The sequence below is a fragment of the Thunnus thynnus genome, chromosome 20, assembly GCF_963924715.1.
Source record: "Thunnus thynnus chromosome 20, fThuThy2.1, whole genome shotgun sequence".
Taxonomy (NCBI): domain Eukaryota; kingdom Metazoa; phylum Chordata; class Actinopteri; order Scombriformes; family Scombridae; genus Thunnus; species Thunnus thynnus.
In genome coordinates, this window is record NC_089536.1 from 2,033,984 (window position 1) to 2,104,934 (window position 70,951).

Sequence of the window (70,951 nt, forward strand, 5' to 3'; positions counted from 1 at the left end):
ACATCCTCTGAATGCCAAAATATTGAAATTGTCAATAAACTTTATCCCATAGGTGAAGCATGCTAATGTCAGCCATGTACTCAAGCCAAGGAGTCTGCTAGAAGATTCCCTTCCTTTCTTCCAAGTTGGTATTGGTCCAGAAAAGAGTAAATCTTGAGATTTATAATCCTCAGTTTTTCCAGTAGCAGGGGAAAAAAATTTTTTTTCAGGATTTCAGAGCTAGTTTTCTTTTGCAGAAAGTCAAAAGACCCAATTATAACTTTGATATTACTTGGATGTGTTGTGAGGATTGCTGGCAACAGCTCAGTCAGTTTCTTGACAGATGTGTCATCTGTGTCTGATGTATTAGATCTTCAGTCTTTACCATTTTTACATGCTTGGTTATAGAATCCTCAATCAAAATAGTGCCAGAATCACGTGGGGAGTTAGCACTGTTTGTTCTGGCCCTTGGATTAGCTTCCCTATGTTCAACATGGTTAGCAAGCGTTCTTCTGGCCCTTGGCATAGCAATGGTTTTGGGGCTATTTCTTGGGTTTTAATTAGTCTTAGTTCTAGTTTTATCATACATTTCATTCCAAATCTGTGAATCATACCTGTTGTGCAATGACAGTTCAAGTGTTGGAGTGACCATTGGTGCCCTCCTATTTAATTTCCTGCTGGATTTGCCTCTGTGGTGGACGACATTCAATTCAATTCAGTTCAATTCAATTTTATTTATATAGCGCCAAATCACAACAAAAGTCATCTCAGGGCACTTTTCACATGGAGCAGATGTAGACCAAACTCTTTAATTCACAGAGAGAGAGACCCAACAATTCCCCCATGAGCAAGCACTTGGCAACAGCAGTAAGGAAAAACTCCCCTTTAACGGTAATCATTAAAGGGGAGTAATCATTTCGTTTATAAGAAATATATAATATATATATGTAATAAGAATGCCTGTTATAATTTCCTAGAGCACAAGGTGACTGATTCAAAAGTCTTGGTTTGTCAGATCAACAGTCCAAAAACCAAATAACTTCGGTTTACTATCGTGTGTGATACAGAAAAACTTTAAATATTCACATTTGACAAGCTGCAAACAGCAATTTTTTGTCATTATTGCCAATTTTCTATTAATTTACTCTACCAGAAACCAAGCCTGAGACAGAAAAATCACAGATCCGTTGATGTATTTCTAATATCTGTCCACTAGATGGTGCACATTATCCATCATCATCTATTATGAACTAATGAGTACAGGATCATTTAACTGACATGTATTGAAAGAGATGTTCAGGCTGGTCAGTGATAAATGCCTCACTGCAGCTTCCTCTGCCATTCTCTCAGTAAACCTGGACTCGTTTTACCTCTGAAACTCTGCAGGACTCACAACTCAAACTAACTGACCTTTCTAGTTCCAGTTCAGATAAAAAAAACTTTAAAAAAAAATCTTATATCTTCAATCAAGTGCTAGAGCAAGATCTGATTCAAAATATTTATGTGACACTGCCACTTCATGTGTATTTTTCTAAATTTCCGAAGTGTTTTGAGGGCAGTTTAAAATTTTAAAGGTTCAATAAATACATATAATATAAACACACATCTGTAATTTGTTTAACCATGTAAGTTTGACATATATTTACAAGGATAACTTAGTTTGCATTTAAGAAATGATTATAATTGAATATCTAATGTGTTTACAAAGTTCACAGATGTAAAACAAAGCTTCAACAGTATAAAAAATATTGATAAAACACACACAACAAACAGACAATTCAGCGCAAAATACTACATAACGGATTTTTACTGCATTATCCAGTCATTGTTACTGAAGAAAAGCTTATTACATGGCTTCATTTCCTCTGTCAGCCCTCATGGATTACAGTTGCTGCTGGGTGGTTGATTGACTTTCAGTTGAGGATGCAGTCTTCTCTGCGTCGCCTGTGTCCTGACCGCAGCGCAGGAAGTGGGGAAGCAAGCTGCAGAGCGCTTTCCTGAACATGGAGCTGGAGAACACGTACAAGATGGGGTCCAGAGCCGACTTCAGGAAGTTCAGCCCCAAAGCCACGAAGGTGAGCTTGGTTAAAATGTTGAAGGTGGCACAGTCCGCTGGGTTGTACGAGTGGATGACCCACATCCCAATGATCGTCAACGTGTTGGGAAAGAAGCACACCATGAACACAACAACGATAGCGGTACAAACCCGCATTGCCTTGCGCACCTTTTCAGGTTTTCCCATCTGCCGCTCCCTCAGAAAGCTGGAAATCCGGATGGTGCAGAACAGCAGCATGGCCATCGGGATGATAAACTCCAGCACTGTCAGGATGCGGTGCATGGTGATCAGAGCGATGTGTGAAGAACAAGTGAAGTATAAGCATCGGGTGCTGTTGCCCTCAGTGTGGTTGTTCGTCAGCATGGGAACCCAAAGACTGATGACCAACAGCCAGACAAACACTAACATGTACACAGCCTGTCTCTTGGTCATATGGCTGAACCAGTGGTGAGGATGGACCACCTGGAAAAGAGAACAGGGATGATCATTTGCGTCAACTACAGAAAAAATGTGTCAAAGAGCTGATGTTATATTGTCATTTCCTGAGCCAATGTGATTTTATTGAGTCACAGTCACAGTCTAAATTAGCAATTACAGATGTCCTGAGCCAATCCTAAGAATCAGTTGCTGGGTGATCCAGGCGTATTTTAAAGGATTAAAATAAAGTCAATCCGATGTTGATCCTTTCTTTACTGTTTGTTTCACCTCAGCCCGCTGATGTTGCTCTCACTCTAGTCTCCTTTACAATAGCTATTAGCAGTTCCTGTTTGCAGTGTAGCCAATGATGTACAGACAACTATCACTGGATTACTTTGATACTGAAGAAAACATTAAAATGTGATGATTCTCAGGCAAGTTCTGCCACAACTTGAAACAATATCAACTTGTTGAGGCATGTCTTTGCATCAGTTGCAGCACACTTGGTGAACAATACCTTTAGCATTATTTTCCCATTGACTTTGCCGCCTCAAAATTTGCTTTGTGTTCTTTCTGAGTTCACAGTAAAGACAGATGATGTACAGATTGTAAAGCAAATTTGTGATTTATGATTTTGGGCTTTATAAATAAGAGTGTACTTGACTTGTCATGTCATCACATTGGATAAACTCATCACCTGTTGGTGCATTCAGTTTCATGTTTATTTTTTAAAAAAGGCCTCAAAACTACTGGAAAGCCAATCAATCGACATTGATGAGGGTTTTAGTATTAGTATAGTATAATGTAAAATAGATGACTTACTGAAGTGTTACAAATATATTAACAGTATTTTTGGGTTTATCAGAATGTGGTCAATAATACAATGTGTATTCTCCTTTTCTCACCTTAAAGTAGCGGTAAATTGCCAACACGGTCATGAGCGCGATGCTGGCTGAGCGGTTGGAAAATACCAGGAAGAGGCTGATCCTGCACAAGCCATCACCAAACATCCAGTGGCCCCTGAGAAAGTCATCGATCCTGAGAGGAAGACTCACGAGAGCCAGGAAGTCGGCGATAACCAGGTTGAAGAGGAACAGGTTGTTGATATTCCAGGCCTTCAGTTTAAAGCAAAAGATCCACAGAGCAACTATGTTTCCCAGCAGCCCCAGTATGATGGTGAGGATGGGAAGCAGGATCACGACCCCCAGTAGAATACTGACTGTTTGGCATCCACTGCCATTGCTGCCTCCACCACCGGGGATCGGAGTTGTTAAGTTTAACATGTTTTTCGTTATACTCTGATATTATTTTGACAAATTAAATCTTCAAATTGTGTTATTAACTTTAGTCTTATCAAATCAGACGAATCAATTTGGTGGAAAATTTTGGAAAGACAATCTAAAAAAGAGATTATGTTTAGGTGCTTCTATTAAATACAGCTGTGGGTCGGGTGGCAGACTTTATGAATTTGCCTCTTCCCCTTTTCAGCCGTCTTCCTTATTTCTTTAGAATGTAATCTATGTGAAAGAGAAAAACAGAGAGAACATTTGCATTTGTACATGAACCAGTTCCACTTTTCTGCAGCGATGTGCCACAAGAGCATATTGCTCAAGTATCTTTAGAGTATTAATAAAAGTTGGTTATCAGAATGACATATGGTATTTTTTTAATTTAAAGTTTTAAAGACACTCTACATTTGGACATTTTGGATTTCAAAATCCAGATTCCAAGAAAATATAACTGTAAATATATATGAGAAACATACTTTATCACAAATAAACTTGAAAATGTCAGCAGTACAGCAGTCAAAGTCCAGTCTACTCTATCTACTATTTTTCCAAAGTTAACAGTAGAAAATAGTGCAAGAAAATAGTATTTTACTACACCAGCTAAACTAATGCTGTGAAAAAAAGCATTTGAAAATGTATTTATAAACTAAAAATGTATGAATCTTTCCCCCATATGTGCTTTGGCATGTTGCACAAAAAGTTTCCTATTAAAAAAAGTAATTTGTCATGACTCACGTATAACAAGGTTAAATATAATTATATATAAATAATGGATTATGTGTAAATGAAATCCAATAGAAATAAAACTATTTATAAGTTTACTAATACAGTTTAATACAGTAAATATCCAGAACTCACCAGTCAGCTGTGTGTCATTCATAACACATTGGAGGAGGAAATAAAGTGATGTATGACCTTGGTCTGTGAATTTATGTCTCTCACAAGCGGATGTTCCTGTGTTGTTGACTTTCATCACCCCTGCACATTAAGCAGTTACCACACTTTATGACATTATAACGTGTATGATCAGAAATCCTGGGTGAAGTCCATTTCTCAAGACATTTGACATTTGGGTGAAGTACTATTTTTAGCACACTAAGCACAACTAATGAGCACCTTACACCAAACGATCAAGATGATGGTAACATGCCACAAACTTTATTCTGACATTGGAAATTTGTCTGCGACAGTGAAATTGTTTGAAACGTCTTTTGGTGTAAGGCCGGCATAACTTGTTAATAACTGGAACTTGTTTGTCTTAAAAAACCCAACCCCCCCCCCCATTATAGAGGCTAAGGTAAAGAGAAAGTGATTAAATGTCAATAAATTTAGCTGCATCACAAAAGCCAACATTCAGCTAAAAATGTAAAATATCTGTAATATAAGCTGCTAACTGTATTCATCATACAGGCTAACATTCAGCTAAACTGTAAAATATCTGTTACATTAGCTCCTAACTTTAGCCATCATGAAAGCTAATATTCAGCTAAAATGTGAAATATCTGTATCATTAGCTCCTAACTTTAGCCATCATGAAAACTAACATTAGGCTAAAATGTGAAATATCTGTATCATTAGCTGCTAACTGTAGCCATTATGAAACTGTCAGGTGAACTGTAAAATATTGGCAACATTAGCTGCTAATTAGCTAACAATTTTACCCATAAGGCTATCATTCAGCTAAAATGTAAAATATCTGTAACATTAGCTGCTAACTTTAGCCATCTTACAGGTTAGCATTCAGCTAAACTGTGAAATATTTGCAACATTAGTTGCCAATTAGCTGATAACTTAGCCATCATGAAGGCTCACATTCAGCTAAAATGTAAAATATCTGCAACATTACTTGCTAATTAGCTGATAACTTTAGCCATATGAGGGCTAACATTCAGCTAAAATATAAAATATCTGTAACATTAGTTCCTAATTTTAGCCATATTAAGACCACTATTTAGCTCAAATGTAAAATATCAGCAATGGTCACTGCTAACTTAAACCAACAGGACATTTAGGTCAAATGAAAACTATCAATGATGTTAGTATGTCTGGTCTTTAACTAGCCAAAAACAGTTCATGTCACTCCACTTTTCATGACTCTCCACTCGCTCCTTGTTGCTCCTCACATTAAATTCAAGTCACTAAAGCTCCAACTAGCACAACACCCACCTACCTGAGCTCCTTCAGCTTAATGCACCTTCTTGTTCCATACGATCAAGTGACGACTCACTGCGAGGGAGAAAATCTCAATCCAAACTCTTCTCCAGTTTGGTCTGTTGGTGGTGAAACAAGGTGCTGAACTCCATTATGTCAGCAGGCACATTCCCCCTTTGTCCTCAAAAACCAAGACAAAGACCTACCTCTTCCAAGATTATTCACTTAATATGCTCTTTCTCCATCTCTCCATCCCTCTTAGGATCTCTCTCATAAAATCATTTCTGCTAGTGTAGAGGCTTCTCCTTGATTGACTGTAGTTTGGAGTGTACCTCATTTGTACATCATCATTGGACAAAAGCATCTGCCAAATGAATAAACATCAATGTTAGCTGTTAACTTTGGTCGATGTACAGGCTAACATTATAGTACCGTGTTAGTAACGTTAGCTGATAGAAGCCAGCATATCGGTTAGATGCTACCTTTATCCATTAAAAGCTAATGTTAAGGTAAAATGAACAAGTGTTGTAACATTACTTATTTACTTTGTCTAATTAAAGAGGTACTGCACACTAAACCGATTTTTGAGCAGTAAACTTAATTATATGACTGTACTGTAATGAAACACACTAATGCTGGTGTTATTATTGGCACTGATACCAAATTGATAAAAACTGGCTTAACCTGTCATCTGCTGTTTAAAATTGGCCCCTGAAAAGGCTTGGCCAATGCTGTCGTAGAGTCAACTGTTTGGGAGTTCTCTACGTCATGAAATGTATATAAATGGTAAAGTGTTAACGCCCATCTCCCCCAGCCCTGCGCTCATTTTCAAATATATACTGATCAAGACAGTTTTAGCTTCAGCAGCTAACAGGAGTGCTGGCCTGCTGGAGAAAATCTCTCCATCTGTGAATGTCTGCAGGTGGAAACACTGCTGGCAGCCACAAAAACAACAGACATCTTCCTTATATCTTGCCCTGCAATCACGGTGTAACCAGAAACTATCTGTTCTGTCTGTCAGCTGAACTTGTCCCCTGCTGGAGCAGCTCCGCCTGCTGTCAGACAGGTCCAGTAACGACTCCAGTTACACTGCAATTTAACATTTTGAAACAAGAATTTACCAGCTGATAACTGCACGAACAGACAGTTGGAGAGTGAAAGAGCTACTGGACGAAATGGGAAATGACTTCTGGCCCGTTTTAATGTTGTTGCACGGTTTGTCTTCTTCTCATTATTATAATTATGTGTCGCTGAACAACTCCTGCTCTCCTGCCTCATTTAGCCACACTACCACCTTTCCTAACCTCTCCCCCTCTCAGCCGCTTGCCCAGTTTTTAATATTTTTCAAAATTATGCACTTAGGCTCAGACCTGGGGGTGAAGTTACACTTTAAGGCTTGAAAAGTTGTAAAAACTTCAAGAAAGATTGCTGGTAATCATAGTCATCATACAAGTCAACGTAAAGCCACTGTTGCTCAAACTAAAGTGACCACCGTCACAGAGAATAAGTGATGAACAGTCTCAAAAAGCAGGAGTCTGTGACAGAATTTCAGCTTTGTTTAGTTAGCTTTTGTTCACTGTGGCAATGTTAGTATACCCTAACATTATTACAGCAATGCTACCTGCTAACTTTAGTCATCATAAAGGCTAACATTCAGCTAAAATGTAAAATATCAGTAATGTTGGCTGCTAACTTTTGTCCTAATACATGGTTAAATACCTGTAATGTTACATGCTATAGACAGGTTTCACATTGTCACAATGTCATAGTAGCTTATATAATAATAATAATAATAACAATGGTTATAGATATTTTGAAATACAATTTCTACTAGTAAGAACGTTATTGTGGATAGCTTTAATTACCATTCTGATTAGTGAGAATACAATTTTGATTAGGAGAAATACTATTCTGGATATCTAAAATGTAATTAAAGATAGGAGTGTGGTTCCATTAAATATTAAAACGGCTTGCCATATAACCTCTGCTAACCACGGTAATTAGGCTTTAACTATTGAGGGTTTCCTGTTTCTACATGTTTCCCCAAACTTCAGATGAAAACATGCAACAGGATGTTGCTTCACATCATGCCAAGTCACAAAATGATGAACAGAAATGTTCCACCACTTGTGGCCAAAACACCATGACATGATGCTCCCTCCAAGCCTGCACTGGTCATCTTTTCCTTTCCAAAACATTCCTTTGTAGCTAACACCCACAGCCACATCTTCACTTTTGCCAGTACTCCACTCCACCTCCCAGTAACAGCGCACAGTGAGCTCCTCCCTGCACATAACCTGATGATAGTAATCGAATCTCTGTGGGAGACCAGGATACGACTGCTTTGCTCCATGTCGCCTTCTTGTTGTCCTCACACAGAGTGAGTTAGTTGTTTGCTGTGTCTGGATCCAGTGTGAGATCACAGGTGTCTGATGGAGAGAGCAAGACGTGACCATGGTTACAAGTCATTTTCTGATTTATAATGGCTGCTATGAGGAAACAGAATCTGCTGTTGTTCTTCAGAACTTTGGCAACATCATGGACTGTTTTGGCTTCTTCTCTCATTTTGGTTATCACCTCATCTGAGTAGTATCACTGCTCCTGTGTTGGTGGAGTGATACCCTTAGCAACTTGTGATTTAAAGGAATCCAAGTAGTCGGCCATTGCCTGAAGGTAGTGGTCAGTAGTTTCCAGGGAGGTGAAAACGAAGCACAGAACATCCTCAATACCTGGAGCAAAAACCACTTCATCCAACTCTGACTGATTTGGGATGATCTTTATTCCCTCCATCATCTCCACACAGGACCTGATGATGTTGATTTCTTTCTCGTTATCATCCATCCACTTGGTTAGTTTTTCATGACTGAATGGCGATTTATCTCCGTCTTCAATGATTTTCTGCAGTTCGCTCTCATCTTCTTCACCTGCCCGGATCAAGGGAAGTTTCTTTTCCATGGTCTCTTGGAGTATGGATCTGAAATAGACACAGAGTGTCTGGAAACTGTGCCACTTTTCTCGAATCTTCGGAAAATCATTTACCACCTTTTCCTCCAGGAAATCGTTGCATCCTTTTTCCAGAGGATGCAGGTCTTCCAGAACATTCTGAGCCTTTCTCACAAGTCCAACATTGACCCCAGTCTTCACCTCAGCAGCTGTGGGATCCAAATTCTTCAACTGCATCATCCACACCTGCAGAGGGACACCATTCTCTACATTTTCCGCCAGTAGCTTTGGAAGTAGCACGTATGTCTTCACTGCACCTTCAAACATTGCAGGGTTGCTTTCGAGGATGATGTCCCCGTAGAATTTGCAGGAGAATTTCTCAGTCAGGGCCTTTTCTTCCTTGTGTCAACTTTGCCCTCAAAATTAAATGAAGGAATCTTTTTTATCACAGCTTCCATGCTGCATTGCATGTCCTGAACGCTGCTTGCTTCTAACTTCTCACTGTCAAACACAAAGAAAGCATTTGCTCCATAAAGGATGCCAGTGACCACATGTGTTGCCGAGCTCCTCTCAATAATATCTTTCTGTTGTTCATTCAGGTTTGCAAGTTGAGTCATGGACAACTGTTTGAAGTTGGTGGTAGCTTTGTACTGAAATGTAACTCTGCTCTGATTCTTGAATTTCTTATTATTATTCAGGTACTTGGCAGATCCTCCAACTTTAATCAGCCCACCCAGAAAACTGGCCTCCAGGGAAACATCAACATCCAGCAGAGAAGACTTGGATTCAACAGAATCAGAAGCAGAAATTTCAGATCCACTGCTGGGCTGAGAGCTCTCAATGGTGTTTGTAGAGTTGCTTTATCCCACAATGTGAAACCTAAAGACACAGACCATGTGTTCAAGAAGGAAAAACATGATGTCACATACAGAGATCATATGGATCTTTCAACAAAGACTGGTAGAAATGTAGGAGACTGAAATGATAACAGTAATCCTTTCAAAAACAGATAAAAATGTTAAACATATCACAAAAGTGATAAATATGATAAATAGTATAGAAAAAATGAAAAGCACGTTCACAAAGGCACAATGTTAAAGAGGGAAAACAGGCATATAGTAAGTGCACACGTGTGTGTATGTTTATATTTTTTATTTATTTAAGAGAGAACAAAAACAGGATTATTGTTTAATTCTAAGCATCAGGTTGGGAGTGTTTGTCTTTACGTTTTTGTTGTTTGTTCAGTGTCTAGCTTTACATGGGGCTTTATTTTATGTAATTGTGCTTTTGGTTTCGTATGTAAATAAATCAAAATAAATAAACCAAAACAATAAATAAAGATTTACCTGGGATCAGTTTATCTCTCGTACAACGCCCCTAAGGTGAAAGGTCGACCCCGAGCAGCCATGACATCTGCGGACAGTTCTTCTTCCTGTTGGCAAAAATGAAACAACATACTGCATGTCAATGCACTGTACAACCACACATGAATTAAAGAAGAAGAATTAATTATATAAAACTATGAGAATTTCAACTATAAGCACAATGCATACGACTTTTACAAGATAAAAAATACAGAATTAGATATAAATGTAAATATAATTTGTGGTCTGTCACTGTGTAACAGTCTGATTGTGCATTAAGGTACACTGTATGTGCAAAGGACCCTGTATGTTAACATGCTAAACAATGTGTTAAACAAATTAAATTATCAATGTACCAACAGTGTGCTCTCTGGCTAAGAGGTTATGACACAGCTGTGCATAATGTATTCTGGCAGCAGTCCTCTCTAAACTTTGTTAAGTTTACTGTTTAACACCATTGTGACATTGCACAGGGAGTGTGGTTGCACCATACAAGTTGCAACTGTGTGAATCATTACATCTGACCTCAGATTGAGACTGAGTTTGAAGAAGAGCATGTAGTTCAACCACACTTTTTCGTGAACTCTTGGTACACTATCACCCAGAGACTGACTGTAGTGGAGCAGCAAACACCAGCACTAACAAATGAGTTTGGCTGACCAACACAACACACCTCAAGTGTGTCCAAACGTTTGACTGGTACTGTATATATATTATTATGTTACAACTTTCTGTCTGTCCATCACACCAGAACAAAAACATCCAATAAAAATTTGGTCACACAAAAAAAAAAAAAAACAAGGAAAAAGGAAGCAACAGGTGAAACAACAGAGCACCAGAACAAATTGAGATCTCTCACCATGTAGATACAGAGCAGAATTTCCACCAGGGCAGAAGTGGTGAACATCTTGTGTTGACAGTTCTACTCTGTGGCTTCACTGTCAGCATCCACATCACCTTCTGAAATGAGCAGCGTGGTTTGAGGTGCCACCATTATAAATGTTGCGGAAAGCTTGAAGCACGTGTGTGAGAAGCAACAGGAGAGGGGCGGGTCACACACTCCAACACACACAGTCACATACAGTTTCCATTACTTAGAGGACATTACATTGGCTTACATTCATTTCCTGGAGACTTAACATAACCTTACCTTACCCTTAAACCCAGTCTGCACCCTAAAATTGAATGATTTACATTATGAGGACTTGAGTCTTGTCCCCATAAGAAAGGAGAGTCCCCAGAATGTGATTGTATAAACCAGGGGTTCCCAACTTTTTTTGGTCCATGGACTGTTTTTATATTGATTATGTGTGTGCGGTCAGGGGGCATAATTGTTATGTACACTCCATCATGGGGACAAGATGGACATTAGATGTGTTTGCTTTTTCAGTTTACACATAATGAAACCTGAGTGGAAACGCTGAAAATTCGAAGAAACCTCAAAATATTGTAAAAGAGTTTTTACACTTGGCTGAGCTGGAAAAGTTGCTGTATTGATAAAAGCAACATGTGACAAAGTGCAATACAAACAGACTTAGTAAATAAATGATGAAGTACATGAAGCATGTGACTTAAACGTCACTCAAGAGCTGAAAACATCAGATCTGTGTGGAGCGATGACGAGACTGAAACATTCCTTAAATGAATACATGAAACAAATAGAAATGTCATATTTCCATCATGTTTTCCACATGGTTTTCCATCGTTTGAGCTTCAACTGCCGACCTTTTAATGACAGCATCTTGTTGTATCCTCTTCAACCCGACGTCACGCTGTGGCGGCCAATCATAGCCGGCTATAAGACTGATCAGAGCTGAAAAACTCATTTTAAAAAAGACAAGAGACAAAAAGATAGAGAAAGAGAGAGAGCTGAGAACACCAGCAAGAAAGAGAAAGAGCAGTTGAGGTAAAGTGAGCTAGAGAGTGAATGAAGAGAGGGGCTGTGGTAGATAGAAAGTCGGTGAATAAGATCAATAAAATGTTATTTTCTAATTGATTCACAGCGGTTACATTCTAGAGCACAAACAGGCCCACACTCCCACACATTTCTGCTCAACCCTGAGGTGGTGGGCCGCAATGCCTGATTTGGTCTGAATACAGCCTTTGGTTTGTCCGTTTTGGGCTACTGTAAAAACATGGTGGTGCAACATGGTGGGTTACGTGGAAGAGGACCCACTCCCTTTGTAGATATAAAGGGCTCATTCTAAGGTAACGAAAACACAATGATTAGTTGCCACTAAATTCTACACACTGAATCTTTAAGTTTTCTTTTGCCGATATTCTGGAAATTTTGCAGTACATTTGGATGGTAACCTAGCGAATATGTACTCAAATGCCTTTTGAGAAGACATTTGAAGACGTCACCAAATTGTGACACAGTGCCAGGGTTAGTTATTAGGTACTGATTAACTACTAAAACAACAAATAGCTCTTAAGCCTGTGAAGTTTATCTTTTAACAGAAGAGATTTTGAAGATAGCGATCTGTGCATTTTACTAAAAGAAATTTACTCCAGGAAGTTTAACAAAAAGTCAGCCCCCCCACCTTTCCCAACACTGTAACTACCAACAGCCTCCCCAGGGGGGCGCTGGAGAGTTGAAGGTGAGGCAAAGACACTGAGATGAATTTGGGTCAAAAATCATCCTCCTTCTTACAGTCATAACTCAGATCATACCACACAGACATGAAACACATACTGATATCTTTTGGTGTGACCTACACTTCCTGAGGATATCATTATCCCTGATATCCGTTGCTTAAACCTCAAAAAATCCATATAAAAATCAGAGAAAAAAGAGGCTGTAGAACTTGACAGAGAATCAGAACATTTTTAAGTTTTCTTTATCAAAGTAATCCAGTGATAGTTGTCTGTACATCCATGACTCAATATATAGATATCTATATAGACATATTTACAAATTAACTTACATCAATTTGTCTAAGATGATGCACAGCAGATCTATGTGTATTTTTCTAAATTTCCAAACTTTTTTGAGGGCAATCAAACTTTTAAAGGTTCGATAAATACGTATAATTAAAACACACATCTGTAATCTCTTCAACCACAGAAGTTTGAAGTACATTTGCATACATAACTGAGTTTGGATTTAAGAAATTATGATAATTGAAAATCTAATGTGCTTACAAAGTTCACAGATGTAAAACAAAGCTTCAACAGTATAAAAAAACCTAAAAAATACAATACAAGCAGACAATTCGGTGCAAAATACTACAAAAATCAAAGACATCACTCTCAATTTAAAGACACACTTGTGGTTATAAACACTAGTGACAGCTGCAGTAACTGCTCCACTCACTTTAAAAATAATTTTATTGATCTTAAAATACATCCATGGCCTGTATGTGTCTTGTTATGTGCAGCACCATATTTCTTCCCCTCCCTCCGACACTCCACATTAAGTTATGCTGTTACATTAAAATACCAGTTTTAAGGAGCAAAAATATGAGGGGATATGCTCAAAACGCTGAAGCAGTGGCAGCCCACAGGACCTACAGGATGGACCCAAAGTTTTGGCACCGCGCTCACAGCTGTTTTTCACTGTTGCTGAACATGAACACAAACGAGACAAAGCAGGTTTTCTGTGAATAATACACATCGAACGTGTTTTGGAGTCAGTTTAACTCTGAATACTGAGGAGAATAAATCAGCTTTCTTTCATCTTCTCGGAGAATCTGATGTCCAGTCAATTACAAATATCGGGGGAAACAAATTTCCATGTTTCATATATTGAGGTCTAAACTGTGTGGATGGATGGTTGGTTTTGATATAATTACACAAATGTCCATTCTGAAATTAAAACTGTGTAACATGTAAGTATACTGTACAGGCCTGGCAGAAAATATATGTAAGTATTATGTTTAATTCCCAAATACTTTCATGGCATTTCTATGTTCCCCTGTTGTGTCTGCTTGCTGAGCTTGTATTGACTACCCTACAGAGAGACAGACAGACCGCATCTGGACTGCTCACATGTGCCACCTGGTGGTTGTTGGTGAGCACTGCAGCAACTCCTGGATAAATTATTTCACCCTCCTTCACTGCAGCTGTGGAACTGTGACACTGCCACATAATGTGTATTTTTTCTAAATGTCTAAACTTTTTGAAGGCAATTCAGAGTTTTAAAGGTTCAATAAATAGATATAATTAAAACACCTATCTGTAATTTGTTCAACCACAGAAGTTTGAAGGATATTTACAAGCATAACTAAGTTTGGAGTTAATAAATGATGATAACTGAAAATCTAATGTGTTATGTACAACAAAGCTTCAACAGCATAAAAACAGCTAATAAAACACACAAAACAAGCAGACAAATACAGTGAAAAATACTACAAAAATCAAAGACATTAGAACAGGATTTTTCAGAGTGCTGCATGATCCAGTCATAGTCATAGAAGAAAAGCTTATTACATGGCTTCATTCCCTCTGTCAGCCCTCATGGATTTCAGTTCCTGCTGGGTGGTCGACTGACTTTCAGTTGAGGATGCAGTCTTCTCTTCGTCACCTGCGACCTGACCGCAGCGCAGGAAATGGGGAAGCGCGCTGCAAAGCGCCTTCTTGAACATGGAGCTGGAGAAGATGTACAAGATGGGGTCCAGGGCCGAGTTCAGTAAGTTCAGCCACCCAGACACAATGGTGAGCCGGATGAAAGTGTTGAGGGTGTCACAGTCCGGCGGGTGATATGAGCGGATGACCCACCACCCGATGGCCGTCACCGTGGTGGGTAAGAAGCACACTATGAACATGGCGACGATGGCGTTGCACACCCTCATCGCCTTGCGCACCTTTTCAAGTTTTCCCATCTGCCGCTCCCTCAGGAAGCTGGAAATCCGGATGGAGCAGAACAGCAGCATGGCCAGCGGGATGATGAACGACAGCACTGTCAGGATGCGGCGCATGGTGACCAGATTGGTGAATGAAGAAGAAGTGAAGAATATGCACCGGGTGCTGTTGGCACTGCTTTTGATGTGGTTGTAAGCCAGCATGGGAACCGAAAGACTGATGGCCAACAGCCAGACAAACACTACCATGTACGCAGCCTGTCTCTTGGTCATACGGCTGAACCGGTGGTGAGGATGGACCACCTGGAACAAGAGGACAGAGATGATCATTTGCCTCAATTACAGAAAAAATGAATCAAAGAGCTGATGTCATATTGTCATTTCCTGGAGGCCAGTGTGATTTTATGGAGTCACAATCACAGTCTAAATTAGCAATTAGTGCCAATCCTGAGAATCAGTCGCTGGGTGATCCAGGCGTATTTTAAGGAATTAAAATAAAGTCAGTCAGATGTTGATCCTTTCTTTACTGTGTTTGGTTCACCTCAGCCCGCTGGTGTTGCTCTCACTCTAGTCTCCCTTACAACAGCTATTAGCAGTTCCTGTTTGCAATGTAGCCAATGATGTACAGACAACTATCACTGGATTACTTTGATACTGAAGAAAACATTAAAATGTGATGATTCTCAGGCAAGTTCTGCCACAACTTGAAACAACATCAACTTGAGGCATGTCTTTGCATCAGTTGCAGCACACTGGGTGAAAAAAACCTTTAGTATTGTTTTTCCTTTGACTTTGCCGCCTCAAAATTTGAGTTCACCGCAAAGACAGATGATGTATAGATTGTGAAGCAAATGTGTGATTTATGATTTTGGGCTTTATTAGATTAATAAAAATATACTTGACTTATCATGTGATCACACCAGATAAACTCATCACCTGCTGATGCATTCAGTTTTTCATGTTTATCTTTTTTAAAAAAAGGCCTCAAAACTACTGGAAAGCTAATCAATTGACATTGATGAGGGTTTTGGTATTATGCTGTAAAACAGATGACCTACTGAAGTGTTCTAAAAACATTAACAGCATTTTCGGGTTTATCAGAGTGTGGACAATAATATAACATGTATTCTCCTTTTTTCACCTTAAAGTAGCGATAAATTGCCACCACGGTCATGAGTACGATGCTGGCTGAGCGGCTGGAAAATACCAGGAAGATGTTGATCCTGCACAAGTCATCACCAAACACCCAGTGTCCCCTGAGTAAGTCATCGATCCTGAGAGGAAGACTCATGAGAACCAAGAAGTCGGCGATAACCAGGTTGAAGAGGAACAGGTTGTTGGGGTTCCAGGCCTTCAGTTTAAAGCAAAAGATCCACAGAGCAACTATGTTTCCTGGCAGTCCCAGTGCAACGATGACTGATAATGGGATCACAGCCTCCAGTGAAACATCAACTGGTGGGCATCCACTGCCATTGCTGCCTCCACCACCAGGGATTGAAGTCGTGAAGTTTGAAATGGTCATGGTGAAGTTTTCCTTATACTCTAATATTATTTTGACAAATAAAATCTTAAAATTGTGTTATTAACTTTAGTCCATCCAAAATAGACAAATTAATTTAGTGGAACATTTTGGAAAGACATATAAGACTAAATAAGAATGAAGAAAACAGTTGTATGACTTTATGAATTTGCCTCTTCCCCTTTTCAGCCCTCTTCCTTATTTCTATAGAATGTAATCTGCGTCATAGAGAAAAACAGAACATTTACATTCATACATGCAACAGTTTCCACAGTTCAGATAAAAAGACATTCTGTGGGAAATATGTGTCAGCGGTGTGACACAAGAGCATAATGCTAAAGTATCTGAAGAGCATTTTAATAAATAATAATATTTTACCAAAACATTTAATGGCAAACTTTTAGTTGTAATAAACAACTAAAAGTTGTTTATTACAATGACATATGGTATATTTTGAATTTTAAAGTTTTAAAGATACTCTACATTTGGACATTTCGGATTTCAAAATCCAAATTCCAAGAAAATATAACTGTAAACATATAAGAGAAACATATGCTATCACAAATAAACTTGAAAATATGATACAGCAGTCTAAGTCTAGTCTGCTCTATCTAATATTTTTCCAGTTAACATTAGAAAACAGCAAAAAAATAGTATTAGTAAATAGTAGTAATATTTTACTAAACTTGCAACTAAACTAATGCTGTGAAAATAAGCATTTGAAAATATATGTATAAACTAAAAATGTTCCTATTAAAAAAAGTAACTTATCATTACTCATGTATAACAAAGTTAAATATAATTATATAAAAATAATGGATTATGTGTAAATGTAAGTTTACACATTAAATACAGTAAATATCCAGAGCTCACCAGTCAGCTGTGTGTCATCCATATCACACTGGAGGAGGGAATAAAGTGATGTATGAATTTGGTCTGTGTGAATTTATGTTTCTCAAAAGAGGATGTTCCTGTGTTGTCAATTTTTATCACCCCGACACGTCCGGCAGGCGTGATAACAGTAAGAGTAAGATTGTGTAAGATCAGATATCCTGGGTGAAGTCTATTTCTCGAAACATTTGACATTTCGGTGAAGTACTCTTTCTAGAAGTCACTGAGCACAACTAATGACCAACTTACACCAAACGATTGAGATGACGGGAACGTGACACAACTCTAGCAAAACTTTTGATTTTATTCTGACAATGGAAGATAAAACCCACTGACACATAAGAAAAGAATACATACTGAAAAATAATGATGATAATAATAATAATAATAATAATAATAATAATAATAAAACAAAATAAAAACAAAGTGTTAAAACATAGAATACCTATTTAATGCAGTAAATATACAGAACTCATCAGTCAGCTGTGTGTCATCCATATCACATTGGAGGAGGAAATAAAGTGATGTATGACCTTGGTCTGTGAACTTATGTTTGTCACAGGAGGATGCTCCTGTGTTGTTGATTTTTATCATGCTTGCATGTCAAGCAGGCGTGAAGAGTTATGCAAGATCAGATATTCTGAAGTCCAAGACTCTTTCTCTCATCAGCCATCATACAGACTAACATTCAGCTAAATAGTAAATATCTGCAACATTAGCTCCTAAGTTTAGCCATCGTGAAGGCTAACATTCAGCTAATATAAAATATCTGCTAACTGTAGTCATCATGAAACTGTCAGGTAAACTGTAAAATATCTGCAACATTAGTTGCTAATTCGCTAACAATTTGCTGAAAAACTCATTTTAAAAAAGACAAGAGACAAAAAGAGAGATAGAGAGAGAGAGAGAGAGAGAGAGAGAGAGAGAGAGAGAGAGAGAGAGAGAGCTGGGAGCACCAGCAAGAAAGAGAGAGAGCAGCTGAGGTAGAGCGAGCTAGAGAGTGAATGAAGAGAGGGGCTGTGGTAGATAGGAAGTCTGTTTTGGGCTACTGTAAAAACATGGTGGTGCAACATGGTGGGCCACGTGGAAGAGGACCCACTCCCTTTGTAGATATAAAGGGCCCATTCTAAGGTAACAAAAACAATGATTCTTATTGTCAGGTGATAATATACTAATTAAAACATACCTATGAAGATGATATTCAATTTCTGCCAAGTTTGCTAGATGTCACTAAATTCTAGACACTGAATAAGTTTTCTTTTGCTGATATTCTGGCAATTTGGTTACATTTTGCGCTACATTTGGTGGAAATCTGGCAAGTATGTACTCAAAAATGCTTTTTGAGAAGACATTTGAACACATCACCGTGGACTTTAAGAAATTTTAACAGGCATTTTTCACTGTTTTTGACACTTTATAGACAAAACGTCTAATCAGTTAATTGAGAAAATAATCCGCAGATAATTAAAATAATTGCTAGTTGCAGCCCTAGCAGTCACCATTAAGCAGAAAAGCAGAATATGAAAACAAAGTCAAGAAAATATTATTATTATTATTACATTATTACATTAATTAAATTAAAAACTGGAATGAATGTACATTCACCATTAATGTTAAATTTAAGTGTTTAAATTTAAAGAAATGTTTAGGTTTGTTTGGTTTTGCAGAAGATCCTTCTCTTGGTGATAAAAGAGACTTTAAATAAATAGCTATGCTGAGCTGTTGGATGGAGGGTGTTTCTGAAATGCTAAATCCTAAAATTTCCCAGGTAAAAAAATCATCCTCCTTCTTACAGTCATAACTCTGTCAGATCATCGCGGCTGTGGCTCAGGAGGTAGAGCGGGTCTTCCACTAATCGGAAGATCAGTGGTTCAATTCCCAGCTCCTCTAGTCCACATGCCGATGTGTCCTTGGGCAAGACACTTAACCCCCTGTACCCATTCAGCGTATGAATGTGTCTGAATGGGTGAATGTCATTCGTAGTGTAAAAAAAGCGCTTTGAGTGGTCGGAAGACTAGAAAGTACAGTCCATTTACCATTTACCAACATACCACACAGACATGAAACACATACTGATATCATTTGGTGTGACCTACACTTCCTGAGGATATCATTATCCCTGATATCTGTTGCCAATAAACTTAAAAAATCCATATAAAAATCTGAGAAAAAAGAGGCTGCAGAACTTGCCAAGGAATCAAAACATTTTTAAGTTTTCTTAAGTATCAAAGTAATCCAGTGATAGTTGTCTGTACATCCATGACTCAATATATAGATATATTTACAAATTAATTTACATAAATTTGTCTAAGATGATGCATCTATATGTATTTTTCTACATTTCCAAACTTTTTATACATATAATTAAAACACACATCTGTAATCTCTTCAACCACAGAAGTTTGAAGTATATTTACATACATAACTGAGTTTGTATTTAAGAAACTATGATAATAGACATTAAAACATGATCCAGTCATTGTTATTGTTAGAAAAGCTTATTACATGGCTTCATTCCCTCTGTCAGCCCTCACGGATTTCAGTTCCTGCTGGGTGGTCGACTGACTTTCAGTTGAGGATGCAGTCCTCTCTGCATCGCCTGCGTCCTGACCGCAGCGCAGGAAATGGGGAAGCGAGCTGCAGAGCGCCCTCCTGAACATGGAGCTGGAGAACACGTACAAGATGGGGTCCAGAGCCGAGTTCAGGAAGTTCAGCCCCAAAGACACGATGGTGAGCTTGGTGAAAGTGTAGAGGGTGGCACAGTCCTGTGGGCGGTACGAGCGGATGACCCTCAGCCCGATGGTCGTCACCATGGTGGGTAAGAAGCACACTATGTACACAGCGACGATGGCGTTGCACACCCTCATCGCCTTGCGCCCCTTTTCAAGTTTTCCTATCTGCCGCTGCCTCAGAAAGCTGGAAATTCGGATGGAGCAGAACAGTAGCATGGCCAGCGGGATGATGAACTCCAGCACCGCCACGATGCGGTGCATTTTGACCAAGATGGTGAGTGAAGAAGTGAGGTATAAGCACTGGGTGCTGTTGCTGCTGCCTTTGATGTGGTTGTTAGCCAGTATGGGAGCCCAAAGACTGATGACCAACAGCCAGACAAACAGCAACACGTATGCAGCCTTTCTCTTGGTCATACGGCTGAACCAGTGGTGAGGGTGGACCACCTGGAACAAGAGGACAGAGATGATCATTTTGCCTCAATTAGAACAAAAATGTATCAATGAGCTGATGTTATATTGTCATTTCCTGGAGGCCAATGTGATTTGATAGAGTCACAGTCTAAATTAGCATTAGAGATGTCCTAAGCCAATCCTAAGAATCTGTCGCTGGGCAATCCAGGCATATTTTAAAGGATTATAATAAAGTCAATCAGATGTTGATCCTTTCTTTACTGTGTTTGGTTCACCTCAGCCTGCTGGTGTTGCTTTCACTCTAGTCTCCTTTACAACAGCTATTAGCAGTTCCTGTTTGCAGTGTAGCCAATGATGTACAGACAACTATCACTCGATTACTTTGATACTGAAGAAAACAATAAAATGTGATGATTCTCAGGCAAGTTCTGCAACAACTTGAAACAACATCAACTTGATGAGGCATGTCCTTGTGTCAGTTTCAGCACACTGGGTGAAAAATACGTTTAGTTTACTGTTTTTCTTTGACTTTGCCTCCTCAAATTTTGCTTTGTGTTCTTTCTGAATTCACAGTGAGGACAGATGATGTACAGATTGTAAAGGAAATGTGTCGTTTATGTTTTTGGGCTATATTAATAAAAATGTACTTGACTTATCATGTGATCACACCAGATAAACTCATCACTTGCTGGTGCTTTCAGTTTTTCATGTTTATTTTTTAAGCAACGCCCCAAAACTACGACATTGTTGAGGGTTTCGGTATTATGCTATAATATAGATGACCTACTGAAGTGTCCAGTATGAAAAAAATGTTAACAGCATTTTAAGGTTTATCAGAGTGTGGACAATAATATAATGTGTATACTCCTGTCCTCACCTTAAAGTAGCGGTAAATTGCCACCACGGTCATGAGCGCGATGCTGGCTGAGCGGTTGGAATACATCAGGAAGAGGTTGATCCTGCACAAGCCATCACCAAACACCCAGTGGCCTCTGAGAAAGTCATCGATCCTGAGAGGAAGACTCACGAGAGCCAGGAAGTCGGCGATAACCAGGTTGAAGAGGAACAGGTTGTTGGGGTTCCAGGCCTTCAGTTTAAAGCAAAATATCCACAGAGCAACTATGTTTCCCAGCAACCCCAGTATGACGTCGATGGTGATAACAGGGGGCAGGATGGCACCCTCCAGTTCACTACGGACTGGTGGGCAGCCACCTCCGCCGCCGCCTCCATCACCAGGAATTGGAGTTGTGAAATTTAACATGGTCATGGTGAAGTGATCTTCAGATATCATTTTGACAAATTAAATCTTAAAGTTGTGTTATTAAATTTAGCCAAAACAGAGAAAATTGGTGGAAATTTGGAGAGATGGAAAATTTTGGAAAGACAATCTAATAAAGGAGATTACTTTTAGGTGATTCTATTAAAAACAGTTGTGGGTCAGGTGACTGAATAAGAATGAGGAAAACAGCTGTTACTTTAAGAATTTGCCTCTTCCCCTTTTCAACCCTCTTCCTTATTCTTTCGAATGACATCTGAGTAAAAAGAGAAAAGAGTAAAACAGAGAACATTTGTATTTGTACATAACCCAGTTCAACTTTTCTACAGATCAGATAAAAAGACATTCTGTGTTAAATTTGTGCCAGCGGTGTGACACAAGAGCATATTTGAAAGTATTTGAAAAGCGTTTTAATACATTACAAATATTAAATTAAGTAATAATAAAAAATATTTTATCAAAACATTAAATAGCAAACTGGATCAGTAAAGAATCTTTTCATGATATGTACTTTGACATGTTGCACAAAAAGTTTCCTGTTAAAAAAGTAACTTTTATAAAAAGGTTAAATATAATTGTAATATATATATAATATAAAAATGTAAATAATGGATTATGTATAATTGAAATCCAATATAAATAAAACTAAATGTAAGTTTACACATTAAATACAGTAAATATGCAGAACTCACCAGTCCGCTGTGTGTCATTCATATCACATTGGAGGAGGAAATGAAGTGATGTATAATTTTGGTCTGTCTATTTATGTTTCTCACAGGAGGGCGTTCCCGTGTTGTTTATCACGCTTGAAGGCTTGAAGACAGTTGTGCAAGATCAGATATCTTGGGTGAAGTGCATTTATTTAGTTTATTTAGTGCATGTATTTAGAAGTCACTGACCACAACTAATGACCAACTTACACCAAACAATTGAGATGACGGGAACACGCCACAACTCTAGCAAAACTTTCATGATTTTATTCTGACATTGGAAATTTGACTGCAACAGTGAAATTGTTTGAAAAGTCATTTGATGTAAGGCTGGCATAACTTGTTAATACTTCAACTGGAACCTATTTTTCTTTTTTTCATAATTTCATAATTTCATAAAAGACAAAGCACATAATGCAATGCTGCACTGTCTTGGCCAAGGCTAAGGTAAAGAGAAAGTGATTAAAAACCAATTTTATTTTATTTCATTTTTTTTATTATTTTTCACAACTTCAGGATAGGTGCAGATGAAAATGTGACACTTTTGTAAATGTTGAAAACATCATTAGTTTCACAATTGACAAAATAAACTGCAGAAACAAAATTAAAACTGTAAATTAAAACTGCTTTAATACAAAACATTCAAGCAGTTAAAAAAAAATCTATTTCATTGTTGAATGCTGTTGAAATTACTATCTGTCTTTCATAAGTTTTGTTACAATTTTAACGTTTTACTGTACATTTCTTGTATTTCTTTTGTGAATAACATCACAGTTTAACATTTTTCAATCTATCTCACTCAGGATCTTCATGAATCATGTCACCTTGCAGGTTACACAGGACAGCACAAATTCTCAGAATTTGTCAATTTTTGGTGCAAGGTTTATTGGCACAACCTGTGAACTCTCACGTTAGCAATCCTCCTTGTGCTGGTGGTGTCTTCTTCAGAAAGCTGTGCCCCTCCTTTAGTAAAGGCAGGTACTGTGAGTTTCACCTTCCTTTCACAGAGCAGGTCACGGATGGTGAAGCCTCGGTCAGCCAGGACCTCATCTCCTGGACACAGGTATTCCAGGAACCCCGAGTCGGATGTAATAAATTTGTCACTACTACTACCCCTGTAAGCTGGGAAGATGAACATTATTAGGCCACAGGGTGCAATTGCCACCAGGTACTTAACTGTGTTCTGGGCATAGTAGTGGCTAAAAGACTCTCCCCAGGAATCCAGATTCCTGGCCTTTTAGAGGGGGTCTTGGAGCAGTCTATGATGCAAGTTGTGCCTTGGTAGTGTTCTTTAAAGCACTGGGGCATTGTAGCATTGGATAGTTTCCCTTGGAAGTCAAGGAATGTATTCCCTTATATTTTCTTCCATGAGGTCAATCCAGTAGCTCAATACTCGGCTAATGACACTCTGAGAGACATTAAATCTTTCAGCCAAGTCATTCTGAGCAGATTAAGCCTCAACTTCATCAAAGTCATCAGAAGCTGGTCTGTTGTGTTGAGCTGGAAGCTTCCTTTGTAGAAAGGTATAAGGTGTTCAGCCACTGACCAAAAGGCGGCAAGCGACAAGCCAGTATAGAGCAGAGAGAGAGCTTCGGTCCTCCTGAAGTCTTGAAGAGAGGCTCGGCACATTGTGTTCCACGGTCAGCAGTGGTGGGCAAGGGCATCAGGGGGAGACTTGAACTGTAGCCATGGTTGCCAAGTGTGCGGTCATCCCACTGGCACCCAACATCACTCTGGGAGTTTGGCACATCCAGATCCATGGCTTCATGCTCCATGCTGGGTGTTGCAATGTCATTTAGTAAAATAGTAAATTGTATTTCATTAACAACATGTAGCCTACAAACAAATATAATAATTTCCCCACTGCAGACTGCTGTAAATGAGACATTTTCATAACTATCAAATTATCCACAATGATGGCAAATGATCTGATTTGTACTTTGACAGATTGTGGTCATTATAAGATATATATATTTGGCCCTACAAACAGCTATATATATGCAAGGTGTATACATTAGTAGGTATATGTTATTTCCTGGTGTTAACGTTTCATAAGTATAATTTGAAGTATTAACTACTGAATGCTTAAATTGAATGCTGAATTAATTTAATAACAAACTTTATAGTACAGCTTTTGGTTTTTTCGCCAATATTATTGTCATTATCGTTACAAATTGTACACATACTTTTAACAAACCAGTGTAAACAGAGGAGCCTGACAATTGATAATTTGACATACCTGACTGCCTGACTAGCAACCGTGGTTTCTTCAACGGAGCTTCATAGCCAAGCCACTTCTCTGGGTAGGTATCCCCTTTTGTTGGCTTTTTATCTACAAAGTGGAAGGAACACACAAAAAGACGTTTGGGTGGGTTTTTCAGATTCAAAGCATTCAACCAGAGTCTTAGAGCTTCGTCCTCCTTCAGAGGTGGTTGCAGGTCGTACGGGGCTCAACAGGTGCACTCAGACTGAAGTTGAGGTTGATGTTCAAAACATTCTTGCTGTAAAAACTCCTGTCTTTACTTCCAGTTGTTATGGCACCCTCTTACTGAACATATAATGCTGGTCATTTTTCAATTGGTAACGCAAATTGATAACTATCTAACAAGCAGTACAGACTCACTGACGTCTAACAAACTGCTACAAAACGTCTGATGATTAAAGTGAAAATAGAATACATAGAATGCATAATTCAGTGGTGGTAATTTTAGACTTAATAAGCAAAAACTCATAAAGTATTTTGCTATGTCTACATAATCTATAGATTGGCGTCTAGGTCTCTGAAGCTATAAGCATAACATCACCTCCCTTTTCCCAACGATCACAGATGCACCACCAGTCTTGATGAACCTAAATAAGCCTCTTTCAGCTTATCCCAGAACGTCCTCCTACGGGTTTAACCTCAATGTGGGTCTTATCTGTGTCGGGCACAACCCGATACTGCCCCGGATAAAAACAACCTTAGTGGTGCTGTGGGGGTTACAAAACCCACACACCACAGCCTTTTTTCTCAAGCCTAACAGCCACTGTGTTGTGAGGCCAGTAAACAGTGCCTTGCAGTAATCAAGGCAGTTTGAAATGAAGACATGTTTTCCTCACATTGATAATGTGGGACCTGAAGCTTAGATCTTAATGTAAAATAACACCAAGATTTGTAACCTCAGATTTAATCCAGTGAGTTAATTTCTCCAGATTATTAAACAGCATTTCTCTTTTTGTTTTGCGGCCAACTACTAGGACTTCAGTTTTGTCCTCTTTTAATAATTTAATTTAATTTAATGTAAATTTAATTTTTATTCATTGCTAGAGGACCGGTAGTAATGGAGTTTATAGCTGCAATATCATTTGGCTCAGCGGAGATGTATAGTTGTGTGTCATCCGCATAACTATGGAAACATACATTGTGCTCTCTGATGATGTCACCAAGTGGCAGCATGTATAGTGAGAATAATCATGGACTAAAGGTGCCCACACATGATCAGAGATAAAACTCTCAAGTGAATGTATTACACTCTCATAGATATCAAATAGTTTTTCTCAACATTAGTAACATCAGCATTGTAGGTAAGTCAAATAAATGTAGTGGAGTAGAAAGTATAAAGCACATGGTAAGTCTGTAAGAATGAATAACAGTTGGACCTTTGAAACAGACATGCTACAGCAGGTTGTGCCGCCATGGCACTTCACCAGCAGCAGAGGAAAAGTATGTTGCATATTTTTCTCTGACAGAGTGCTGTTGCAGCTGCGTCACTGCTTCCCACTCTGGCGATGTTCTGGAAGACAGTTTGTAGGCTCTGGATGACGGCACTAGGCTGGTGGAGGTGTATCGAACCATCAAAGGAAGTTGTGGAGGATGACTATTGCCTTCACCAGCTTATCCACATTCTCTGGGCACACTCTGATGACTATGTGGTATATCCTTCACTGTGCTGCCAGGATCCCAAATGCATTTTCCACTATCCGTCTGGCGAGTGAAAACCAGTAGTTGAAGACATGCTGCTGTCTTGAGAGCTGACGTCCTGGAAAAGGTCACAGGAGGTCTTTGTGCAAAGGAAAGGCCTCATCCCCCACAAACCCCACATGTGGTGCTGCACCAAAATGTTCGGCGTTCGAGGAAGGTCCTTTTGGAGATCCAGCCTGCTTGCTTGGAGAGCCTCTGCAAACGGGGAGACACTTCCATCAGTGAAATCTACCACTTGGAACCGGTACCTCGCGTCAACCACAGCCAGTGAGACAATGGAGAAAGTTCCTTTGTAGTTGTACTTTGAGCCACATGACACTGGAGGCTGCGCTGTCCTTTGCACTGTCCTTCACACTTATCCACACATTCTTGTTTGGGTACGTCATAAGGGAAGGCTGGTGTGGCAGTCTCTGCAGCTAGTCCAGAGCTGTGGACAGTGTTAGACCAAGTCCTGAGAGACTCCGCAGCTAATCCAGAGGTGTTAGGACACATCCAGGGGAGCGTGTTGGCAGAGTCCATGTCAGGATGCTCTACATTTGATGGTATTCCACGTATAAAGGTCTATGTCTGTCTGTTAGCATTTGGTAGCTCTGTGCCTCGAATATTAGCTGCTACAGAGTTAATGAATTGCTCACTCTCAGGTATTTGATGCAGCATTTCAATCATTCAATCCAAAATACTGTGAAAATGAAAGACATTAAATCAGGATTTTTCAGAGCGCTGCATGATCCAGTCATTATTATTGAAGACAAACTTATTACATGGCTTCATTCTCTCTATCAATTCTCATGGATTTTAGTTCCTGCTGGGTGGTTGACTGACTTCCAGATTAGGATGCAGTCCTCTCGGTGTCACTGAAGAGACAAAAACATTAGATTTGTGTGGAGCGATGAGGAGACTGTAACGTTCCTCAAATGAATACATGAAACAAATTGATATGTCATATTTCCAGAATGTTTTCCATATGGTTTTCCATTGTTTGAGGTTTGACTGCCACTCTTTTAATGACGCCATTACGTTGTGTCCTTTTTTTCTGCAATGGTTTAATGGCACCGACTGGAGAATTAGCGGCACCAACTGTTTATGAAGTGATTTAGGTCAAAAATCATCCTCCTCCTTGGAGTCATAATTCAGTCAAATCTTATCACATGGACATGAAACACATATCATTCAGTGTGACCTACACTTCCTAAGGGTACCATTATCTCCGATATCCATCGCCAATAAAACTCAATAAATCCATACACAAATCTGAGACAAAAAGACATTTCAGAACTTTCCTGAGAATCATCACATTTTTAGATTCTTCAGTATCAAAGTAATTCAGTGATAGTTGGTTTGGTTTGTAGTTCTGTCATCTGTCCACTAGATGGTGCACATTATCCATCATCATCTACTGTGAAGTAACGCGCACAGGATCTTTCATAACTGAGATGTATTAAGACAGACATTTAGGCTTCAGTGATGAATGCTGCTAGTTTTTGGTTTAGAGATTTCCTGTTTGCCTCACTGCAGCTTCCTCCGCCATTTTCTCAGTAAACCTGGCCTCATTTAACCTCTGAAACTCTGCAGGACTCACAGCTCAAACCAACAGACCTTTCTAGTTCCAGTAGAGAGTCTAAACTTTCCAAAGATACCTCATATTTACAAATTAATTTACATAAATTTGTCAAAAATGATGCACAAGAAATCTACAGTATAACATTTCATTTGATGGAATGGTGTGGAAATAAAAAAAACATAGCTTTAATCAAGTACTAGAACAAGATATAATTCAGAATATTTATGTGACACTGCCACATAATGTGTAATTTTCTAAATTTCCAAGGTGTTTTGAGGACAATTTTAAATTTTAAAGGTTCAATAAATACATATAATTAAAACACACATCTGTAATTTGTTCAACCACATAAGTTTGAAGTGTGTTTACGTACATCACTGAGTTTGAATTTAAGAAATGATTATAATTGAAAATCTAATGTTTTTACAAAGTTCACAGATGTAAAACAAAGCTTCAACATAAAAAAATTAATAAAACACACAAAACAAGCAGACAATTCAGTGCAAAACACTACAAAAATCAAAGACATCACAACAGGATTTTTGCTGCATGATCCAGTCATTGTTACTGAAGAAAAGCTTATTACATGGCTTCATTTCCTCTGTCAGCCCTAATGGATTTCAGATCCTTCTGGGTGTTCGACTGACTTTCAATTGAGGATGTAGTCATCTCGGCATCGTCTGCATCCTGACCGCAGCGCAGGAAGTGGGGAAGCGAGCTGCAGAGTGCCCTTTTGAACATTGAGCTGGAGAAGATGTACACGATGGGGTCCAGAGCCGAGTTCAGGAAGTTCAGCCCCAAAGCCACGATGGTGAGCTTGACGAAAATGTTGAAGGTGTCACAGTCCTCTGGGTTGTACGAGTGGATGACCCACACCCCGATGGTCGTCACCGTGGTGGGTAAGAAGCACACCATGAAGACAACAACGATAGCAGTGCACACCCGCATTGCCTTGCGCACCTTTTCAGGTTTTCCCATCTGCCGCTCCCTCAGGAAGCTGGAAATCCTGATGGCGCAGAACAGCAGCATGGCCATCGGGATGATAAACTCCAACACCGTCAGGATGCGGTGCATGGTGATCAGAGCGATGTGTGAAGAACAAGTGAAGAATAAGCACCGGGTCCTGGTGCCGTTGCCCTCAGTGTGCTTGTTCGTCAGTATGGGAACCCGAGGACTGATGATCAACAGCCAGACAACCACTAACATGTACGCAGCCTGTCTCTTGGTCATACGGCTGAACCAGTGGTGAGGATGGACCACCTGGAAAAGAGGACAGAGATGATCATTTGCGTCAACTACAGAAAAAATGTGTCAAAGAGCTGATGTCATATTGTCATTTCCTGGAGGCCAATGTGATTTTATTGAGTCACAGTCACAGTCTATATTAGCAATTACAGATGTCCCGAGCCAATCCTAAGAATCAGTCGCTGGGTGATCCAGGCGTATTTTAAAGGATTAAAATAAAGTCAATCCGATGTTGATCCTTTCTTTACTGTTTGTTTCACCTCAGCCCACTGATGTTGCTTTCACTCTAGTCTCCTTTACAACAGCTATTAGCAGTTCCTGTTTGCAGTGTAGCCAATGATGTACAGACAACTATCACTGGATTACTTTGATACTGAGGAAAACATTAAAATATGATGATTCTCAGGCAAGTTCTGCCACAACTTGAAACAATATCAACTTGTTGAGGCATGTCTTTTCATCAGTTGCAGCACACTGGGTGAAAAAAACCTTTAGTATTGTTTTTCCACTGACTTTGCCGCCTCAAAATTTGAGTTCACAGTGAGGACAGATGATGTGCAGATTGTAAAGCAAATTTGTGATTTATGATTTTGAGCTATATAAATAAGAGTGTACTTGACTTATCATGTGATCACACCAGATAAACTCATCACTTGCTGGTGCATTCAGTTTTTCATATTTATTTTTTTTAAAAAGGCCTCAAAACTACTGGAAAGCTAATCATCTGATGAAAGTTTTGGTATTATGCTGTAATATAGATGACTTACTGAAGTGTTACAAATATATTAACAGTGATTTTGGGTTTATCAGAATGTGGACAATAATACAATGTGTATTCTCCTTTTCTCACCTTAAAGTAGCGGTAAATTGCCAACACGGTCATGAGTGCGATGCTGGCTGAGCGGTTGGAATACAACAGGAAGAGGTCGATACTGCACAAGCCATCACCAAACACCCAGTGGCCCCTGCGCAAGGCATCGATCCTGAGAGGAAGACTCATGAGAATCAGGAAGTCGGCGATAATCAGGTTGAAGAGGAACAGGTTGTTGATATTCCAGGCCTTCAGTTTAAAGCAAAAGATCCACAGAGCAACTATGTTTCCCAGCAGCCCCAGTATGACAGTGAGGACTGGTAACAGAGTCACACCCCCCAGTTGAAAATCGACTGGTGGGCAGTGACTGTGGCCACTGCCTCCACAACCAGGGATCGGTGTCGTGGGGTTTAAAATGGTCATGGTGAAGTTTTCGTTATACTCTGATATTATTTTGACAAATTAAATCTTCAAATTGTGTTATTAACTTTAGTCCATCCAAAATATCCAAATGAAGTTGGTGGAAAATTTTGGAAAGACAATCTATAAAAAAAGATATGTTTTGGTGCTTCTATTCAATACAGCTGTGGGTCAGGTGACTGAATAAGCATGACTTTAAGAATTTGCCTCTTCCCCTTTTCAACCGTCTTCCTTATTTCTTTAGAATGTAATCTATGTGAAAGAGAAAAACAGAGAGAAAATTTGCATTTGTACATGAACCAGTTCCACTTTTCCACAGCGATGTGACACAAGAGCATATTGCTCAAGTATCTTTAGAGTATTTTATTAAATAATAAGACAAATATTTTATCAAAACATTAAATGCCAAACTGGATAAATAAAGTTTTAATAAAAGTTGGTTATCAGAATGACATATGGTATTTTTTTTAATTTAAAGTTTTAAAGACACTCTACATTTGGACATTTTGGATTTCAAAATCCAGATTCCAAGAAAATATAACTGTAAATATATATGAGAAACATACTTTATCACAAATAAACTTGAAAATGTCAGCAGTACAGCAGTCAAAGTCCAGTCTACTCTATCTACTATTTTTCCAAAGTTAACGTTAGAAAACAGTGCAAGAAAACAGTATTTTACTACACCAGCTAAACTAATGCTGTGAAAATAAGCATTTGAAAATTTATGTACAAACTAAAAATGTATGAATCTCTCCCTCATATGTGCTTTGACACGGTGCACAAAAAGTTTCCTATTAAAAAAAGTAATTTATCATTACTCACGTATAACAAGGTTAAATATAATTATATATAAATAACGGATTATGTATAAATGTAATCCAATATAAATAAAACTATTTATAAGTTTACTAATACAGTTTAATACAGTAAATATCCAGAACTCACCAGTCAGCTGTGTGTCATTCATAACACATTGGAGGAGGGAATAAAGTGATGTAAGACCTTGGTCTGTGAATTTATGTCTCTCACAAGCGGATGTTCCTGTGTTGTTGACTTTCATCACCCCTGCACATTAAGCAGTTACCACACTTTATGACATTATGACGTGTATGATCAGAAATCCTGGGTGAAGTCCATTTCTCAAGACATTTGAGCAAGGGTGAACTTTTAGAAGTCATCAAGCACAACTAAGGTGGCTGAGGTCATATGCATGCAGATATACCAATGATAAGTTTATCTTTAGACTCACAATTGAGTCATACTTGAGTCAGATTCATTTATAAAATCAACGTGTATGATCAGAAATCCTGGGTGAAGTCCATTTCTCAAGACATTTGACATTTGGGTGAAGTACTATTTTTTAGCACACTAAGCACAACTAATGAGCACCTTACACCAAACGATCAAGATGATGGTAACATGCCACAAACTTTTGTGATTTTATTCTGACATTGGAAATTTGTCTGCAACAGTGAAACTGTTTGAAACGTCTTTTGGTGTAAGGCCGGCATAACTTGTTAATAACTGGAACTTGTTTGTCTTAAAAAACCCAACCCCCCCCCCCCCAAAAAAAACCATAATGTAATGCTACAATGTCTTGGTCATTATAGAGGCTAAGGTAAAGAGAAAGTGATTAAATGTAAATAAATTTAACTGCATCACAAAAGCCAACAGTCAGCTAAACTGTAAAAATATCTGTAACATTAGCTGCTAACTTCAGCCATCATACAGGCTAACAATCAGGTAAACTGTAAAATATCTGCAACATTACTTGCTAATTAGCTAATAACTTTAGCTAGCCTATATGAAGGCTGACATTCAGCTACAATGTAAAACATTAGTTCCTAACTTTAGCAATATTAAGACCACTATTTAGCTAAAATGTAAAATATCAGCAAAGGTCACTGCTAACTTAAACCAACAGGATATTTAGGTCAATAAATGAAAAATATCAATGATGTTAGTATGTCTCATGTCACTCCACTTTTCATGACTCTCCACTGGCTCCTTGTTGCTCCTCGTATTAAGTTCAAGTCACTAAAGCTCCAACAAGCACAACACCCACCTACCTGAGCTCCTTCAGCTTAATGCACCTTCTCGTTCATACGATCAAGTGACGACTAGTCCTACTGTCACTGCGAGGGAGAAAATCTCAATCCAAACTCTTCTCCTGTTTGGTCTGTTGGTGGTGAAACAAGTTGCTGAACTCCATTATGTCAGCAGGCAGATTTCCCCTTTGTCCTAAAAAACCAAGACAAAGACCTCTTCCAAGATTATTCACTTAATATGCTCTCTCTCCGTCTCTCCATCCTTCTCAGGATCTCTCTCATAAAAAAAAATTCTGCTTGTGTAGAGGCTTCTCCTTGATAAACTGTAGTTTGGAGTGTACCTCATTTGTACATCATCGTTGGACAAAAGCATCTGCCAAATGAATAAACATCAATGTCAGCTGTTAACTTTGGTCGATGTACAGGCTAACATGGTACCATGCTAATAACGTTAGCTGATAGAAGCCATTCTATCGGTTAGATGCTACCTTTATCCATTATAAAAGCTAATGTTAAGGTAAAATGAACAAGTGTCGTAATATTACTCATTTACTTTGTCTAATTAAAGAGGTACTGCACACTAAAACGTTTTTTGAGCAGTAAACTAAATTATATGACTGTACTGTAATGAAACACACTAATGTTGGTGTTAATATTGGCATTGATACCAAATTGATAAAAATCGGCACTTCATGGGTTGAAAATGGCTCAACCTGTCATCTGCTGTTTAAAATAATATCCCCCTTTCCTAACCTCTCCCCCTCTCAGCCGCTTGCCCACTTTTTAGTATTTTTCAAAATTATGCAATCAGGCTCAGACCTGGAGGTGAAGTTACACTTTAAGGCTTGAAAAGTTGTAAAACTTCAAGAAAGATTGCTGGTAATCATAGTCATCATACAAGTCAACGTAAAGCCACTGTTGCTCAAACTAAAGTGACCACCGTCACAGAGAATAAGTGTTTAGTTAGCTTTGTTTAGTTAGCGTTTGTTCACTGTGGCAATGTTAGTATACCCTAATAGTACAGCAATGCTACCTGCTAACTTTAGTCATCATAAAGGCTAACATTCAGCTAAAATGTAAAATATCAGTAATGTTGGCTGCTAACTTTTGTCTTAATACATGGTTAAATACCTGTAATGTTACGTGCTATAGACAGGTTTCACATTGTCACAATGTCATAATAGCTTATATAATAATGATAATAATAATAATAACAACTTCATTTGTATAACACTTTTCATACAAGAAATGCAGCTCAAAGTGTTTTACAACAAAAAAAAATTACATGCACCAAATGCTTCACATGAAAAAAGACCAATCAAAGTGACCAATGAAAAGAGCGGACTGTCTATTCCATCCTCGCTTCCAAAGTCTCATAAGTCAATTTGACAAGTGAGCGAGTACTGAGCAGTTGCGAGCACATAGGGAGAGACAAGCTCAGGATCGTCACTGTGTACATGGAGCAGAAATGTTCTGGCTTTAAGTGGGGGCACTCTACTGAGATTGCATTCCTATCGGTTATGGAATCACTGCACTCAGTTGGAGCTGCTGGTCAGTCCTCAGCAATTTTGCTGCTAGATGTGTCAGCTGCCTTTGATATAGTTCACCACCAAATCCTTCTCTCCACACTCACTGAGCTTGGTGTCTCAGGATCTGCCCTCCGCTGGTTCATGTCCTACCTCTCAGGGAGATATTTTAGAGTATCTTGGAGGGGAGAAGTGTCCAAAAGGCACGGCTTATCTACAGGGGTTCCTCAAGGGTCAGTGCTTGGCCCCCTTCTTTTCTCAATATACACCACCTCTCTTGACACAATCATCTGCTCCCATGGTTTCTCATACTGTTGCTATGCTAACAATACCCAGCTCTTCCTGTCGTTCCTGCCAGAAAACCACAGTCTCAGCTTCGATCTCATCATGCCTTGTCGATATATCGGCATGGATGAAAGAATGCCACCCTCAACTCAGAGAATACAATTTTGATTTTAGGAGAAATGCTATTCTGGATATCTAAAATGTAATAACAGATAGAGTGTGGTTCCATTAAATGTTGAAACAGCTTGCCACATAACATCTGCTGTTATCAGGCTTTAACCATTGAGGGTTTCCTGTTTCAACATGTTGCCTCAAACTTCGGATGAAAACATGCAACAGGATGTTGCTTCACATCATGTCAAGCCATAGAAACAGAAATGATGAACAGAAATGTTCCACCACTTGTGGCCAAAACACCATGACATGATGCTCCCTCCAAGCCTGCACTGGTCATCTTTTCCTTCCCAAAACATTCCTTTGTAGCTAACACCCACAGCTACATCTTCACTTTTGCCAGCACTCAACTCCACCTCCCAGTAACAGCGCACAGTGAGCTCCTCCCTGCACATAACCTGATGATAGTAATCGAATCTCTGTGGGAGACCAGGATACGACTGCTTTGCTCCATGTCGCCTTCTTGTTGTCTTTTCACACAGAGTGAGTTAGTTGTTTGCTGTGTCTGGATCCAGTGTGAGATCACAGGTGTCTGATGGAGAGAGCAAGACATGACCATGATTACAATTCATTTTCTGATTTATAATGGCTGCTGTGAGGAAACATAATCTGCTATTGTTCTTCAGAACTTTGGCAACATCATGGACTGTTTTGGCTTCTTCTCTCATTTTGGTTATCACCTCATCTGAGTAGTACCACTGCTCCTGTGTTGGTGGAGTGATACCCTTAGCAACTTGTGATTTAAATGAATCCAAGTAGTCGGCCATTGCCTGAAGGTAGTGGTCAGTAGTTTCCAGGGAGTTGAAAACAAAGCATGTATGCTATACTTTTGGTTTTATATGTAAATAAATAAAAATAAATAACCCAAAACAATAAATAAAGATTTATCTGGGATCACTTTATCTCTCAGACAATCGTACAACACTCCTAAGGTGAAAGGTCGACCCAGAGCAGCCATTACATCTGTGGACAGAAGGTTAAATGTGTTAAACAAATTAAATTATCAATGTACTGACAGTGTGCTCTAGTGTATTTTGGCAGCAGTCCTCTCTAAACTTTGTTAAGTTTACTGTTTAACACCATTGTGACATTGTACAGGGACTATGGCTGTACCATTCAAATTGCATCTATGTGTATCATTACATCTTACTTTATCATAAAAAAACAAAAACAAAATAAGAACTGCTATACACATTTTTTTTACAAGAAGCTTACAATAAGAACTGTGACAGTATGGAATTTTGACTTTAAAGCATATCAGCCTAACCATCAACTCATTTTAAATGAAATTATAGTTATTAATTAACACCACACAAGCATTCACAATTGCAGATAACTTTGTCTCCTATATGCTCATTCTGTAATAAGAGATTTTTATAAACATACAGTATATGTACAGTATACGATGTGGGAGTGTCCTGATGCCTCAGATGGCTGTCTTCTTATCTTATCATCCTGACGTACTGTTGTTAAATAATGACTCATCACTTAAGTGCCTCATACCTAAGAAGTGAGTTTGATAATCAGGTACTCTATTTTCCTTTTTGTTGCATTCACTGTGTTTTTTCTATTAGTGTGACAGAAAGTTGTGTTGACTGAAATGATTACTGTGAATATATGAATAAATACGAGGAAATGCTGATGAAAGGCTGATGTCCATATTATCTATGATCTCTTGCTGTCACTCACTAACAACTTTACTGCCAAGGTCTACGAACATTAACATCTTATCAAACTAGTTCAACATGTGACCAGTTATTGTTATTATCAATTTATTCAATCAATTTATTTATTATTTGATTTTTTTCTTGATTGCTGTAATCAGTTTGTTTATAAGCCCTTTTTTTCTTAGAGCACAAGGTGACTTCTTCAAGTGTCTTTGTTTGTCTGATCAACAGTCTAAAAGCCAAATAAATTCAGTTTATTATCATGTATGACACATTTGACAAACTGCAATCAGCAATTTTGTAATTTTTGCTAATTTTCTAGCAATTTACTAATAGTTGCAGCTCTACCAGAAACTAAACCTGGGGCAGAAAAGATCAGATCAGTTGATGTAGTTCTATAATCTGTCCACTAGATGGTGCACGTTATCCATCATCATCTATTGTGAAGTAATGAGCACAGGAACGTTTACAACTGAGATGTATTAAAACAGACATTCAGGCTGGTCAGTGATAAATGCTGCTAGTTTTTGGTTTAGAGATTTTCTGTACATGGCCTCATTTTACTTCTGTAACTCTGCAGGACTCACAGCTCAAACCAACAGACCTTTCTAGTTCCAGTAGAGAGTCTAAACAGACATCTGTAATTTGTTCAACCATAGGAGATTGAAGTATATTTACATGCATCACTGAGTTTGGATTTAATAAATTATGATAATTGAGAATCTAATGTGTTTACAAAGTTCACAGACATACACCAAAGCTTTAATAGCATAAAAAAATTAATAAAACACACAAAACAAGCAGACCATTCAGTGCAAAATACTACATAAAGGATTTTTGCGGCATTATCCAGTCATTGTTACTGAAGAAAAGCTATTTACATGGCTTCACTCCCTCTGTCAGCCCTAATGGACTTCAGTTCCTGCTGGGTGGTCGACTGACTTTCAGTTGAGGATGCAGTCTTCTCGGCATCGCCTGCATCCTGACCACAGCGCAGGAAGTGGGGAAGCGAGTTGCAGAGCGCCTTCCTGAACATTGAGCTGGAGAAGACGTACACGATGGGGTCCAGAGCCGAGTTCAGGAAGTTCAACCCCAAAGACACGATGGTGAGCTGGGTGAACGTGTAGAAGGTGGCACAGTCCCATGGGCGGTACGAGCGGTTGACCCACAACCCGATGGTCGTCACTGTGGTGGGTAAGAAGCACACCATGAACACGGCGACGATGGCGGTACACACCCGCATGGCCTTGCGCACCTTGTCAGGTTTTCCCATCTGCCGCTCCCTCAGGAAGCTGGAAATCCGGATGGAGCAGAACAGCAGCATGGCCATCGGGATGATAAACTCCAGCACTGTCAGGATGCGGTGCATGGCGACCAGGATGATGATGGCGCGAGATGCCTCTTTGTAAGAAGTGAAGAAGAAGCACTGGGTCCTGTTGCCGCTGCCCTTGATGTGGTTATAAGCCAGCATGGGAACCCGAGGACTGATGACCAACAGCCAGACAAACAGTGACACGTACGCAGCCTGTCTCTTTCTCATACGGTTGAACCGGTGGTGAGGATGGACCACCTGGAACAAGAGGACAGTGATGATCATTTTGTGTCAATTAGAGCAAAAATGTGTCCAAAAAACTGACGTTATATTGTCATTTCCTCGTGGCCAATGTGAATTTATGGAGTCACAGTCTAAATTAGCAATTACAGATGTCCCAAGCCAATCCTAAGAATCAGTTGCTGGGTGATCCAGGCATATTTTAAAGGATTAAAATAAAGTCAATCAAATGTCGATCCTTTCTTTACTGTGTTTGGTTCACCTCAGCCTGCTGGTGTTGCTTTCACTCTTGTCTCCTTTACAACAGCTATTAGCAGTTCCTGTTTGCAATGTAGCCAATGATGTACAGACAACTATCACTGGATTACTTTGATACTGAAGAAAACATTAAAATGTGATGATTCTCAGGCAAGTTCTGCCACAACTTGATGTCTTGCGGCAGTTGAGGCACACTGGATGAAAAATATCTTTAGTCTTGTTTTTCTTTGACTTTGCCGCCTCAACATTTGCTTGGTGTTCTTTCTGAATTCACAGTAAGGACAGATGATGTACAGTCTGTAGAGGACATGTGTGATGTGTGGGCTATATAAATAAAAATGTACTTGACTTGTGTGATCACATGAGATAAACTCATCACTTGCTGGTGCATTCAGTTTTTCATGTTTGTTTTTAAACAATGCCTCAAAACTACTGGAAATGCAATCGATCAACATTGTTGATGGTTTTGATATTACATTGTAATATAGATGACCTTGTGGTGGAAAATCTTCAGATGAGCCAATAAACCTTCAGATCTCCCAAAACATTTAAAACTCAAAAAACTCAATTAAATTCAGACTCAAAGAAATACATCAAGTGTAATACAGATCAAACCGAGGCTTCAATCCCAGGATGAAAAACTTACTGCAAAATCACAAAACATTATCTTATGTAGCTTTCATAACCTTTCGAGGCTCCACCTTGCTCTTAACCGAATTCAGAACTTTTCTACCATTGTTTCTGAGTTAATGACATCATTTAGTGACCTTAACACCTTGGCAATGATCCAAGTATGATTCATCTCGGAAACAATGGTGTCTCAAAAAAATAATGGGGCCTGTGGCCTTTAATCAAACATCATAAGCAAATAATCAAATATAATGAGCACTGACCTTTCCTTGATTCTGTAATAATTAACCCACCTGTGTACTGTCTCTGTAATGACTGTATACTGTCTCTTATAATTAACCCTCCTGTGTACTGTCTCATGCGCTGACACTGCCATGACCATTTGCACAGGGGAAATTATTCTTCCACAACCTAGTTAAGTGTAAGAAAAATATTAACAGCATAACCATAAACCAGATCGAGTTTATCAGAGTGTGGACAATAATACAATGTGTATACTACTTTTCTCACCTTAAAGTAGCGGTAAATTGCCACCACGGTCATGAGTGCGATGCTGGCTGAGCGGTTGGAAAACATCAGGAAGAGGTTGATCCTGCACAAGCCATCACCAAACACCCAGTGGCCCCTGAGCAAGGCATCGATCCTGAGAGGAAGACTCACAAGAGCCAGGAAGTCGGCGATAACCAGGTTGAAGAGGAACAGGTTGTTGGGGTTCCAGGCCTTCAGTTTAAAGCAAAAGATCCACAGAGCAACTATGTTTCCCAGCAGACCCAGTATGACGTCGATGGTGAGGATTGGGGGCAGGATCACACCCTCCAGTTGAATACCGACTGGTGGGCAGCCGCCGCCGCCGCCGCCGCTGCCTCCACCACCAGGGATCGGAGTTGTGAAGTTTAACATGGTCATGGTGAAGCTTTCGTTGTACTCTGATGTCATTTTGACAAACTATATCTTAAAATTGTGTTATTAACTTTAGTCCAACCAAAATAGCCAAATGAAGTTGGTGGAAAATTTTGGAAAGACAATCTATAAAGAGGTTATTTTTAGGCACTTCTGTTAAACACAGTTGCGGGTTTGGTGGTTGAATAAGTATGAGAGCTGTATGACCACACCAAGTAACGTTTTGAGATTCAGGAAATTTCCCACTTCCCCTTTTCAAACCTCTTCCTTATTTATTTAGAATGAAATCTATGTAAAAGAGAAAAAACAGAGAGAACGTTTGAGTTCCACCTTTCCACAGGTCAGATAAAAAGACACTCTGTAGAAAATATGTGTCAGTGTTGTGACACAAGAGCATAATGCTAAAGTATCTGAAGAGCATTTTAAATAATAATAAAAATATTTTACCAAAACATTAAATGGCAAACTGGATAAAAAAAAGTCTTAATAAAAGTTGTTTATTACAACATATTACACACCATTACACATATGGTATATTTATAATTTAAAGTTTTAAAGATATTCTACAATTAGACATTTTGGAATTCAAAATCCAAATTAAAAAATATAACTGTAAATATATAAGAACATATTCTATCACAAATAAATTTGAAAATGTCATACAGCAGTCTAAATCTAGTCTGCTCTACTATTTTTCCAAAGTCAACATTAGAAAACAGTGCAAATTTTTAGTGAAAATAGTATTTTACACCAACTGAAGTAATGCTGTGAAAATAAGCTTTTCATCATATGTACTTTGACACGTTGCACAAAAAGTTTCCTATTTAAAAAAAAAGTAATTTATCATTGCTCATATAACAAGGTTAAATATAATTATATAGAAAAAACCGATTATAGATAAATGTAATCCAATATAAATAAAACTATATGTAAGTTTACAAATTTAACAGTTTACAGTTTACAATTTTAATATACAGAACTCACCAGTCAGCTGTGTGTCATCCATAACACATTGGAGGAGGAAATAAAGTGATGTATGACCTTTGCCAGTGTATTTATATCTCTCACAAGAGGATGTTCCTGTGTTGTTGACTTTCCTCACGCCTGCACGTCAAGCAGTTACAACACTAGTCATTACTCAATGAAAAACATTATGACATGTAAGACCATAAACCCTGGGTGAAGTCCATTTCTCAAGACATTTGAACGAGGGTGAAGTGCCACTTTTAGAAGTCATCGAGCACAACTAAGGTGGCTGACGTCATATACATGCAGATATACCAATAATAAGTTTATCTTTAGACTCACAATTGAGTCATACTTGAGTCAGATTCATTTATAAAATGAAACATTTCCTGAACAGTATTAGCAAGTAATACCAGCTTTGAGAATAATTAAGAAATTGGCTATTATAAAGGCAAAGGTAAAGAGAAAGTGATTAAATGCCCATACAGTTAGCTGCATCATAAAGGCTAACATTCAACTACAATGTAAAATATCTGTAACATTAGCTGCTAACATCCATCATAAAAGCTAACATTCAGCTAAACTGTAAAATATCTGTAACATTAGCTGCTAACATCCATCATAAAAGCTAACATTCAGCTAAACTGTAAAATATCTGTAACATTAGCTCCTAACTTTAGCCACATTATAGACCACTGTTCATCTAAAATGTAAAATATCAGCAATGCTAACTCAAACCATTAAACAGGATAACATTTAGGTCAAATGAAAAATGTCTGGTCTTCAACTAGCCAAAAACAGCTCGTCGCTCCACTTTTCATGCCTCTCTACTGGCTCCTTGTTGCTGCTCGCATTAAATTCAAGTCACTAAAGCTCCACTAGCGCCAGTCCCGGCGCCAGGGGAAAGTAACTGGCCAGGCATTTGGTTTTTATGGGCGGCCCGGGCCGCATCCCCCTCCCCCTGTACTATCATGACTCAACTACCGTCCACCCGTCCAACCTGCAGAAACATCAGCCACGCTTAATTACATACAATAATGCATGAACAATCACTTATGACTGCAGTTTAATTTTTTAATTTTATAACAGAAACTACGTCGCCAAAAGGTACAGAAAGTTTGATTTCAGAAAAATAAGAGAGGAAATGTGAATTCTTCTTGTTGGCAACACTAATAAATAAGTAATTTATTACATAATGTAATACAAAAAGGACCAGACGAATTACTGGGTTGAACATATGATAATTTAAGACTTTTAGGACACCTACATGTTCTGTTTGTGTTTTCAACAGCTGCTGTCACCACGACGACCACGACACGTTCAGCTGAAAGTCACCAGAAAACAGGGTCCATGGTTAAAGCGAAACAGGTGTTCCAGTTTAACCAGTGACTGTGTTAACTGGCAACTTTCAGCTCGTGGTTGCTCATAGTGACGGCAGCTGGCTCCTAAAAGCCTAATCGATTTTAGTTAAATCTGTCAATCAGTCAATATTTTTATAATCTATGCCAACCATTTATGTAAGTTAAACTGTGCTCAGCAAAAAGCATTCACCTCGTAGCATCTTTTATAACGTGGGAAACAAAACGTGGCCTATAAATTGGCAGTGCAGCTGTAATCTATCCTCTGATTTTACAGTCTCTTTACAGTTTTCAACAGCTGCCGTCACCACGACAACCACGACACATTTCCCTGAAAGCCACTAGTTAACACAGTCAGTGGTTAAAAGAAAACACCGGTCGGTATGCTAACCTCAGCTAGCCGCTTTAACGTCCCGCTCCGGTGTCACACACCGACAAGAACTCTGAATAACAGTAACTTCTGCAAACTGAAGCTCAGTGGGTTAAACAAGCTTCTTAGAAACATAAAGAGATGACAGAAACATTAAAAAAGAGTGAAAGTAAAAGTGTAAAGGTGACTATCATTGATTTAAATTACTAACATAAATAATATTGTTACTTAAAAAAACATGCAAGTGTGAACAAATCATTAAAATGATGTGAATAATGGGATTATTTTCAGTATTTTCAAATCAATAAAACAAGTATTAAAATTTCATTTTGATGTGAACTAGCCAAAAAAAATAATTTCAAATCAGAGAAACAATTCAACAATCAGACCAAAAAATGTCATTTAAACCAACAACCAGAAACAAAAATGAATGGCCACAATTAATCACATCACCAGGGATGCTTAGCCTACACTAGCTAAGAAATCAAGCTAGCTAGCTGGTGCCACAGCAAGCTAATATTGCTAGCTATAACGTTATTATCATAACATAAAGTCAGCCAGTTAGCCTTTTAGACTGATAATTTCTCACCTTTGGTTAGCTGTTGTGTTATTGCGTTAGATGATGGCGTACATACTTTCTCAGAAATCTAACGTTAGCAAGGCTACGTTACTCAGAATCATTGATGCCTGTTGTGGTGGGCTTCTTACCCCATACTGGGGGGTTTGTCCCTCAAAAATCCTACTCTTACACTTTCACATAATACAAAAAAGTATTTATTTTTTGTTACAATTAATGGATCAACCTACATGATTCACATATTAACAGTAAAAAAAAAGTTTTTATATGTATATCCTTATAAAAACACAGAGACTTACTCTGTACTGTCAAAATAAAACATCAACTTACCTCAAAACCACATCTTTTGATTTCCTCCCACCAGTAAAATGATTTTGATGCTATTCAAAGATTAGTAAGGCCACTACCTTCAGGTTTGATTGTAGAGCCTTATCTTATCCAAGGTGAAAAGCAAACGAGCCACACTCATATTGTTCAGTGTTCACTTAAAGATGATACCAATCTTCTTCAGTTTCATTATCATGGAACATGTTTTTCAGATTTCCAGACAGCCAGGTAAAGGTTCATATAAAACCATGTGTTTTTCAGCTTGTGTGTTGCTGTGTGGTTTCCTGTCTCTTTCCCTCCCGCCCTCATCTTTGACATCGTTGGGGCACTTCAGCAAAAACTCTGGTTGACACAAAGATTTTGAAATTGGTTTCCATTTTGGGGACAAATGTACAAACGATTGAGGAAGTTTTGAAATCGCAGGATTACCGCTGTTGCTGTTGTGTGCGATGAATCAGCATATTGTCATTTTCCAAAAGCTGATGTTTTTTTTCTATTTTTGTAGATACTGAAGTATAACTAAATTACAACAATCTACCACGATATACTGTAACTCCTTATGATTTCGTTTTCAAAAGAAACTGATTTCTTCCATTTTTAATTTCTATTGATATCCATTTTTGATTTTGCATGTCAAATTACTTTTGTACTGTATGATGTAAGAATTGTATTGCACTGAATATAATTTATATTTCGTGTGACGCTGCTTGGTGTTCTGTGAATTTCCTACAACTGGGTGGATCTTTTGTTTTGAAATATTCTTCCGACTGAATATATTCAACTAGAGCAAGACAGGAATCATTGCACTGATACTTATGACAACATAAACATCTACCTAACTTCATCCTCGAGGGTTTTTATTTTTAAGTGAATTCTGCTTTTGCGAGTTGTTGTGGTGTTTTGGTTGGTTTTTAGGCTTGTGCTTGTGTGTATTTATGATATCTTAATCTAGTTGTGTGTATATCGTACATTTGAGCACTCTGGTTACAGGCAATATATTATAGCGTTGTAATTTTGATCTTTTTTCAATATCTCTTTACTTATCTGTACCCAGTTCCTATCTATCACTCTTAGTCCCTCCAGGAAATCACGATCGTGCAATCGCAAAAATTAATGCAAATTCAACCAATCTCTGCAATATTTGCAATTTTTGGGGTTTGCAATTTTGCAAAATTGCTGCAATAACTCTTCATTAAACAGTCCCTCCAGGAAATTGCGATCACAATAATTAATGCGAGAGCTTGCAATTTTGCTAAATGGTTGCAACTTTTCTGCATACAATTACAATGGCCAAATCAACAGGCCGCTTTTGATTTAGACCAACTGTCGCATTTTGTGTCCTGATAATTTACGTCAGCGCGCAAGAAGTGAGTACATGTGACTCTTTTTTGGCAGTAGTTTAAAAAAAAAGGATTATTTTCCTTTGTTTGCAATTTTTCCCGAATCCCGCAAATTTTACCACAAAAAGAGCACATAACATTGCAAATTGTATCGCAATTTTTGAGAAAAGTAACTGCAAAATCAAACATTTTTGGCCACAATTATCACAAAAAAAACTGTGAAATCCTGGAGAGACTACTCTCTGGTCCGTTCTTCTGCTGCTGTAATGCTAAATTTCCCTCCTGGGATGAATAATGTTCAATCTTATTTTATTCGACCATAGTTCAGGCATCATCACACTTTTGGAGAGTCATAAAGTCACATAGTAATCTCCATTTATTGTGAGTTGACTGTCTGAACTAGTGTAATTGTGTCCTGCGTGGTTGGATACATGTCAGTGTGTTTCTAGGTGGTTGTTAAAGGGTTCTGGATATTTGCTAGCATCCACTGTGAGGTGGTTAATGTTAATGCTAATATGTGTACTATAAGTAGTTGTAAATGCTAAATACAATGGCTATTACTCCGACTACTTGCAGAATAGCACCAATACAGATACATCTACAACAACTACTACCACAGACATGTCCTGGACAGTTCCTAGGATGTTACTAGGTAGTTGTTAGCGTGTTCTGCATAATTGATCGCATCTTCTTGGAGGTTGTCACTACCCTGTCATGTTGATGGTGGGTTAGCTGCTAGGTTGTTGCTTGGTCATGTGTTCAAGATCCAAAGAAAGATAGTTAAACACTTAGTGTACATGCTTATGTGCACTTTGCTGGCTAACTGAGCTAGTGTAATTGTGTCCTGTGTGGTTGGGTACATGGTGTGTGTGTTTCTAGACAGTTGTTGGAGCATTTTGGATCACTGCCACCTTCCTCTGGGTGCTCTACTGCTTCTACGATCACTACCTGTAGAATAGCACCACTGCAGATACAACTACTACCATCAATATGTCCTGGATGGTTGCTAAGATGTTGCTAGGTAGCTGCTCCTGTTTGTTCTGCATAATTGCTAGTGTCTTCTGGGTGGTTGTTAGGATGTTTCTGGGTTGTTGCTATACCCTTGCAGGTGAACGGTGAGGTGAAAGATGGTGAAATACATGCTTATGTACACTATAAACACTTGGAAAAACATACAATAATAGTTACTGCTGATAGAAAAGCACCACTGCAGATAAAACTACAACTACTTAACACAGGTCTCACTTTCTCATCTTCCTCTTTCCTTTGTTTCTTCCCATCTGTCTTGTTAGTCACATTTTTCAGTGATGATTCATACTCTATTGTGTACTCAGACAAATAAAGTTAGAATTTCTGTCTACAGTATTTGTATACTTGACACTTTCAAAGAGCATCACTGTAATGTTTACAGGTAATTTGTCTTTCCAAATGCATTTCTGAAACCCCAAAGAGGCAACATTTTAAGACATTTAAGCTCCTTCCTGTGTTTTTTTGCTGTAACGCTCTAATCTTTCGGCTGAAGAAAGGACACGTTTTTAGAAAATACAGCATTTCTAGTCTCAAGTTGCTTCTTCCTTAGTGTGTGTGTGTGTGTGTGTGTGTGTGTGTGTGTGTGTGTGTGTGTGTGACGGACGGGTATCAGCCTGGATTAGTGAGTAAAGGTAAGCGTGTGTCTCTCCCTGTCGAGGCGGATTTCCATCCCTTCTCTCTCCAGTCACACACACCGACCTCGTTTGAACCGCTGCTGCCGTCTCATCTCATCCTCCTGCAGATCACCCGCTGCTTACTTTCTTATGGCGCTGTGTGTTTGTGTGTGAGAGTGTGTGTTGGATTTTTTTTTTTTTTTTTTGTTGTTGTCTGGGACTGTCGTGCAATGCCATTACTCCCTCAGGAGGCTGAGCGGTTCGATGGGCTGTCGCTACTCTACTGGTAAGCTAATTCCTCCTCCACTGCTCCTTTCTTATTTCCTTCCTTCCTTCCTTCCTTATCTCCTTTTTTCAAAAAAGGAAAACTCGCCTCCTTAAGATGGTTTACAGCTTTTGTTTTTCTGCCGCGTCCTCGATCTTTGGCTGCGGCTGAGTTCATGTGGGTCACTGACTTCTGATGTGAATGAGGTTTACGGCTTGTTTACTGGCAGATGCCTCGGAGTTTAACTCCACATGCTTGCACGCAGTTCTGGGTCATGCATGCGAGAGCTGTTTTAAAGGAAGATACCAACATTTTTAATGACAGTACATTTACTCTGGTTCAAATATCAGCATAGTTTATGTGTTTCCATTTTGGAGATTTTCTACTTTTTCCTCCAGTAGATTCCAGAGAGATAATGTGTACTTTTGTCTGACAGCTGGAGTTACTGAGTATTTTTACAGATTCATATTTTACATTCAGTGTAAGATAAATATGGCTGTTAGGTAAAAAAAAATTGTATCTCCAAAATTAAACACTTTTCAGCTGTGTTACAACTCACACAATGACTTTTAGACATCATCTAAAAGAGTTGAAGCACTGAAACAATTAGCTGATTGATAAAACAGAAAATACATTTGCAGCAGTTTTTACTTAATATATTAATCATTTTTGTCAGTTTTCAAGCAAAGATCTCGAACATTTTCTGCTTATCTCTTCGTCATGTCATCACAAATTAAACATCTTGATCGGATAAAACTAGATATTTGAAGATGTCACCAACTACCACGGGAGTTTTTCACCATTTTGTTGCTTCAGGTAAACTCTCTGACTCTGTGTTTAGTCATTACAGGTATAATGCTTCATAATCATACAATATGATTTTATATCTGTCACAACTTTATACTTATTGTATTGTGTGTGATGACTGAATAAAGATATTACTACTACATACAAAACAAGTTATAGTATTTAACTCTAATATATAATACATAGTACAGCCTGTGGTAATCTGTATTTAAGTCGATACACTCATGTAAGATGTGTCACCTATAGTTTTGTCACATATATGACGTGATTATCTTTATTATTACCATTAATGCAAACTAGGCAGGAAAGTAAACCTGCCGTAGCTGTAAATGACACCTGAATGAGCTCACTGACGACTTATCTTTTCTCATCCGATTGCTCAATGATCCTGTTTGAACTGAAGCTGCAGCAGCTTCCTGTGACTGCTAATAATCTGTCAGCAAATCACTTATCGCTGTGAAAACATCTGCAGCAGTTTACCACAGAGGGGGAGGAGGACCACTGTTTTTATTTGACACTGGAACATATGGAGTCAGACAACAAACACACAGGAGGAGATTAAATATCGCTGCATTCATGTGCTCCTCAGATGCTTCCATTTCCCAAGTTGGGAAGTCGTTCTTACTTGTGTTCATGAGCTTTTAAGTCGTAATGTGGAAACAACACGGACGCTACTTGTTGCTGCAGCAGTACATTCCTTAAAACCACTCAAATATTGCTTTACCTGACTTGTTATCAGGATTAATGCTAATAAATAACTTTCTAACTAATCTAGGTCACTCTCTACGTGGACAGCAACAAACGGTTACAATCTAATAACATATTACAAATTAGATGTGAGCAAAAAATTATACGCAATATGTGAATAAGAAAAAAAGTTCCTTGCCATCAACCAAACATTTCTGTGTTTCTGTGCCATGTTTCTGAATATATGACGTCAACTTTTGGCACGCCGTGTACCAAGATTTTCACCGACTTTCCGAGTTGTTGTACTGACTTTCGGGGGCGTTCATGTGAATTTTCCATAGACTGTATAAAAATATGGACGTAGTTACCGTGACGTCACCCGTTGGTTTCTGAAGCTCAAAGCGGCCGTCGCCATCTCGGCAGTGCGTGATGCTGCCTAACTCCCAGCCAATCAAAAATGGGCAAAGAGGCGGGCCGAATGGCTGAAACAAGCCACCTAACAGCTGGTGGACCTGTCACTCAAAGCAGCCATGTCCTTCATTATGCAGAACTTTACGGTTTAATAAAATTTAAACAGGTGAGTTATAAAAAAAACTTCACCCCCGTACAGTTGTCATGAAAGAGGAAATTAGCTACAGAGACCAAAACCGTTGTTTGTACCAGACTGTAAACATGTTTATTTCTGCTGTAAAGTTGGACATTTTAACATGGAGGTCTATGGGGATTGACTCACTTTTAGAGCCTGAAGTGGTCGTTCAAGGAACTGCAGCTTTTGGCTTCATTTTTCAGCCCTGGAGGTCGCTGCTTTGAATTTTCCCAGTCGGAACTAATTTTTCTGATTATTCCGACACCATATGAATGCCACATAATAAACACTTCACAGTAATCTTCAGACTGTAGTTCTTCACTGTTTCTTCACAAGAATGTATTTCAATATAAAATTATAAACATTAAATGAGATTATTCATTGGAAATATGTTGCTGCTGGACTTTAGAAACCTCATAACGCAAATATTCTCCAAGTTAAAAGTGTTGTTGTAACTTGTTTTTGATTTTAACCCATTGTGGTTTTAGTTCACAGGAATACTTCCTTAAAACGGACAATCTGAGGCTTTTACTGGAATATCTTTACATGATTTAGAGCTGCTGCATAGCTGTAGGTGGGCCTGGCTGAGCCTGGACTGGATACAGCGTTGGAGGTAGGCCCCCGTACATTACTATGAAAAGCCAGTTCCCGCTGTAAGGAAACACTCGGATGAAAACATACTGCGCACGCTTTAAGGGCGATGGAGCATGCTCACTAGAGGCTTCCACCAGCTGAGACGGCTAATTTCTGGTTTTTAACTTAACATAAACATAACATACTAACAGAAAACGATTCAATCATGCGGCTCTGTTAGACTTTCTAGACTCTCTTTCACAATGTAAGTCTATGGGAAAATAGATTTTTGGGCCCGTGTGCATCATGTGATGTTGTAATTACACTGTTTGGCCGCTATGTAAAATTAGCTTAAAAGCCTGACGCTGTTCTTGTATCCAGTTCTCTTTATACATCCATGAATCCAGCAGCAACAAGCTGTACTGTTGAAAGACTCTTTTAAACTGTCAGTCAGATAAAAACTGGCATCATTGCATCAGTGAGGACACAGACTGAACTCGTTGTTCCTGCTTATTTACAGTTCTGGACTGTAGTAGCATATTGTCTATTTTAATATTATTGCTTATTGGGTATAGTTTTTGTTGGGTGTACAATTGGATTTTATGCTGATGTTGCTGCGTCTGTGGCCGCTGTGCCGGACTATGTTCAGGTGTAATTTTTACTGAGCATGTTGGTGCTGGTGGAGCTCTATCCATACATGCAGCTGTGTGAATATGCGTCTGCCGTCTCAGGCCATGCGATGCTGTTAATGTTCGTGTTGGTGCCTGTAACATTACCTCAGATGATGTATGAGGCTGTGGTGCATTCAGGCAAATATAGTTGTAAAGGTCTATTTTGGTTAACATATGCGTTTCAGGACCTATTAAGTATGATTCGTCTTGGACGGGTTAAGCCCACCTGATTTTCTCTGTGCCCACCCGCACTGTGATTTCTGCCGACACTACTGCCTTAAAGAGGATATTCTGTATATTTCCAGCTCTATATTTATATTCTGGGGCTCTACTGGAACTACTTTGCATGATTTGAAGTTAAAAACTCCTTATTTATCTTCTACTGGTCCTTTATGCAGCCCCTCAGTTCAGCCTCTGTCTGAAACAGGCCTGTCTCTTTAAGACCCCCCTCCTGATGAGCCCACTCTGCTCTGATTGGTCATGTTTCACATAGATATCCTTCATCATAATGGTATATAAACAACAGAAAATCATAAAAAGCATAATATGTCCTCTTTAAGGTTAAGGGAGGTTACAATAATAACCACGTGGTTAAGGACAGGGGATTCAGGGTTTTTAAAAAACAATGTTGACAACGATCTCTCGTGTTAATATTTTGTTGATCCATCCAGCTTACATGGAATTTGTCTCTTTATAATAATGTCACCTGATTTCCTCCTTTCCTCCGGTGATGATTGCTACGGCCAGTAGAGGGCGCTGCAAGGTAAATGTACTGTATGTTGCTTCAGGTGTCATTTTTCTCTGGACAACAGTCTCATATAAATGTTTAAAATTTGAAGGAGACAGTGTTGCTCTTCCACTCAAAGTTGTAACTCTGCTTGTTTAAATAGGGACATTTTGTGTTGAACACAAAAAAGTTAACTTGACATTCTTTAATATTGATCTGTTAAATACACACTATCTCCTATATAAATAATAATATAAAACACAGCTGCAACTAATGATTATTTTATATTATTGATCAATCTGCTGATTCTTTTCTTGATTAACTGATAGATTGTTTGATTAACTGATAGATAGTGAAAAATGCCTGTTATAATTTCTTAGAGTTCATGGTGACGTATTTCAATGTCTTGTCAGTTTACTATCATGTATGTCACAGAAAACTCTAGCCGCTAAATAATGACTATTATTTGATGATCAAAGTTGTTTATTTTCTGTCAGTTGACTAATTGTTGCAGCTCTACTATAAAACATTGATATTTATTGATGTGTCTAAAATATATATATCCAGTAATTGTGTAAATATCTTATTGTTGCAGCTCTTACTTTGCTGATTCATTTTTTATGTGTCATGAGCAGCAGTTTCCGGTTTATTTAATTATTCCAACTACATAAAAATACACAAATGGCAGAATGAGAGGTTGTTCCTCACAGGACCAGGTGATAAAATTAATAAAAACATAATAAATACAAATAATTGAAAGCAAATGAAAATAAAATAAATAAATAAATAAAAGAAAACACGGTAAAACATACAGCAGAGATGTAAAGCGTGTAGTTCATAGGTGGATATAATTAGTCAGTGTTGGTTGACACTGGTCTGGAGGCTCTGCGGTGGTGTTCCTGTATGTTCCTGCTGGCAGCCGGCCTGTGTGTGATGTTAATCACTTGTGGCAGGTAATGCAGATTAACAGGTATTAAGTGATCAGTTTAATTGCTCCCTTGTGTCCCTGCCGTTGAGTTCGCCGCTCGTTGTCATCCGTGTTTGGGGCTCAGAGAGCTGCTGCCGCTGCCGGGTTATTAATGTGGAAAGGTACGTTTGTTTTATTAATGGTACAACAAGAAAAAAGTCATTATAAGAACTGATATCAAGTGAATCAGATTGTAGGTCTTCTTGGTTCCAATACTTTATTATTGAATCATTTGTCAGTAGGTTCCCTTATAGTGTTTTTCTGTTGTTTTGGGGGTATTTGCTCTGAGCCATGCCGGGAGTTGAGTCGAGTTGAGCTGCACACTGCGAGTGTTTCCATCACACAACACGGCAGGTGAAAGAAGTTGTTTACCTGCTGGAGGTGTGCTGTTTGCAGAAAATGCAGCGAGTGTCTGTATCCTGCAGCTCTTCATCTAACATCTCACTCTGGCTGTTTCTGCTCGTCCTCTTCCTCCCCTGCTGTATTTATAACCGATTCACTGAACAAATAACTCAAAATATCTCCAGATCTTTGTTGTGTCAACCTGTTTTTATTGTAGAATATCGCCGCTAATGAAGCTTCACCAATGCGGTTATAAAAACATTTGATTTCCTATAAATTCTTTGTAATAAAAGCTTCCTGTTAGTTTTTCACTTAAAAGCTTTTAAGTTGAAGGAGCAAAAGCAGGAAATGTCAGGTTTTCATTTGCAGTAACTTGACACAGCTCTGATAGGGCTGAAAGCGATCAGGTGACAGTTAAAACTGTCTGAACGGAACCATAAAAAGTTTAATAATGCAGTTTCTACAAGCAGATATGGTACAACAACACATATTATACATATTGTATATTTGAGTGCAAAAAAACCTGAAAATTGACTGACTGCGCAGCTTGATATATGAAACATTAATTTATTGTATCTGAAACCTTTTGTATCTGACTCACTGCCAACAATGAAGCTCCTGATTCAGAACTACAGTATGAAGTAGAGCAGATACAAATGTTCAATCAAAGTTTAACTGGGAGATTCTTAAAGTGATACGAAGTGATCAGCTGATCATTTCTCTAGAAAAGAATTGATACACGATACACAAATGTGTGACCCAGACTCTCTTCTGCTTATGCTGGATGTGTTAAATTCACTTATGAATGTATATAAATGCTTGTATTTATTGGCAATTGACTCGAAATTAATTTTTAATGATACATTTAATTTGTTACTGACTTTGTCTTCACACATATTTGGAAAAACTAGTTTTTAATGTTTATAATGAGCGATACGGAGAGAGAGTTCAGTCTCCTGCTCTCTGTGATCACATTCTGTTTTAATACAGAGAATATGATCAGCTGAACTCACCATATAGTCGTTCTCATTTGCATATTGTAATATATTTCTGTTTCTGTTGTCAGATGTAGATGAACTCAGCTCATAAATGCTACCTGTTAACCAGCAGTCATTACCAAGCTGCTGATGAAGATAAAATTATTATTTTATGATCATGACATCATTTGACAAAATGAACAAAACTACAGGTTAATGGCAGCAGCCGTGACATTTCAAATGATAGTTCAAAGAGAAAGCATTGGTCATATTCAAGTACAGCCACAAATCATCTAAACCAGCTGCAAACATGCATTCAGTCTGCTGTAAAAAGCAAAACAACTCTGAACTATGTTAGAAATGTGTCTGCTAAAGAGAGGATGCTTCTGAAATGTTTCCAGTGTACATTGAAACAGCAACGGTGCCGGATCCTGTGATATAGTACTACTGCTCAATAGGCCTAGTTATGTAATTAATGAAAGTAAACTTAAACAAATTCTTAGATGAAGAGGTCTCTCCAGAAGAAAGCAGTAGGTTTCATTTGTGGCCAGTTACTGCACTTGTAAGCTTGATTATGAAAGAGCTGGATCCCAGAGGGGTTTCACTCAGGAAAAGGAGACGTTTCCAGAGACGGAATTACTTCTCAAAGGGACCAAATTTCATCTGGCATATTGATCATATTATCTGGCTCAACGCCTATACTACCAACAGCGATCCCAAGGTAATCAGAGGGTATTATGTTGAAGCAGTTGAGCGCCTTAAAGGATGTTGTGAGAGAGGACCTTGGCACAGAAAATGGACGTGCAGGACTTTCAATGTCTTCTTCGGTCCAAGCACACTCAAAGAATTGACAGTTATGTGGAGGGGGACTAGCACACCCAACCAAAGAAGAGAATCCTGGTGGGGATCTCTATGAAAGTAGTGTACAGAGTTTTAGATAGCCTATTGACAGACCTGAAAGATAACGATTTTTGGACTAATCCAGGTGAGATGATGTGATCGTTTATGTCATGTCCTTTTTAGCTACTGTATGTGTAACTCGTTACTTACAAACCTGACACCCATATCTAAAAAATGGTATTCTTTAATTGCATTACCACTCAATTGCCTCAAAAGAGGAATGAGGACAAACTCCCAGCATTGGTTGTTAAAACTGTGAAACAATGAACCAGTCCAAAGTCTTTATGGCAGCCCTTCATACTGGGGCAGTGACATGCAGTTCACTATGGAGGAGAATGGGGGGAGAGCATCATTTCCACTAAGGTGTGTCCTTGACAAAATGTAAGGAGCTTAGGTTTGCTAGTGGCTGTTCTTGCTGCCATTTAAGTGACTACCGTGCATTTAGAAATCCCCAGATGAACAATAGGTGGGGAGATCTCCGATTGTCTGGTATCACAAGACTAATCTGTCTGTCTTTTTATTTCATTGTTTTTTTTCTGATACACAGTGTTGCAGTAATGTTTATGGGTCCTGGTCTAGAGGTGGACATTGGATGTTTATTATGAAGCTTACCTTATTTTACAAAACTATGTGATGCTGGTTGGCCTACTCGTGCAGAAATCAACAGGAACTGTTAGAAAGTTCTTAATCAGATTTAACCTGACACCCATATTTACTAATGTAGACCACATTGGTATCAATAACCACCAAGTATAACAACTGGTGTTACAAGTGATGTTATTGCATACTCTTCTGTATATCCTTGATTTTTGTACAGTTTCTAACCTTAATGTGTGACTGTCAGTTCAGCTAAATGTAAACACATAGTTGCTATTGAATGATGAATGGCTAATTTATATAAACTGTTGACAATATAAAAAAACAGCATTTCACAAGTGAAACATGTATTTAAACTTCAACTACAGAAATAACTCTATACAATGGCCAAACAATGTAAACAGTATCTCTCTCTCTCTCTCTCTCTCTCTCTCTCTCTCTCTCTCTATATATATATATATATATATATATATATATAATTATATACAGTACTGTGCAAAGGTTTTAGGCACCAAAATTAAAGTGAGGATGCGTTCAAAAATAATGCTATGTACAGTTTTTATTTATCACTTAGCTTCAAACAAAGTTCAGTAAAGAGAAAATTACTAAATCAAATCAGTAATTGGTGTGATCAGACTTTGCCAGTTCTCCTCGGTACGCTTGTGCACAATATTTCAAGGTTCTTGGCAGGTCGGTTGTTCCAAACATCTTGGAGAACAAGTTCCTGTTCTTCTGTGGATTTAGGTGACTCAGTTGGTTCCATCTTCATGTAATCCCAGACAGACTCGATGATGTTGAGATCAGGCATCTGTGGGTGGGGGTGGGGGGCATACCATCTGTTGCAGGACTCCTTGCTCTACATACATATATATATATATATATATATATATATATATATATACATACTTTGGATTTCCTCAATCAGTGAATCATGAACTGAGCCTTTGAATTGTGGCAAACTGCACAGATTCAACATCAAATACAGAAAACAGAACATTGTAAAGTGACAAGCCAGTACTATAAAATGTGCAACAACATGTCTGCAAGTATTCATTATGTAAATACTGATTTTTTGGGACAGGTGAATGGAAACAAGGTGTGAACAAACATTACATATCACCTTTGAAGTTGACTCGTTATTTCCACATCCAGCAGTTACAGTTTTGTCCACTCTGTGAATCTAAGTCAAGTATTCACTCTCTTTTAGTTCTGTTTTTGCTCTCTACCAACTCCTGAGGGAAATATCTGGCTCCTTAGCTGCTAACTGCTCCACTATATTCACCAGCTAGTCTACAGCTAACTGTGTCTGTCTGCTGTTTGCTGCTGAACAGGTAGTGTACAGTGGATATTTAATGTGTTTTCTCTGAAAGCAGCTGCCTGCTGTGTCTGAAAATGATGCTATTAGAGCCCTGAGAGTGAACCAGAACAGTAAAGACAGCTGAAAAATGAGCTGAAACTCTATGAAGCTCCGTAAAGCTGAAGGGAGCTGCAGATTCTGTGATAATTCTCTGTTGGTTCATTGTCACATGCGACACCTTTGACATTGCACATTATATATCTCTTATAGAACTTAAAGACAGATGAGTATGAATACAGCACTTGATGTATAACAACATAGAGTAATGAAAATGGACAGTAGTGTGGAGATTCTCAGGTTAATACGTTTAGCATTTAGCACCTTATATTATGTCCATGACGAGAAGTTACCAGATAGAACTTGCATCCTGATGTATCACTGCAAGTGGTTAAATGTCGTCTGCTCTTTCTGTGACAGAAGCACAGACTCTGTTTGCAGCATTTCAGCCATCCTCTTGTTTGTTGCTTTGACTCATACAAATACAGCACGTTAGCTTTATGAGATAGATTCATCTGCACATCTGTCAGGCTGCGAGAAAAACAGTTTATTATGTATTTGGGTTCTTGCGGCATGGCTTTGTGGTATTGTTTCAATGGCTACCTTTGTGTTTTGCTCAGAAAGGAGGCAATGTGAACCCATTCGTGAGAACAAGTCAAGCAAATCCTCTTTTTTGCTCTCTTCCACTGTGCCCTGAAGTGCCCTTTCAACAGTAATCCGGTTGCCATCAGATAAGTAATTAGAGAAAGATGACATCAGCACTGCAATATCTACTGAATCAATAGCAAGGATACAGGCCAAAATAAAAGCCTTTGACAGTCTCATAAGAGTCAGACCATGGCCCATAAGTCCCTTTGCCCAAATCCTTCCGAGTACTTGCCATTGAGCTTCTGAAAAGTGAGGTCTCAGTCTTGGCACTCGCTCCTCTTCCCCTTCACATTGTTCCAGGAATTTCTCCCAGAAAGCCAGAAAGCAGTGTACACTTCTCTTTAAACCCCACTGGCATCAACAGCCACCTCATTTTTGAACTCCATCATTAATTCCATATTCATCACTTCTATGTCCATGAAAACATCCAGGAGATCGATGTGTGAATGTGTGCATACCTTGTCTCTTTGGGAATTTGTGGTCCCTCAAGCGAAGAGGGTGGCAGAGAAATGCCTCCAGACGATGACCTGAAGCATAGAGCCAATACAACACTGGAGTGGCTTCAGGACAAGTCTCTAACTGTCCTTGAATGGCTCAGCCAAAGTCCAGACTTAAATGGACATCTGTGGACAGACCTGAAGGTGGCAATTCACAGACGCTTCCCACGATGGAGCTTGAGAGGATCTGTCTGGAAGAATGGGATAAACTGCCCACATTCCGGTAGACTTACCCTCGAAGACTTAAAGCTGTAATTGATGCCAAAGAGACCTCTACAAGTACTGAATTAAAGGTCTGAATACTTTTGTAAATGAGAGATTTCACTTTTTGATTTTAATAAATTTGCAAAAAATTATAAAAACATGTTTTAACTTTTGACATTATGGGTTATTTTGAGTGTAGATTGATGGGAAAAAATACAGATTTTATCAATTTACAATGAAATCTCCAACACAATAAAGTGTGCAAAAAGTGAAGGCATCTGAATCACTTCTGAAGTGACTGTATATGCTGTAGCCATGTAATTTAATTATTTCAAAGTACCCTGATATTAAAATGTGTTCATTATCATTTTATCCATTAAAAAGTGAAAAATGTCCCTCACAATTTCAAGCTCTCAAGCTCATTTTAAAAAATCTTGTTTTGTCCAAAGAATCCTCACATTTGAACAGATGGGTGAAGTCGCTCGGGAGGGCAACTGGGGTGCAGGACAGATGGCTGGTGTCACTCCGGAGGGCGACCAGGTGGACAACCAGACATGCAGGGCCGATCTGGAGGTTGGCGATGAAGGTGGAGGCCAGGAAGGGCAGCTAGCACCAGAAGATTCAGCTGCAGGTCGAGGCATGGTGCAGAAGAGGCAGACTGCTGGAGTGCAGAGTAGGAGGTGCGCAGCTGGAGATCTGACTTGGTTGACTGATGATCGGGAAGGTCTGCCTGTGGGTCAGCAAAGACTGCCGACTGGAGGTCTGGAAGGTCTGGCTTTTGGTTGGCAGAGACTGCCGACTGGGGGTCTAGAAGGTTTGGAAGGTCTGGAAGTTCTGGCTTTGGATCGGACTGGAGGTCTAGAAGGTCTGGAAGGTCGTTGGATTGTGCGCTTTGCAGTAGAGACATGGAGAACTGGGCCATTGGGAGTGTAGCCAACTCTGGAGGTGTGTCCACAGGGGATGCTGCAGACTCTGAAGGCAAGAACCACAGGGGATTCAGGAAGTGGAGAATTGGCCTCCTTGGGAAAGCTGGAATCAGGCAAACTTGGCAGCCAAAGGAAACAGCTTAAAAAGAACCCAAGGACAAGTGACTCCATGACTTTGGGCAGGCAGAGACAGCACTGTTGCAGCTCAGGAACAGGGGATTGCTGCAGCCCAGCAGGAACAGAAGATTAATGTGGCCCAGCAGGAACAGAAGATTGCTGCGGCCCAGCAGGAACAGGGGGTTGCTGTGGCCCAACAGGGATAGGGGGTTACTGCAGATCAGCAGGGACAAGAGATTGCTTAAGCATGGGTTCAGGAATCTGGGGTGGCTGCTTGGGCTGGTGCTTGAGTTGAAAGCTGAGAACCAGGGGCTGAGTCTTAGTGGAGCTGGAGAGCAGAGACTCTGTGGAGGTGGGGAGAGGAGTGGCCAGCTCAGGACAGACAGGCCGTATAAACAGGCTGGCGAACCTGAGCCTTATTAACTGGACTGCAGCCTGGTTGCTAGCGGTCCTGGGTGCAGGCTGATATGGAGGCTTGGAAGAAACAGGATGGCTTGGCTGCTTGGAGCTAACGTGCTGGTGAGTAGCATGCTGCAGGCTAGCTGGCTGGGAAGCAGGCTGAGGACTAGCAGGTCAGACACTAGCAGACAAGGAGGCTAAAGCAGTCTTCAAACTCTGCAAGTCCAGCTTGGTCATCTGTAAAAGTTCAAGAGGCAGTAAATGGTGTAAAACACCTCACCTAGTTCATCCGCTGGGTCCATGTTTGGCCAGTTCATACTGTCACAAGTGGGTGTGCAGGGTAGACAGGTGAAGGACCCAAATGCAGACTCAACAGACAGATAGGTTGAATGAAGGGTTTTAATACTCAAAATCAAAAGTCAAGCTTACAGGTCTCATCAGGAACAGACAAGTTCGACTAGAACGCAAAAGTCCATGGAGGCAACCACATAACAAAGACAAACTGGCCACTAAACAAGGAAAACACTTGGCTTTAAATAGACGGACTGATTACAAACTGAACATAGGTGAGTGAAATGAGACACAGGCGAAACACGTGAGGTGATCAACAAAGGTGGAAAAACACAGGAAGTAAAAATAACAAAACACAAGGAGAAGACATTTCCAAAATAAAACAGGAACTAAACTAAAAGTCCAAACACAAACACAGAAAGTCCTGGCGGGAAATGACAAATTTGAAAGGTAATTCTGGAGTGTAGTTAAATAATTACCTTGTCCATTTTCATTCGGTTTATATCTTTTGCAGCATGCCTTGACCTGAGGAAGTCCTCAAAGTCCTCCTCCATGTCCACCTAACAGCTATTAGTTCAGTCAGTTAGACCTCATTTACATGCAGAAATTCTTTACTTTATTTTCCAGACAAAGCTAATAAACACACACAGACAGTTAAAACAATCGCATATATTATTAAATAAAAATTATTCATGAGCATGTAAAGCTTTAAAGATCCTCAGAGGAATTAGTGTCTACATTCGACGTCTTTCCCAGTTGGTGGGGAAAAGTTGCTTGGAGCTTTTTAAGTTAACCAAATCTGTGACAGGATATGGAAAAAAATATATTATGAGCATGTCTTACACTGTCAGACTTAGTTCATGTTGTTGTGTAAACAGATCAATGCTGTGATGTTCATATTTTAGAACAGGGAACTCTGGGTTGTGGACCATACTGATCAAAATCTTTCACCAGGGAAGGTAAACCATATGCATGGCAAACATCACATCATTCTAAGCATATGTTAGCAAAAATGTGTCCAGATTGTATGACATTTACACGGATCAGAGCCACTTAACAACCACTGCTAACATTGTTACTGCTGTAGCATTATGTTATTACTGTAAAATACAAAGTTCTAATTAACAGTGGCTAATACCAAAGCTCATTCATTGATGCTGCATGCTTCTGCACATAGTGAAACACAGAAACAAGCGTTCGTTGGGGGAAAAAAATCACAGAACTAATGTGTATATGCAGCTTACTAACTGATACTGCTGGCATGTAAGACAATCCATAAATTATGTAGCAGTGCTGCAAAAACACTTTAATTTAAAATAAGATCTTTAACTGTAACCTGTATATAGACCAATATATATAACTTTAATTTGTTCAGTTTTTATATCTTAACCGGAAAATTCGTTATCAACTGCTGCCTTTTTCAGCTTATCCACTGCAGCTACAGTGAACGGTCGTTAACGTTAGCTAGCTTGTTTCCACGAGCATTAACGTTAGCCTACTTTGTGTAGCTAACTATATAATTAAAAAAACATTAACAAAATGCAGGGTGACATTTTAGGTTAGTTATTCTAACCACACAAGTTTACCTGAAATGGGACACCTGTCGACAGCTTATATGTTTAACTTCACACGAGGGCACCTAAGACGAAATGACGATGTTGCATTGGAACGCAAAAGTATTGTGAAAGAGCACACACTGCTGGGGGGCTCTGTAAAAAAATGTTTTTACGCTTGTCTGAAGTGTTGTGTGGATAAAAAGCAAATGTAAACACCTAGTGAATAAATGGTGACGTACATGAAGAGCTGAAAACAACAGCTGTAACGTTCTTCAAATGAATACATGAAACTAACAGAAATGTCATATTTCCATCATCTTTTCCATCATTTGAACTTTGACTGTCGCTCTTTTAATGAAGTCGTCTCGTTGTGTCCTCTTCTTCTGCAACAGTTTAATGGCACCAACAGAAGAATTAGTGCCACCAACTGTTAATCTTGTAATAGTCACACAACAGGAGTTATATTCACGAAATTCGGTTAAAATTCGTGCTAAATTTGTATGTAAATCCAGCTACTGATGACATCCATCTGTGTTGGAAAGTAATGCTGGGGCCTCAGTACGTTGAATATGTTGGCTTCACATTTTCAATCAACAGTTTGTCTCGAATGATGTACATTCATATCATATATGTTCAGTGGCTGTTTGTTAAGATGGATAATGTTATTATTTCGAAATAAGCCTCTTCAGGCAGATCAGAGTGACCTCTTCTTCACCTTGAAATCTATATTCATCCACTTCGCTGTACATTATCCCTTACATAACATACAGTACTGTATATGTGGCCTGGTTTCCTGACAGCAGCGCTAACTCACAGCTCGCTCTACTTCAAAACAAAGAAGGATATCGAGATGATGCCACAGCACTCAAACGGTTCTTTATTCACCTCCATGTGTGCTGGACTTTTAAGTTTAAGACAGATTAAGTGACATTTTCTTTAGCTACATTTCAGAGGGAAGTATCACATTTTTATCTCCCTTGCAGTACATTTATCTGATGGTTGGAGACACAAGTCGCTATGTAGAGGTGGTAGATATGTTGTTGAATCTCTATGAGCTGATGAAGCAGCGGCAGCAGACAGTGGAGATGCTGTGGTGAACTTTTTTTAAAATTGTGTCTTTTCACAGCTTTAAAGTGTTGGAAGAGACCAGTTTCTATTTGAATTCAGCCAAGGCAAGCTAAGAAAAACATTTGTTAATTAGTCAGTATTGTTTCCTACGAGGGAGCCGTTGTTTCAAGCTGTTTTGTTTTAGTGAGCGGTGTCGAAATGGCAGTCAGGTCCACCCGGCTCAATGCTGTACCAGTCAGATTTTGGAGTGCATCTAATCAAACAGCTGCCTGGTAAGAATATTGTCTTTCCAAAATGATTTCTGAAATACATCTTGTTCGGCTTTATGACAAAACAACTTTTGGACGCTACTGAACTGAAGTTTTACTCAGTTTAAACTTTAGTATTTTGTTATTGCTGGAGATGAAAAGCAAAATCGTTCCCAAAGCTTCCTGCTGCAGCTGATCAACACTGACACTCCTCTCATGTGTAAATATTAAAAACTACTGCAGCTTACTGTACAAAAATTATAGAAAAACATTAAAGCAAACCTTTAATGCAAGCAGAGCTGTTCTGCACCTAAATACTAAATACTCCTTAAAAACTAAAAAGACATTACAGGTTTGATTAATTTTCTGATGAATGAATTAATTGACTGATTGTTGGGGCTCTAACATGGTGCAGACACAGTGTTAGCGCTCTCATTAGCTTTGCTTCCAGCAGCAGCAGGCGGCTGTTTCTATCAAAGAAGCTCTGATAAACCGACTGAACTCTACCTGCCCCGCAGCAAAACAGCAGACAGACACAGTTAGCTGCTGAAGAAAGTGGAACATTTAGCAGCTGAAGAGACAGATATTTTTCTCAGGAGTTGGCAGAGAGCAAACCAGAACTAAAAGGAGAGTAAATACTGGCCTTACGTTCATCGGGTGTGAGTCTGTGTCTGCTTAATGTTTGCTAACACGTCCGCTCATCAACTTTTTTATACGGCGATAATATCAGTGTTGGGTTTAGTCCCTTCAGTATGACCTCGACAGTAGATGCTGTCTCTACACAAACCTTTCGACAAAACACACACATCAGCATTTGAAACGCACTCTGCTCTGACGCTGAGCCGAGCCGAGCCTCGGGACTAAACCAGCAGACAGCAGGATGATGTTAACCACGTCTGCTGAGGAATCTCCTTCAGCTTTAATCTGAGACTGAACACGCAGGGGTCACATCGAGGATTTAATTATTGCTTTGTAATGTTCCTTTTGATAGTTTTTAATCACTGTTTGTGTCTGTCGGAGCTTCCTGGTAACATCCAGGTCATGGCTCGGTTCAACCGCTGTGCCGTTTAAGAGGCGACAGATTTTATTGGTTTGGATGTTGCTGTGTGGGGCAGAAGAGAGCGGAAGGGAGAGAGGGAGAGAGGGAGGGAGGGAGGGAGGGAGGGAGGGGGAGACAATGACAAAATCCTGTGATGATTTGATTATTTTGTGCACCAGAGAGAGAGAGAGAGAGAGAAGCTTTGCATGAGGCAGGATGTTGATATGTTTTTGAATCTGTTGTGTTTTTGCTTGTTGCCAGGACGATCATGGGCCCGCACGGCATCAACCGAGCTGTCCAGAGGCTGGACTTCTGCGACTGCAAGAAGGGACTCGGTGAGCGTCTTCTCCCCCCCATTACCCCCCCTTTGACCTCTCTGACCTCTGAATCATCATCGTGAATGTAGTTTCACTTTTTGAACTGCACTTGTATTTCATGCATAGCGGCGTCAGAAGAATAAATAGTTTTTTACCTGTGAGTTGAAAGGCTTTTTTTTTTCAGCTTCTGCACAAGTTTCCTGACTAACCTGAGTTTTATGTGTGTAGGTGTGAAAATAATCGGAGGCTACCGAGAGCTGACAGGAGAGGAGTTTGGCATCTACATCAAGCGGGTGATAGCCGGTGGATTGGCTGCTGTGGACGGTAGGTAGTTTGTTTTTTTGGGGTATTTTGTTATTATTATCCTCCATCTCCTGTCTGTCTGTCTGACTGATTGTCACTCTCTGTTCCAGGTCGGCTTAAGTCAGGTGACCTGATTTTGGATGTCAATAACATCAGTCTGATGGGGGTGACCAATGAGAGGTGAGTTTGACGTGTGCTGTGTCTCGTGTGTGTGCTCAAACAAAGATATTTTAAAGAATATGTCTGGCGAACAAACTATCGTGATGAAGGAACATGTCACCTAGTGCAGCGGTTTGACTCACTGACGTGTTTTTTTTCTGGACAATAAGATATATCAGACTTTAGATACACACACAATACTTGTTAGTAGATCAGTTCATTGTTGGTTTGGATCCAAACATGAGATTTGTTGACAAGAAGAGAAATAAAGAAAATCGCAAGTCATATCCTTTAAGGGTCATTTTATAAATTAGTGGTAACAGTTTACTGTAAATTCCTCAATTTAGCTTTTATAATCAGTATATAAACAGAAAATAAATGATTTATAACACACTATAATGTAGTTATAAACAGATATAAGGCAATTTTAAATGTTTATTAATGTTCAGTATTTGTCAACAAGTCAACAATTATAACTATCTGTTTATACAGCAGCAAACTTGTTATAGTTGTTGACCAGTACATTAATAAACATTTATATTTGTTTATAACTACATTATAGTGTGTTATAAACATTTATTAACTGTTAGTATACTGATTATAAATGTTAAATAGGTGTACTTAATCATTTTTTCTCATGCTTTTTACAGTTAACTGGCCAATTACTAAACCCCTCCCCCAAATAGAGATTGTCCAATCATTGCTTAGCAGCCATATTTAGTCCGGTAGTCAGGTGTTGCCAGACTGGGCAGGTAAAAATTATTTGTTTCCCAATGAAAGGTTATGGAAGAAACTGCATTTGTTATGTTTCTACACTCATTCACTCAGTTTGTTTCTGTATGTGTGTATGAATATCTGTCAGAGTTGGTCACCTGTACACCAGCTGATGACGTTACGTCCTTGTTCTGTTTCCTGATAGGGCGGTGGAGATCCTGAGGACGGCCTCGCTCTCCAATCACATGTCTCTGCTGGTCGCCAGGGACGACGAATCCAGGTAAGAAAATAAAACATCACAGTGACCCCAGTTTGTTCCAAATCTTTTCATTTTTCAAACACATAAAATAAATAATAAGATAGATTTTATTGTATGTTTTGGGTTCACGGGACTGTTTCCGTGTTGGGCGACTTTGCGCTGGCGTGTCCTGTTGGTGTTAACTGAGGACGCGCCTCGTTGTCAGGATGACTGATGGGATTTGACTTTGATTAATCTAAAATTAGTCCTAATAAAGTAAGAACATTAAGTTGTTTGGGTAACTGCTCCACTCAGGTGGAAGTTGGTCACAAAAGCAACGTTAGTATTGATTGGATAATTGGATCTGATTGGATAATTTACCCGGCGTCTAAGTGAAACTGTTGTGATGTAATTTACCTGATGAAGGTTGTGTCGACCAAAATGTTGTTAATAAATAAATCAGGACTTCACTTTTATTCACTTTTATTGCCTTCTGAGGCACCTGAGACACATTCAGGTGTTCAGAAAGGTTTTTTTTGTTGTTATTTGAGAACAATTAAAAGGAACTTTAAGCTTAGATGTCTGTATTTCCCAAAAACAGCAAAAGAATCACGTGATCAACAATAAACAGGAAACAATCACACCTGTTCACCTGCACTCCCCACATAATAAATAAACAAAATAAAAGAACTAATAATGATAATAAAAAGAAAGAGAAAAGAAAAAGTAAATATAATAAAAAAATAAGGTAAATAAAAATAAACAAATTATAATAATAACAATAATAATAAAAAAAGAAAGAGAAAAGGAAATACTGTAAAACATACAATAAAAATAATAAGCCCAAAAGTACTTCATTAAAAATATTAAATTAAAATAACAAAACAAAACAAATCCATAGTTTCTACATTAAAAATATAAAATAAAATAATACTAAAAATAATAAATTAACAAAAATATATAATTAAATTAAAACAAACAAACTAACAAACAAAAAGAAAACAAGCCCACAGGTGTTACATTGACAACTATATCCAGTAAACAGTAAGTTGATGCCCAGAACAAGTTTGTTGACTTCCTGGTAAAAACAGACTCTGATGTTTTGTTTTCATCTGACTGAACTTGTGAACCTTTAAGCTTCTTAGAAAGTCTCATACAAAAGTGTTTTTATGAGAATCATCAGGTGTCAGAGGGAGAAAAGTCTGAGTTCATGAACTCTTTAAGAAGATGTTCTTCATAAAGACGCTCTGCAGTGAATCTGATTGTGTCCCCGGTGTGAAGATTCCCCACAGAGACAGAGAGAGAGAGAGCTCATTACCTCGGGGCTTTGATCGCCCATTGAAAGGACCGGCGTCAGTGTTTTCGGTGCTGTTTGAGGTGAATGTGTGTTTCTGACAGGAAGCAGCGTCCTGCGGTGCAGCAGCAGCAGCAGGAGGTAAAGCGACCTGGCACTCTGCTGTCCTCTGTGCTTTTCCACGTCAGCCTGCCGCGTCCAGACAAACACACCCTGACACAATCAGGACACTGTGCTGTCTGTCCACAGGGTGTGTCCTCTGGAGAACAGCCGGGCTGATCACAGATGCAAAGACAGACCGAGAGAGAGAGAGAGAGAGAGAGAGAGAGAGAGAGAGAGAGAGAGAGATCAGCAAAAACAAACAGCAGGCTCTGTTTCCAGGTGGCAGGTTTTGTTTTGTCACTGGGCAGATTTAAAGGACCAGTGTGTAGGATTTACTGGCATCCTGTGGTGAGTTTGCAGATTGCAACCAATTGAATACCCCCCCCCCCCCCCCCCCCCACCACCACCATTACAAACATGTAGGAGAACCATGTAACTCTCTAGAGCCAACATTTGGTTTGTCCGTTCTGGGCTACTGTAGAAACATGGCGGTGCAACATGGTGGGCTCAGTGGAAGAGGACTGGCCCCCTCTGTAGATATAAAGGGCTCATTCAATGATTATACACAAATTAAAACATACGTATGGATATTTTATTCCATTTCTACCAAGTCCGTTCTGCTAGACGCCACTAAATTCTACACACTGCACCTTTAAAGTCATGGCTTCAGGGTTAGGTTTTACGTCAACATGTCCTCCAAATTAAACGACAAAATGAGTTGGTTTTGAACTGTTAAGTCGCAGGTCAAAACAGGAAGCGAACAGCAATCTGTTGTGTTAAAGGACTCATTCTGCACATTTCCTGCTCTAAACTCAGTCAAATCTGAACACACAGACTTACACTTGCAGGGGATATCATTATCTCTGATGTGCATTGCGAAAATAAACCTCCATAAATCTGCTTAGAAACCAGAGAAAAACCAGAGAGGCTGCAGAAGTTGCCTGAGAATCATCACATTTTGAAGTTTTCTTCAGTATCACAGTAAAGCTGCTGACAGCTGATTCAGCAGACTTTTAATGGAGAATATCTGACAAAATGTAAACAGATATCAGCTGACAAATAATGAAAAAACAGGGCTAAAAACTGTCACTGATCCCCCAAAGCATTATGGGAACTGTAGTTGAAAACTGAGAGCTTGATTAGGGACATAAAACATTAATATGAACTCTTTTCAGTATTTTTATGACATCACTGATGCTCAGAGTCGTATATTCTGTTCATACACACATATCTGTCTTATGTTGTAAACCAGTGAACATAAAGACAAGAAAACTCAATTATCACTTATTTATTGGCTCAGGGAGTGACTCAGGTGTTGTGTCAGACTGACACAACATAAACAGACTTTTATCCTAGCAACAGTGACGCTAAAAACAACCCATAATGCATCACCAGCCCTCTCCATTCATCTGATTCTCTTTGCTTTTTCAAAGGTAATTTCCAGAGAAGAATATCATCTCATATTCAGGGGAATAAATGTGTTCGGTGTTGCAAATTAGTTGTAGTTAGTTAGTGCAATTAGTGCAAATTACATAAATGTGATTTCGTGGCGGCTGAGGCGGACACAGCGAGGAACAGAAGGTGATTTAAGTTTGCAGCTTAACATGTTTGATAGGAAGCGACTGTGTTGTTGTGACTGCAGCAGAAAGGTCGTCCCACCTCTGGCAGAGAGAGGAGTCCTTTCATTTTCATCCTTATTATTACGAAACCAGCTGTGTGTGTGTGTGTGTGCGTGTTTGTACGTGTGTGTGTGTATGAAAGCCGCTTTGTGCCGACACGTCAGATATTTCACCTCATATCTCGACCTCGATTGTTGCAGCGATTTGTTTCACACTTAAAACAAATTATGATGATTATCTGCAGCTGCCTCCGAGCGGCGCAGCGGCGGGTCACGGCGAGGACACCGTGATGCAATCATGCAGCAGGGATTTGACTCTCAGCTCACATTCAACCTGTGTGTCCTCACAGGTTCGGACGGATAAAAACAGAATACCGGGTTCTAAAGCTTATTGATGGAGTTTTGTGGGCCCGCTGAGGTCAGCTCGACGGATCGGATCGAGACTGAATTTTTAGGGAAGATTATGTCATTTTTAAGCTGTTGTCCAGACATGAAAAGTCGGAGAGTTTGGTGAACTGTCAAAGGTTAATTCAGGGAGAAACGGTTTAAAAACAGAGTGATTTATGTGTTAATTCTGGTAACATTTTATTTTGAAGGGCTCTTTGAAGTTTGCAAGTTTTTGACGGTTAATTTTCAGGACATTTTACAGAAAGGGTGCAATTTGGTACAAATTATTACAATTTCTTGGACATTATTATAAAATTAAAGGACCTGTAAAATAATTTAATCAACAAAGAAATGACAAAATGATAATTAAGACAAAATGTACCTTTTGTTAACAATCTCCTCGGAAGAAACTCAGACTCAGTTTGTATGTGACGAGAGGAAGCTGAGTCTGATTAAAAGCTCCGTTCAGACAGGATGAACATCACAGGAGGAGGTGAGGAATTAAATGATTAAACTCCTGGTTCTGGACGGCATTATTTAATCCGGAGGAAATGACAGGATCCGGTCTGTAATAGACACGGACATTCAGCAGGACAAAGCTTAAAGCGGAGTGAAGAAGAGTCAAATATCTTTGTCAGAGTCACATCTTAAAGGACGGGTCAGGTTTCCATAGTAACAGTAATGTAATCATTCCTCCTGTTCATACTGGATATTAAAAGATCCTTCAAATGTGTTTTCAATGGAAGTGATGGAGGATAAAATCCACAGTGTGTCCACACAGTCATTTAAAAGTCTGTGTGAAGCTTCTATTCAGCTTCAGCAGTCTGAGTTAGTCATATCAAGTGGATATCTGACACATTTACAGTCTTTTTAGCATCAAATTCCCTCTTTGTGTTTCCTCGGACAGTGTTTCCCTGTTGAGCTGCAGGTGGAAGTATAGTAACAAAAAGAGGAACTTTGGCACTAAAAAGACTGTAACGTTGAAAGATATCTACTTGATTTGGACGCTGAAGCTTCATATTAGCTTCACATAAACTTTTAAATACATGAATTATTGATTACAACAAGAAAAACATGTTTTAAATTTCATTTGGGCTCCTGACTGTTGTTTGAACACAGATTAGAGAAACTGTGAACTCGTCCTTTAACACACAGACATGAAACACATGTCGATATCATTCAGTGTGAATTACACTTCCTGAGGATATTATTATCTCTGATGTCCATCATCATTAAACCTCCATAAATCCACTTAGAAACCAGAGAAATTAAATTAATCCAGTGATAGTTGTCTGTATATCCATGTTACTGTTAACAGCTGATTCACAGGACTAAAATGTAAACAAATCAAATGGTTTTTATGTTTTTCTGTCATCATATTTGTTCCCAAGTAGGCCTACATGTTGACCTTGAATGTGGTTTTGAGACAAACTGTAAAACCACAAACACATAAAAATAATGTTTTAACACTTTAATTCCAGCAGGTAATATTAATATTTACAATAAAAGCACAAGAGTGCAAAGATCAGACAGGTGATGAGTGTCTGTGACCTCTGATCTCCGGTTGTTTGTCTTCTCAGTGACAGAACAGATCCTGTTTAAAAGGTATTAACAGCTGATTCAATCAAATCCAGATCAGACGGCTGATCTGAGCGAGCAGTGACCTCAGGTTTACTCTGCGTCCATGTGAGGGAGACAAACACTCACGGATCCGCCTGCTCGTGTCAAACCAACCATATCAACACTGTACAACACGACGACACCAGTCCTGCAGGCAGAATCCACTGAAATGAAATGTACAAAAGAAAAGCACTGATAGTGAAGAGGAGTTTATTCTCACAGGTGATGCTTTCAGATCAGGTGATGAATGAAAGACAGAGAGATGCAAATAAATACAATATTTTATGTATCTGATTTTGAATGTACAGCCACAACAGCCTTTTAAATATGGAATTTAGGGTCTTATGTGCATAATAGTAAGCATCTAAAAAGTATAAGAAATTAATTTCAATCCAAATTTGAAATATTATCATATAAGTTTATAACTGATATTGGGTTTGAATTGGGCCTTGTTATGCTTGGACATTTATTATTGAAGATATTAAGGACCACATCTCAACTACGCTACTTCCGGCCATCCTATAAATACCAGCTAACCCTCTCCTCTTCTTCCGCTCCCCTATTTCTCTCTTCCTGCTCCTTCCTGTCCTTCGTAGGGCCCTGAGGGGGTCCGCTGTTGCCCGGGTGCTACAGCGGATTCCCTTTAAGCTTCCCCACAATGCAGCCAGCAACCAGAAGAACTGTGCACATCAATTGTTTTCCTCAATAAATCATCATTTTGTTGATGGTGTGGTTCTCACTAGTGAATGAAAATTACACAATAAAACCACCATCATAAACGACATGATGTGCTGCATATTGTCTCATTTCTGGAGTTTTGGAGTCATTGGTATCGTTATATTCTTCATTACTGCGGTTAATTTACCCGCTGTACATTTAAACATACACTAGTTCTGCTCGAGCACCTTTAGCTCTCTCCTTTTAGTGACTTTCTCATAAGTCACACAGTTGTTTACAAGCTATTCAGATCTGCTAGTTACTTTAGCTTAGCAGCTAGCGATGGCTTCTCTCTCTCGCTCTCCTGCTCTCTCTTGCTCGGTGTGTCTTATGTTTAGCTGTTCCTCTGCCTCCTTTAGTGATAATGGTACGTGTAATAAATGTACTTTATTTACCGTGTTGGAGGAGAGGCTCAGTGAGTTAGAAGCGCAGCTCCGCACCATAGAAACCCATTAGCTACTGTAGTTAGCTAGCTCCCAGTAGCAGGTGCCTACACAGTCTTCAGAAATGGTCTAAAACAGCAAAATAAGCTGATTTTTGAACCAGATTTTTGTGGATGCTTACTGAGATATTCAACTTTGATATCATATATGTGTTTTCTACTATTTCAAGTCAGAGTCTTTGAAGTATGATTCTTAAAAGTGATCAATATCTTCAACCATCAGATAATTGTCATGGAGAAAAAGTTCAATGTTTCCCTCTGAATAGCAGAAAGATCCTTTTTATTCTGCATTAAACCTGAGATGCTCATTTCAGTTTATTTGGTATATAAGAAGTTTATGAAAAGTGCTGTGTAAATTACACTTGATGTCATAGTTTTAGCTTCCAAACAGTTTAATTTCACAGTCAGACGTGCTCTTAACTTCATTACAAG

At 39.0% G+C, this 70,951-nt stretch overlaps 6 protein-coding genes, 1 long non-coding RNA gene and 1 pseudogene across 11 annotated transcripts in view; 1 reads left to right on the forward strand and 7 right to left on the reverse strand.

Moving 5' to 3' along the window:
- Positions 1 to 622: 622 nt before the first annotated feature.
- LOC137171700 (hydroxycarboxylic acid receptor 2-like) lies at positions 623 to 5,013 on the reverse strand. The gene is made up of 3 exons (XM_067575758.1): positions 4,600 to 5,013; positions 3,358 to 3,969; positions 623 to 2,497 (listed from the first exon to the last, which is right to left on the reverse strand). Exons 2-3 carry the CDS (start codon positions 3,733 to 3,735, stop codon positions 1,862 to 1,864), a joined length of 1,014 nt encoding a protein of 337 aa, XP_067431859.1. The 5' UTR covers positions 3,736 to 3,969; positions 4,600 to 5,013; the 3' UTR covers positions 623 to 1,861.
- A 15-nt stretch (positions 5,014 to 5,028) lies between these two features.
- LOC137172596 (neoverrucotoxin subunit beta-like) lies at positions 5,029 to 11,106 on the reverse strand (annotated as a pseudogene).
- A 2,613-nt stretch (positions 11,107 to 13,719) lies between these two features.
- Positions 13,720 to 16,899, reverse strand: LOC137171704 (hydroxycarboxylic acid receptor 2-like). Its single transcript, XM_067575762.1, has 2 exons — positions 16,143 to 16,899; positions 13,720 to 15,304 (listed from the first exon to the last, which is right to left on the reverse strand). The coding sequence occupies exons 1-2, from the start codon at positions 16,521 to 16,523 to the stop codon at positions 14,627 to 14,629; spliced, it is 1,059 nt and encodes a 352-aa protein (XP_067431863.1). The 5' UTR covers positions 16,524 to 16,899; the 3' UTR covers positions 13,720 to 14,626.
- A 2,755-nt stretch (positions 16,900 to 19,654) lies between these two features.
- On the reverse strand, positions 19,655 to 23,008 carry LOC137171702 (hydroxycarboxylic acid receptor 2-like). The gene is made up of 2 exons (XM_067575760.1): positions 21,432 to 23,008; positions 19,655 to 20,587 (listed from the first exon to the last, which is right to left on the reverse strand). The coding sequence occupies exons 1-2, from the start codon at positions 21,843 to 21,845 to the stop codon at positions 19,913 to 19,915; spliced, it is 1,089 nt and encodes a 362-aa protein (XP_067431861.1). The 5' UTR covers positions 21,846 to 23,008; the 3' UTR covers positions 19,655 to 19,912.
- Positions 23,009 to 23,040: 32 nt separating this feature from the next.
- LOC137171706 (uncharacterized) lies at positions 23,041 to 26,707 on the reverse strand. Its single transcript, XR_010924812.1, has 3 exons — positions 26,180 to 26,707; positions 24,780 to 24,872; positions 23,041 to 24,316 (listed from the first exon to the last, which is right to left on the reverse strand). It is a non-coding gene; the product is annotated as an uncharacterized lncRNA (long non-coding RNA).
- Positions 26,708 to 26,711: 4 nt separating this feature from the next.
- LOC137171703 (hydroxycarboxylic acid receptor 2-like) lies at positions 26,712 to 31,623 on the reverse strand. Its single transcript, XM_067575761.1, has 3 exons — positions 31,487 to 31,623; positions 30,158 to 30,790; positions 26,712 to 29,322 (listed from the first exon to the last, which is right to left on the reverse strand). The coding sequence occupies exons 2-3, from the start codon at positions 30,539 to 30,541 to the stop codon at positions 28,645 to 28,647; spliced, it is 1,062 nt and encodes a 353-aa protein (XP_067431862.1). The 5' UTR covers positions 30,542 to 30,790; positions 31,487 to 31,623; the 3' UTR covers positions 26,712 to 28,644.
- A 2,250-nt stretch (positions 31,624 to 33,873) lies between these two features.
- LOC137171701 (hydroxycarboxylic acid receptor 2-like) lies at positions 33,874 to 41,503 on the reverse strand. Of its 3 annotated transcripts, XR_010924810.1 has the most exons (4): positions 40,566 to 41,503; positions 39,192 to 39,869; positions 35,255 to 37,811; positions 33,874 to 35,106 (listed from the first exon to the last, which is right to left on the reverse strand). XR_010924810.1 is itself a non-coding variant. In XM_067575759.1 (3 exons), exons 2-3 carry the CDS (start codon positions 39,615 to 39,617, stop codon positions 37,119 to 37,121), a joined length of 1,119 nt encoding a protein of 372 aa, XP_067431860.1. In that variant the 5' UTR covers positions 39,618 to 39,869; positions 40,566 to 41,503; the 3' UTR covers positions 35,170 to 37,118. The 3 variants fall into 3 exon arrangements, 1 of the variants encoding a protein (XP_067431860.1); XR_010924811.1 differs by lacking the exon at positions 40,566 to 41,503 and having other exon boundaries at positions 39,192 to 40,522; XM_067575759.1 differs by lacking the exon at positions 33,874 to 35,106 and having other exon boundaries at positions 35,170 to 37,811.
- A 4,490-nt stretch (positions 41,504 to 45,993) lies between these two features.
- The window catches only part of stxbp4 (syntaxin binding protein 4), a 67,470-nt gene continuing 42,512 nt past the window's right edge, over positions 45,994 to 70,951 (forward strand). Inside the window, exons 1-5 of one of the 3 annotated variants that reach the window (XM_067576256.1) lie at positions 45,994 to 46,448; positions 62,870 to 62,943; positions 63,154 to 63,249; positions 63,339 to 63,408; positions 64,307 to 64,381. In XM_067576256.1, the coding sequence (XP_067432357.1) occupies positions 46,393 to 46,448; positions 62,870 to 62,943; positions 63,154 to 63,249; positions 63,339 to 63,408; positions 64,307 to 64,381 (371 nt within the window). In that variant the 5' untranslated portion in view covers positions 45,994 to 46,392. Of the gene's footprint in view, positions 46,449 to 51,490; positions 51,568 to 62,869; positions 62,944 to 63,153; positions 63,250 to 63,338; positions 63,409 to 64,306; positions 64,382 to 70,951 lie in introns of those variants that run through there. The other 2 variants (XM_067576258.1, XM_067576257.1) reach the window with 2 other exon arrangements.

Excerpts from the sequence above, each read along its gene's own strand:
- LOC137171700 (XM_067575758.1), bottom strand. The coding sequence starts at position 3,735 with ATGTTAAACTTAACAACTCCGATCCCCGGTGGTGGAGGCAGCAATGGC. Across the intron at positions 2,498-3,357 it reads CAATTTACCGCTACTTTAAG|GTGGTCCATCCTCACCACTG; the intron begins GTGAGAAAAGGA and ends TCTCTTTTCCAG.
- LOC137171704 (XM_067575762.1), bottom strand. The coding sequence starts at position 16,523 with ATGACCATTTCAAACTTCACGACTTCAATCCCTGGTGGTGGAGGCAGC. Across the intron at positions 15,305-16,142 it reads CAATTTATCGCTACTTTAAG|GTGGTCCATCCTCACCACCG; the intron begins GTGAAAAAAGGA and ends CTCTTGTTCCAG.
- LOC137171702 (XM_067575760.1), bottom strand. The coding sequence starts at position 21,845 with ATGATATCTGAAGATCACTTCACCATGACCATGTTAAATTTCACAACT. Across the intron at positions 20,588-21,431 it reads CAATTTACCGCTACTTTAAG|GTGGTCCACCCTCACCACTG; the intron begins GTGAGGACAGGA and ends CTCTTGTTCCAG.
- LOC137171703 (XM_067575761.1), bottom strand. The coding sequence starts at position 30,541 with ATGACCATTTTAAACCCCACGACACCGATCCCTGGTTGTGGAGGCAGT. Across the intron at positions 29,323-30,157 it reads CAATTTACCGCTACTTTAAG|GTGGTCCATCCTCACCACTG; the intron begins GTGAGAAAAGGA and ends CCTCTTTTCCAG.
- LOC137171701 (XM_067575759.1), bottom strand. The coding sequence starts at position 39,617 with ATGACATCAGAGTACAACGAAAGCTTCACCATGACCATGTTAAACTTC. Across the intron at positions 37,812-39,191 it reads CAATTTACCGCTACTTTAAG|GTGGTCCATCCTCACCACCG; the intron begins GTGAGAAAAGTA and ends CTCTTGTTCCAG.